The 60,948-nt window shown below is 42.5% G+C and overlaps 1 protein-coding gene across 4 annotated transcripts; it reads right to left on the bottom strand.

Annotated features, from left to right (window-relative positions):
• Positions 1-379: 379 nt before the first annotated feature.
• APPL2 (adaptor protein, phosphotyrosine interacting with PH domain and leucine zipper 2) lies at positions 380-56,649 on the bottom strand. 4 transcript variants are annotated; one of them, XM_047788111.1, is made up of 21 exons: positions 56,370-56,649; positions 48,661-48,759; positions 35,885-35,944; positions 34,999-35,070; positions 30,718-30,805; positions 28,273-28,314; positions 28,100-28,158; positions 27,186-27,332; positions 24,404-24,486; positions 19,962-20,120; positions 18,336-18,524; positions 16,495-16,537; positions 16,341-16,397; positions 16,152-16,240; positions 10,251-10,409; positions 10,039-10,091; positions 8,313-8,487; positions 3,718-3,754; positions 3,375-3,515; positions 2,537-2,584; positions 380-1,489 (listed from the first exon to the last, which is right to left on the bottom strand). In XM_047788111.1, the coding sequence occupies exons 1-21, from the start codon at positions 56,421-56,423 to the stop codon at positions 1,355-1,357; spliced, it is 1,989 nt and encodes a 662-aa protein (XP_047644067.1). In that variant the 5' UTR covers positions 56,424-56,649; the 3' UTR covers positions 380-1,354. The 4 variants fall into 4 exon arrangements, with proteins under 4 accessions (XP_047644067.1, XP_047644069.1, XP_047644070.1 ...); XM_047788113.1 differs by having other exon boundaries at positions 380-1,274; positions 56,370-56,571; XM_047788114.1 differs by lacking the exons at positions 48,661-48,759; positions 56,370-56,649 and adding an exon at positions 45,822-45,843.
• Between the last annotated feature and the right edge of the window lie 4,299 nt (positions 56,650-60,948).

Genomic DNA, 60,948 nt, shown 5'->3' with positions numbered 1-60,948 from the left:
AGTATAGCAGTGGATTCCTCAGTTAATTAAGCCTTTCAACCTAAAAAAGATGTTTTATTAACCCACCACTTCAAAAGCAGCACCTTTTAATTTCCGTAGGCCACACTTGTGGCAGGCCAAAGTTCCTGGGCCAGGGATTGAACATCCTTACTCTCCAGGCCACCAGGGAACTCCTTTTTTTCTTTTTCTTTTTTTGACATAAAAGCAGCACCTTTTAATAACTTGGCATTGAGATCACATTATTCCACTCATATTGCAAAATACATCCCCTATGCTGTGATTCCATTATGACCTGGTTTGGGGAAAACTGAAATTTGATTGTGTAGCTTTGACAGTTTTCTTTCAGGGATATTCTAAAAAATAACCACAAAAAGCCAAAGAAGCAGAATGATAGTTTTTATTTGCTAGCATTTATTGCTAGGTTAATTTATTACAAAGACAATGATATTCTGTTGAGCTTAGTTATAATTAAAACACCCTGTACCAATTCAAGATCATTATACTTATTTCCTAGTGGGCTGGGACACCTGGAATGAGACATAGGGTAGAAATAGAAACTTCTATTCCAAGCCCCATGGCCAGCTGTGCTTCAAGTGAGTTTTAAAATGAATTGGCCCCTTAAGGAGGGTCTGGCTCAGAAGAAACAGGAATTGGTAGAACTGCACCCTGTCTATGGTGATCCACCCCTAAAAGCAGTATCTAAAGGACCATAACCTTCTGAATGCTGGTTCATAAGGTTCCAATGTAAAATTAAACATCTTTTGTGTTTTTATTGCTTGATGTTTGAACAATTACCAAAACTAAACCTGCATTTCTGCTAGTGCTTGAGCCTCAAAGAACAGGGCCCATCATTTAACTACACAAGTTAATGCTATTAGGTCCAATTACAAGACAAGCTTGATTATAAATACACAATTTTCAGAATGACAGGCACTTAAAGCTCACTAAATACAAAAATAGATATTAATAGGAAATATTTAGTGTTTATCAAATTATAAATCTAGGCTTTTACCATTTTTTAAAAAAGGATACTGGAAAACTGAAAAGAGATGATGTTGAAATAAAGTGAACAATGCCTTTTTTTCATAGCTTTCATTCTGAGCGCTGAACAGTGCAATCTAAGAAAAAGACTTACCACAAAGCACCTAAAATAACATTTGCAGATGGGTATGTTGTCAACCATTGCTTACTGTTTCCCTCCCAAGTTTCAGTATCAAGGCATCAAGAGTACATTCCACAAGTGATTGTCAGCATTCTGAAACCAGGTGGTGTGCCTGCGTTAGAGAAGTTGAAAACCCTTAAGGAGGCAGTTCTCCTTCCTGGGTGCTCTTCCCCCAAAGGCACAGCAAGAAAGTTATGCTTCAGATTCTGCGCCTCTATTTTCACTTGAACTTCCATCACTGTCATCTGGCTGATCGTTTAACAGTACATATTTTCCATCATTGGTTAGTGGTATGGACAGCATTAGTTGAGCCAATGCTTCTGGATCCTGAAGTTATGGGAGTTTAAGAGGAAGAAAAGAAACGCTTAAAATGCACTTAAAACCGCTTTGGCTTGGCTGTCACTATGTTCTGTAACCTAGCTTCATTCCTTCTTATTTTTGTCTATGGGTGCCTTCAAGTAGGTCCTGCATCTCAAAAAAAAAATCCTCTTCCAGAAACTAGGCTAAGGTTTTAACTCTAGCCAAAACATCATTTACAGTCAATTCAGAATCATCTTCCTGGAGAGTCCAGGGAGGAACTTCCTTAACAACCCCGTTGTCTTTAAACTTTTCTTGTTCCTTTTACTCGATACTGAGAGGTGGCAAACTATGGCCACTTGGCTCATCACTTGTTTTTTATAGTTTCAATGGAACACAGCCATGCCAATTTATTTCCATACTATCTAGAGCTGCTTTTGTGTTACAACAGCAGGGCTAAGTAGATGCAACAGAGATGGTTAAGCCTAAAAAGGTTTATTATCTGGCCCATTACTGAAGTTCGCCAACTTTGATCTATACCATAAAATGTGAACTTGCAGTGCTTGCCATTTTTTCCTTATGTTGGTCTTACTCCTTGATCCACCTGCCCCTCCTTGATAGATGATAGTATGATCCCACTAACTCCATCACTATTTGCATTTACATTAATTAAAATTAAAATTTTGTTTTATTTTGGCTGTGCCTGAGGCATTCAGAAGTTCCCTAGCCAGGGATCGAACCTGTGCCATAGCAGACAATGCCAGATTCTTAATCGACTGTGCCACCAGGGAACTCCTAAAAAAATTTTTTTAAATCCAGTTCCTTGATCACACTAGCCTCATTCACTCTGCATATTAAAAAGATCGGGAGTTCCCATCGTGGCTCAGTGGTTAACGAATCCAACTAGGAACCATGAGGTTGTGGGTTCAAGCCCTGCCCTTGCTCAGTGGATTAAGGAAAATCCCAAACTCGGCCACTCTGCCTAGTTGACTGTCATTTCTCTTTTTGAGAGAAATCTTAATACGTGCATAGAAATCTTTTGAGTAGTCATTAAACCAGCACTAAAATGCACCTTACCTTTTGTACCTCAATGATTTCTTTTCCCAAATTAATAGCATAACATATCTGGAAAAGACAAGAAAGCAGTGTTTGGCAAAGGCAGAAAATTATTATTTTAGAAAAAATGTGATTATGAAAGTACGATGAAGTCACTGTCTGCTCACGTCAACATGGGGACAGAGCACTGAAGGAGACTCAGCACCAGGGCTCTGAACACTAGAGGCCCGGTCTCCTACTGCCAGTTTGTGTGTACAAACAATATGCAGGTTAAGTGAAAAGTTATTAAATCATTTAAAATTCTTAACAGGGTACTTTTCTCCTTTACCTCTTACCCATATTTAGCCGCTGCATATTCATATACACAGTGGCAAACAAATACTTTCTGAAACAAGGATTGGTTCATTTTGATTACTTCTAAGTAGTGAATGCAGCCATGAAGTATTTCATATTAAAGAAAGGAATAGTTTAGATACACTTTCCTGACATCTGCTTCCTTGGTTTGCTCACTGAGAATAAATTTTCTCCATTGTAACATCTCCTTTTAAAAAAAAAAAAAAAAAAATTTGAGGAGAACTGCTTTTAACACTTCCCTAATATCTCTGCTAAACAATTCTACTTCATCTTTAAAGTTCTTCATTCACTCTATTTTGGTTGATATGTATTTTCCAGAAGGAAATTTTACTCTAGTCAGTTTTTAATCAATGAGACCTTCCTAGAAGGTATTATTATCTAAACTTCTCAATGGAGACCTACGGAACAGTCAACTGAGTATCTAAGGGAGTCATGCAAAATAACTCTTTAAATGTCTTTGGACTGAGATATCATGGAACATTGAAGGTGAAGAAAATAACAAGACCTTTTCCCCTTCTGAGTTGCTTTCAAAAACATATGTGCTCAGCGACTCTCCGCCTGTGGATTCAGGCACGCGCACCACAAAGCCAACCAGTCTTTTATTTTCTTGATGAGCAGCAAACTGAGTGACACTGGTAAGTTCAAACTAGAAAAAATAAGAATATACTGAATACCACACAACAAGCTGGAATTGAAAAAGACAAGTCATTCTCCACAGAGAAAGTCATGAAAAAAGTGTTTTAGTGACATTTAATTTGCCAAACAGAATTATTAAGTGCCTACTTTGTGTTTAAGGTGACTACAAAGGTGAATTAATCACTAAAATTAGCATGCATGAAGGTACTTACATTGGCCCTTGTTACTTGAGTCTGAGGATCTATCAACCTGAAATTTTAAGAGATTCATTGTATCATAAATAGTTCAGAATGAAATGCAAATACCCTCCAAAGATGAAAACCTAAAATCCAGTTGAGGTTAGCTCCATGTGACCATCCAAAGAGAGCGTATGCCATGGTTTCTGCCTTTGTAGAAACTGTAATTAAACCTCAGGGTATCTTTAATGGAAGATTATAGCAAATAGGTAATTTCACAATATTTTAAGTGCTTATCCAAAAAGACAGCATTATCCTTCTCCAGAAAATTCTGTATAACATGAGTGGATCATGTTGTGAACAGCTGCTTCAACATCTACCGAAGTACTGGGTAAATGGATACACCTAGGTTTAACCATTTTTTTTAAATACATGGGGTAGAACAGAGGTAAGACAGTGAAGTATTTTAACAAAACTACTCCCTATCAGTTTGGGTAGAGGAGGAGTAACTTTAAGATGGTATTCTAGGGTTTTTATTTTTTTATTTTTTTGCTTTTTAGGGCTGCACCCACAGCACATGGAAGTTCCCAGGTGAGTGGTCAAATTGGAACTGCAGCTACCAGCCTATGTCACAGCCACAGCAACTCAGGATCCCAGCCGCATCTTTGACCTACCCCACAACTCAGGGCAACATGGATCCTTTACCCACCAAGCGAGAGCAGGGATCCAACTCGAATCCTCATGGATACTAGTGGGATTGTTTCCACTGAGCCACAACAGGAACTCCCTAGATAAATTCTTTAACAACATTTTAACATCTAATATAATCCGATTGGTTTCTCTGGGAAAATTAACTGCATGAGGATTTACTATTATATACAGATAAAAATTTCTACTTTCTAACACATGGTATTGTATTTATTGATTTGCTGTAAGTAAAAGCAAAAAATCTATTCTCTGTTTAAAAAGATGGTTATAATTCTATGTATATAAAATGTCCAAATAGGCAAATCTGTAGACAGCAGGATTAGTAGTTAGGGCTGAGCAGGTTGCAGGGGAAAGAGGGAGTGGCTGCTAACAGGTATAGGTTTGCTTTGAGAGGGGATGATGAAAAGATTCGAAAATAGTAGTAACGGCTGCACAAATCTGAATTTCCAAAAACAACACTTTAAATAGGCAAATTATACAGTATGTAAATTATATCTCAGTAAAGCTGTTGGCCTCCCCCCTCACACACAAAATAGTTACAACTTGAAATATGTGCAGTTATACTTGTTGAAGCATGGGAGTTATAATCAGAGGGCTCTGAATTCCAACCTGACTGATCACTTTATGATCTTGTGCAATTCACCCTGACTTCTCTCAACTGCTTTGTAAAACAGGTAAGAGAATGAGAAAATGTGTATGGATATTTAGGCTACAAAATAAATATTTAGCTTATGTCCCTATTAATGAGCATGAAATAAATATTTAGCTTATGTCCCTATTAATGAGCACGAATTTATGTAGTGATTTTTAAAATATACAACATATACAATTTCCCTCAAAAAGTGGGATAAGTTTACTCAGCAGGTATTTTATGAAATTGTCCTATAAAGATTTAAAACATGCATATATTTTGTAAGTAACTTAAAAGTTTGCTGTCTGAGCATGGTAATCTAGATGTGCTTAAGATTTGATTTTCTATGTGACTTCTAAATTGCCTTAAAACACATGAATTCCCATAAAAGTATGTATGCGTGTATACAGTGGTAAAAAACACCCAACATAAAATTCACCATTACTGATGCTCAGTATAGTCACCGCGCTGTAACTATTACCACTATCTAGTTCCACGACATCGTCACCTCAAACGGAAACTCCATCCCTGTTAGAGCATTCACTTTCTACTTTCTTTTCAGCTTTTGGCAGCTTCTCACTCATCTGCTTTGTCCCTATAGATCTGCCTATTCTGCATATTTCATATAAATGATCATGTAGGAGTTCCCGTCATGGCTCAGTGGTTAACGAATTCTGACTAGTTTCCATCTGGACTCAGGTTCAATCCCTAGCCTTGCTCAGTGGGTTGAGGATCCAGCGATGCTGTGAGCTGTGGTGTGGGTCACAGACATGGCTCGGATTCTGTGTTGCTGTGGCTCTGGAGGAGGCTGGCAGCTATAGCTCTGATTCACCCCTAGCCAGGGAACCTCCTTATGCCACAGGTTCCACCCTAAAAACACCAAAAACAATGTAGCTTTTTGTGTCTTTCAATTAGCATGATGATCTCAGGATTCATCCACATTGAAATATGCACCAGAACATCATTACTCTTCAAGGCTGGATGATGTGCATGTGCTTTGTTTACCCATCTTTTGATGGACACTTGGATTATTTCTACCTTTTGGCTATTGTGAATAGTCCTGTTACATGTACGTTTGTGTGTACAAGTTTTTGTTTGAACACTTTTCATTCTTATTTGGGTATCAACCCAGGAATGGAATTCTATGTTTTGGTTGATGTTGTTTTGTTTTTTAATTTTATGGCCACACCTGTGGCATATGGAAGTTTCCGGGCCAGGGACTGAATCTGAGCCACAGCTGCAGGAATGCCAGATCCTTTAATCCACTGCACCATGCTAGGGATCAAAGCTCACCTCTGCAGAGACACTCCAGTTGGATTCTTAACCCACTGTGCCACAATGGGGAACTCCTGGAATTCTGGTGAAGTTACAGAGGAGCCGTCAAATCATTCCCCAGGGAGCTGAACCGTCTTACATGCCCACCAGCAATGGGTTCCAATTTCTCCACATCCTTGCTAACACCTGTTTCTTGTTTTCATTCAGTAGATGTTCTGTGCAAATTATTCTACACGTAGATGTGTTTTTTTGATGTGTTTGTGGGGAAAGGTGAGCACAACGTCTTACTCCTCCACCATCTTGATCAACCAGATCAGTCTCTGGACTCACTGAGGTTCAGGTTCTTTATGCCTCCACACAGAAGGAATTTAGTGAGAGACCAAGTGATAGGCAAGAAATAGATTAAGATAGGATGCTTGTAAGAGATGCAAGCAGGCAGGCCTGTCTTTGCACCTTTTTAGACAGGGTTCTTTGATACACTATGGTTTTTCACGGTGCTTTTACACACATTTACTCTCATCTTTTTGGGTGCAATTAATGAACAATGAGCCAGTGCCAGTGAAGGTCTAGGACATACTTGGAAAAAAGCTTTAAATAAATGTAAGAACCTCATTCAAGTAGAGAGTTTACAACAAATGAAAAGGACTCATTTTTATAAATGGAAGAAATTATCGAAACTATATTCTGATTTTGGCCAAAGCACTAATTAACTTTCTTGAATTACCACTTACTAAATAAGCATTTTCTTTGTGCCAGTCACAGTTGTAAATATATGTATTAATTTGTGTATTCCTCATGAGAAAACAACCATATCTAGGGTGTAGATATGGTTGTTTTCATGTTACAGCTGAAGAAACCGAGGCAGAGAAGTTAAATAACTTGTCCAAGTTCATACAATAAATGCCAAAGTCAGAAATAAAGCTGTAAAGCAGCGCTGCTGTCCCACAGAAACTTAATGCAAGCCTCATATGTAATTTGAAAATTTCCAGAAGCCACATTTTAAAACGTAAATAAGTATATTTTTAAAGATTTAAAATATTACCAGTCAGTTACGTTACTGATGTAAAAACTGTTATTTTGCATTTTTGGGGGGGGACAGTAAGAGATCTTAGAAATTTGGGATGTGTTTTACACTTAAAATACTTCTCAATTAAGACAAATTAGGTTTCAAGTGCTGTATGTAGCTACAGTATTAGACAGGTGCAACTTTTTTTTTTTTTTTTTGGTCTTTTTAGGGCCGTACCCCAAGCATATGAAGGTTCCTAGACTAGGGGTCAAATTGGAGCTACAGCTGCCGGCCAACAGCACAGCCACGCAGCGCCATATCCGAGCCGAGCCTGCGACCTACACCACAGCTCACGGCAACGTCAGATCCCACTGAGCAAGGCCAGGGATCAAACCTTTGCCCTCATGGATGCTAGTCAGATAGATTCATTTCCGTTGAGCCAAGACAGGAACGCTGACAGTGCAACTCTTAATAAAGCCCATGCTGACCACAGCGTGACTTGCCATCATTCATATACATCTTATTACTTGAAACTGAAAATAATGTCGTTAACATGGCTTGGCTTTATTTTCACCCCAACAAATATTAAGATTTTCCTTGTGGTGGTCTAGTTACCTCAGGAAGGCTCATGTTCTGTTTTCATTGTTAATTTTGATAAATAGCACTCTCAGAGAAGGAAAAGAAGAAACCAAAAACTTTCATTTCCAAGTTCTGAGATACAGAGAGTAAATCTTGAGTGATGGTGGTGTCTTTATGCACGATAGGCCAGCATTCACTCACCACTCAAGAAACCAGTTTCTAAACATATCAGCTTTTGTCTTTAAGGGAGCATCTTCTATTCAATGTATCTTATAAAAGTGAAATGTAAAAAACAGGGCAGAAACCAAGGGTAGCATCTTCACTTAATCCAAGCAAACAAGTACTCTAGTATGAACATTCTAGATGAGTAAACACGCCTTAAAAGAAATCAGCCAAGGCTGTAAGAAACTCTGCAAATGGAACTGAATGTACCTCAGAGTCTGACTGGTGACCATCAGGTGGGATTCTGTCGTACGGAAGATGTTGTGGATGGCCCGAGCAGCCAGTACTTGTCTCATTGCTTCATAAATCACTTCAGGAGTGTTGTCTGTTTTAACTGCCATTGATCCCAAAAACCGAACTACAAACATCTGCTGCAAAAGAGAATCTGCAAGAGAGCATTTTCCGCTCAGGATCACATTCACTTCCTGCCTGCCAACCTGTGTACCAGAGGCAAATGGGCTGGTCTGAGAAGAGGCTGAAGACCTCAGGGGGGCCTTGCTTTCTGGAGTACTCTGCTTTTATAAACCACAATTTGCCAAAGCTCTGACTCTCCTATTGTCTAATTTTGTCTGTTTGGAACTATTCATTAGACTAGAAAAGCACTTCTTTTTTGTGCATCTATAAAATGAAACCAGACAAACATCCTGGTACTAAAACTACATGTATGTGGCAGTATATGCATCTTACCTTTCTCTGTGAAAATAAGAGCTTTTTCACCAGACAAGAAAAAATTCTTTCATTACTTTGGCCCATGGATAAAGTCCTTTCATAAAATTTATTTGAAGAAATAAGACCTGAGGTGGGGTCTCATTCAATTCATGCACATCCTTTATTACTGAAGGGCAGTGATGATGCTCCCTAAGCTAGTGGAGATCTCAGGCTATTTATGAGATTATTCCATTCCAATGAACTGACAGTACTTGCTCCTTGATAATGGCACATAACCTGACAAACTGAGTAACAGCAACCACAACTGGAAGATCGTGAAGAAGGTGTAAAAGATCTTTTTTTTTTTTTTTAATCTGTAAGAACACTAAGTCCCTTATCCACCATTCGAAACTAAGAGGCCTACTTTTCCTTCACTTGCCCTCCCTATTAGTATTCTTGCCCCTGAAAATAACTGAACAGTTAAAAGAGGAAAACATAACTGACATGTAAGTGGTTACTCTGCTATGAAGATAGTTTTCACAAGTTAGAAAGTTTTTTGTATAGACTGTTGACAAACTGTGTGGACCATGAAAAGTCAGCCAGACACAAGTGGAGCATCAGATTTTGTGGCTGAAGCTGTAAGGAATGCCAATTCTCAAGTCCCACTCTTAAGTGTAAATAGGTAACATTTCATTCCAGTAACATTCTCAGGCTTCAGTCATGATGCTGTGTTAAAATGAGGTCTGGCCAGCACTTGCAGCTCCTAAATTGCCTTGGCTGGGAACTCAGGTTCTGCTCCATGGAGTAGCAGGTTATGGACAGCTCTCCTGAGTATGTACTTATGTTATCTTCTAAGAATATAAACCAAACAACAAAAATCTACATTTGAACAAATTAAACACTTCTTTCATGTACCTTCAAATTGAACAATGAGTTATTTGTGCTTTTGGTTTTCTAAAATGAAACAGCATATTTATGACTTATCCAGACTGTATTTTAATATAACCCGTTTATCCTCTTGGAATGTGTTTGGCAATAAGATGACAGCATTTAGATTTGGTAACAATTTCTACATAGGAGCCTACAAAAAGGGTATGGATGTGGCTAATGGTAGGACAGTCAGAGGAAATCTGTCAGCCTCCCCTGAGTTTTTATCCAGACCTGCCCTAATTACATGTGCTCTAATGAGTTTTCACAGAGAACACACACCTGTGGGTCATAATTTCAATTCATAGCTCGGGTCATTTTGTGCTGGGGAAAGAAAAAGCACACAAAACTAGCCACTTACCTTCTGCTTCTGGAAACGTCTCATCCTCAGTTTCACCAAAAGGGTTGATACGCCTAGAGGAATAGCCAGAATCAAATGATCTTGACAGTTTCAGCTAAAAGGACACAACACTTGAACTCTAAGTCAGAAGGCAATAGTATTTGGAGGTGGGGACACAAGAGATGTTAAATTTATTTTCACTTCTCCCAGAGGTAACCCCCTTTAGCCCATACCTGCTCCCTCTGTTCTGATCAAGGAATTCTGTAGCAGGAAGTACAATGTCAAATTGAATAGGTGTTCCTGGAGCAATCAGTTGTTCTGCTTCAGGTATAATGACTGATGCTTCGGGAACAATCTTGTCATTTTCCATCTCTGAATTTTTCAAGTTCTGGCTGGAGTACAAAGTAGGGGAAAAAAGTCCCTTTTTTAAAACAGACATTTTTTATAATTGAAGAATGGTTAATTTACAATGTTTTGTTAGTTTCAGGTACAGAATGAAGTGATTCAACATATACATATACACTGAATGAGAAAATATATGTATCTCACATAATACAAAAATATATATTATATGTACAAGACCATTATACATATATATATATGTCATTATATATATATATGGTCCCGGTTATTTATTTTATATATACTAGTTAATCCCAAACTCCTAATTTGTCTACCCCTCTATCTCCTTTGGTAACCAAAGTCTGTCTTCTATGTCTATGAGTCTACTTCTGATTTGTAAATAAGCTCATTTGTATCATTTTTTTAGGCAACATGTAAATGGTATCACATTTGTCTTCGTCTAACTTACCTAATATTATAATCTCTAGGCTCATCCAAGTTGCTTCAAATGGCATTATTTTATTCCTTTTTATGGATGAGTAGTATTCTGGTGTGTGTGTGTGTACACACACCGCTTTATCCATTCATCTGTCAATGGACATTAAGGTTGCTTCCATGTCTTGGCTACTATAAATAATGCTGTGAATATTAGGGTGCATTTATCTTTTCAAATTATGGTTTTCTCCAGATACATGCCCAGGAGTGGGATGATAGGAGTAATTCTACATTCAGTTTTTTAAGGACTCTCCATGCTATTCTCCATAGTGGCTGCACCAGTTTACATTCCAGCCAACAGTGTAATAGGGTTCCTTTTTCTCCACATCCTTTCCAACATTATAATTATTATCTGCAGACTTTTTAATGATGGCCATTCTGACTGGTGTAAAGGTCATGTCTCACTGTAGTTTTTGTTTGCATTTCTCTAATAATTAGCAATACTGAGCATCTTTTCATGTGCCTGTTGACCATCTATATGTCTTCTTTGGGAAAATGTCTATTTAGGTCTTCTGCCCACTTTTTTTGATTGTTTTATATTGAGCTGCATGAGCTATCTGTATATTTTGGAAATTAATACCATGAGATAGCATCTTGTGCAAATATTTTCTCCCAGTCCCGAAACTTTTTTGTATAAAGTCCCTTTTAATCTTAAGCCTTTACAATCAAATGAATACATGGTGAATGCTGATGTGACTTTTACAAACAGATGAGAGAGAAGATTTAATCCACTTTACAAACAAATCTTTGTAAAATTATCATTTATGTCCATGATTAAGATACCCCATTACCTGTAGCTAGTTCTGCGGCCCAATACCTGCATTGTGTTAGAATACTTACTATATTACCTATTAATTTCCCTGTTGTTCTTTCTCCCTTTGAGATAGGTTTTTGAGGATGGGGGCTGTAATCGAATCATATTTATTACCGGGAACATAACAGGCATTTGAAAATGTCAGCTGAATGAATAATACACCTTGGGCTAGCATTCAACTGCCTGGCTCTCACTTCTTCCGAGCGCCTCCCTGCCCTCTGCTGACGTGCCCTCCCCAGTGCCACAGCACACACACTATGTGCTTGTCTCTGCCTCCACCGCAGTTCTGCAGCTCACTCTTTCTCTCCCACACGTCAAACAGAAGCTCAATCTCCATCCATCCACTGGGCCTTCTGAGCCAGCCTGACCCTCTCCTTCCTCTGCAGTCCCGTGGTCCTTAGTAAGCCACGAGGACAGTCCTGGACCTCTGTGTGGCTCCTGAGTTTATTGCCGTGCTCACTCATGCCATTTTGAGGTCGTGGCACTTAAAGGCAGAACACCGTCTGAACAGTGAGTCATCGTGTGCCACCGTCTTTTCCAGTGTCAGGATGTTGTAAATTCACCCTTTCATAGGTTTATAATCGTTTCTCCCCAGCTACTGTGTGAATGCCTTTGAGGGGCGAAGAATGTCAAAGTATGTTGGTTTCTTACATTGTTTGAACCATAAGAAGACTCTTGGTATCTTTCCATTTATTTGATATCTTGTATCCCAGCATTTCAAATTTCTCAAGTATGTTAAAACTAAGTATACTATATGAAACTATTTTATAATACTATTTGACAAATGAGCATAATCAATGGAAAGCAGATAGAAACACAACAGACAAACTAGTAGCTGGTCACTGCAAGGAGAGACACTGAGTTTAACCTCCATTAAAGGAAAAGGAAACCGAAGCCTCTAGAGAAGCTGAGTAATCCTGACGGCGCTCGGTTATCTGGCGGGTGACCTAGATTAACAGCTGAGATCTCCTCGCTGCCCATGCAGTGCTTTCCCACAATGCCTCGGTAACCAAAATGATGGGCTCACATCTGCGGCTTCATAGGTTTTCTGCCTATTTTTCTTGATCTTTCTTACTGTCTTTTGCAGCTCCTTAGGCTTCGGCCCCAGGCTCCTCTCCTCCCTTGACACTCTGCTTAACTGACCTCTGCTGCTGCCACTTCAGTGCTGCTGGGCTCGCAATGCAGAGACTCAGCCCACACATTTTCTTTGCACTCCATACTTGTATCATTAGCGGACCACCTGACAACTCACTGGAATGTTTCACGAGCCTCTCAAACTTAATCCCAAACTGAACTCCTGATACCCGCCCACTACCAACTCTTCTCCACATCTTTTTTTTTTTTTTGTCTTTTTAGCTATTTCTTGGGCTGCTCCCGCGGCATATGGAGGTTCCCAGGCTAGGGAGCTGTAGCCACCCGCCTACGCCAGAGCCACAGCAACGCGGGATCCAAGCCGCAAGCCGCGTCTGCGACCTACACCACAGCTCACGGCAACGCCGGATCGTTAACCCACTGAGCAAGGGCAGGGACCGAACCCGCAACCTCATGGTTCCTAGTCGGATTTGTTAACCACTGTGCCACGACGGGAACTCCTCTCCACATCTTTAAATATCACCACCTGCCAAGGGGTTCATCCAGACTGTGGTCATCCTTTTGACTTGTTCCTTTCCCCCCACTCCACATCTCATGTATCACACATCCCAGAGATTTTTGTCTTCAAAAAAAGGTCCCAAATCCATCTGCTTTTCAACTCCTCTGCCATGACCCCGGTTTAAGACACACTGTCTTCTCCCGGACTACTGCTCCACCCGCCTCCTTGGATGCCTACTTGCCTAGCTCTGCGTTCCGTGCCCTCCACAGCAGCCAGAGCTGCCCTTGGAAAACGTCAAGTGGGTCACCTCTCTCTCTCTCTCACACCCCCCTCCCTCCTAGAACCCTTGCATGGCTCCCCAAGCCCCTGACCCTGACTTCTTCATGATCTGTCCCTGCCCACCTCCCTTCCCAACCTCGTCTTCTCTGTGGCCTCCCTTTGCCAATCACCGTCTACACACACTGGTCTCCTTTCCGTTCCTCAAAGACACCAAGCTCTTTCCTGCCATTCAGCCTTACGGCTGCCATCAGGAATGCACTTCTTGCAAGAGAGGCTACTCTGCATCTGTTAATTCTCAGTTTAAGTATTATCTCCACATACAAGCCCTAAACAGGTCTCCTCCTAATTCTCCATGATGGTGCCCTCATCTTTCACACGACAGTGCTTTTTTCCATTTTAATTAAGTTATTTGTTTAGCCTTTGCCTCTCTTCCCCTCAAATCTGTCAGTTTTATGACCCAGCTCAGTGCCTGGACATATACTGGATACTCAAAAACATCTGCTAAATAGCTGGATAAATGAATGAATATCTGATATAAGTAACTGTAGAATGAGTTACTTATATAAGATTTGCTTGGAAGTAAAGGGCAGTTTGTTCCTAAGAGCGCAGTTTCTCTGCTTCATCCCCCACTGTCATTAAGCTGTTTCTTTATTCTTAATGAGGTGACCCTAAGAGACAGCACTTCTCTCCAGAGCTCCGGGCCGGCTGGCAGCTACATCTGTCACCCTTCCAATCTTTGGGTGGATTCAGCTGGTTGGCTAGAGTCATTTCCCGCCCCCCCACAGGAATTCTTCTGTGTCCCTTCTATGGGGTCCTTTCTAAGAATGTGATTTATTTATTCTAGAACAGAGAAGAAAATCAGTTACTGAATGTGATCTGCAAACTGTTTTTTAGACAACCAATCACACCTCCTAATTACTAACACGCAGCAAACGTTTCACTGACACCCGAGAACAATAGCATCTTCGAGCTATAAGAGGCCTTGGGGGTGTTCTGATGTCTCTCATCCTATGGCACAGAATTGAGGACATAGACCCAGAGAGCTGACAACTCACCACAGGGCTCTTATCAAAACCATGTCTCCTAACTCCCAGTCTAGTGCAGTGTTCGCCACCCCGTCCTTCCAACATTCGTGTGGCTTTACCAAGAGAAGACAGACACATTTACCCAGTACAAGGCTCAAAGATTAGCCCCACTGGCTGGACCCTATTTCCATTTCCATTCATAAAGTGCTTTCCTTAAAGCTGCACTTAGTAAGCACGCCACTTGCGTAAACTGTTAAACTCTTCATTTACCGCCTGGAGCATTCTCAGACTTGTTGCCTCTTCCCCATTTTCACCACCTTTGCTCAGATTTCACAACTACAAGAAGAGGGACATCCCAGGGGCCCTCTCTGCCCTTCCCTCCTCCCGCCCACCTGATGTACCCCAGACGGTGCCTCCCCTTCTCTCAAGGCCTGCAGTCTCCCGCCCCTGCCTTGTGATTCCTCAGCAGGGCACCTAATTCTTTCACAGTGGAACTCAACCTACTTTCAGCTTTACTGTCTGCTCTCCCTCCTCTGTCCCAGTGCCTGATGTGTGAACACTGGCTCCACACTGCACAGCACTGACTGAACCACTCTGAGCCTTCTGATAACTTCCTTCTAGAGTCATTAGACAATACCTGCAAAACATGTAAGGAGTTCTTTCTCCCACGCCACTGAGAAGGGCGGCCTCACACCATCATGATTCTAACTTACCCTTTGAGGTCATGCTTTCATTAGCATAACAAACAATACAGCCTTCTATTACTTAGCCAAATGGAAACTTTCATGAAGATAAAGGTAGCAAAAAAAAAAAAAAAAAAAGATAAAAGGTAGCATTCCTGGAATAAATCTTAAAGCAGTATTCCAAACCAGAGAATAGCTGTATGTGTGGAAATGCTCACTATAAACAATAACAGCAACCAATGAAGGGGAGACAACCTAAATATTCAAAGAGCCAATAATATTAAATGATGGAATAGTATGTAATTAAAGGACCAACTGTGAAAGTTTGAAAAATAAATGTGTGAAATAAATGTACATATGAAAATACCAGCGTATGTGCTGATGAGGCCTGCACTGTAGCATGAACACACAAAAGGTGATTTTCTTCCTCTACCCAATATTCTATGGTACTCTATATGGGAAAGAATCTGAGAAGGAATGAATGTGTGTGTATGTGTAACTGAATCACTTTGTGGTACAGCAGAAACTATCACATTTTAAATTAACTATATTTCAATAAAACTCTAAAAAATGAAAAAAAATTTTTGTTTTGGTTTTGTAACTTTGGTGATGCTGATACAAAATGTGGGGACACTTGGTGCACATCTAGTCTGTAGCAGCGTGGTCTACAGGGGGCAGGACGCAGATGCTGAAACCACACAGCTTTGAATCCTGGCCTCTGCCCGCGTGTGTGGTGTGAACATCAGCAAAGTATCTACCCCTTCCTGGTCAGAGCCATTGCTTCTGCGGAACAGAGCTCAACGCCACCCCGAGTAGTCTGGCAGGATCAAAGTCCTAGAACACGTGAAGTTCTGCATTCACAGTTTGGCTCCACAAAAGCTAGTTTTCTTTTGTCCTTTAGTTACCTGGGGCACGGGCTTTCCTGTTTTTTGGCAAAACTTGTAATGGGAGTCACTGCTTGGAGAGCCGTCTGATTCAACTTGATGGCGACTGCCTAAAAATCCACAGGAAGACAGGCTCAGTTCCAGGAGATGGACGCTTACCTTTCATGTGGAAAAAAGGGCCGAGGTGCAGGTAAGGCATCTGTGAATTACCTCTGGGTTGTCAGTCAGGTAGATCTGTCTGGAGATGTTGTTTATTGCACATATCCACTGTAGAGAACATGAAAAAAAAAAAAAAAAAACACCCCACTGAGTCTCAAAGTTACCCACTATACCAGAATGGAAGTGAAACAAACACAATCTTTACCTCTTCATTTTCCTTTCTGCTTTCTGCCTGGAGAATTATTCCCCTGAAACAGAGAACATCTCAGTAAGCGCTTCCCAGATCTCAAGTGACTGAGGATTCTTCTACATAAACCTGAACGCGGCTAGAGTCCTGAAAGCGAAGGGCTAGGAAGGCACCACGATGGGAAGGACAGAAAATAGGGTTCTGGGTCTGGTTCTGCTGCTGACTATGTGATCTCGGACACACTTCCTTTCCCTGGGCCTCAGCCTTCCCATCGCTGAAACGAGCAACCTGGACTCAGACCTACTTGCCAAGGGCTGCAGTTCTACAGGATGGGCCATCGTGCTGGCTCTGGGGAGACAGTCCAAGGCAACCAGGCCTGTGGCCCTCCCTTTCCCCCAACCACACCCAGAGAAGGAATGGGCAACCACCCCACCCCTCAACCAGAACCAAGGACCTGAACACAGAGGCAAGGTACAGATAATACCACCTGACTCTTGTGGAGGTGTCACTCTTTAAAGCTACTCCACACCCGATAGCTCCTCTGTTCTATGGCAGGTGGGAAACATGGATCCTATCCCTACTGCTCATCTGAGGGAATCGGGGTCCAGACGAGTTAAGTAACTGGCGGGACCATGACTAGCATCCAGAGTCTTTATTCCCAGGTCACCTCCCATCACCCAGGTAGGAAGATGATGTCTAAAAATGCTCTGTCATGGAGTTCCTGCTGTGGCGCAATGAGATCAGTGGCATCTCGGGAGCACTGGGAAGCAGGTTTGATCCCCAGCTCAGCACCACAGGTTAAGGATCTGGCATTGCCACAATTGCAGCATAGGTCCCAACTACGGCTTAGATCTGATCCCTGGCCTGGGAACTCCAAATGCCACGGGGTGGCTGAAAGGAAAATAAATAAATAAAAATGCTCTGCTGGTCTGGGAGAGGAGAGTGTCGACACCATACCAATGCCGCCGCCTGTCCCGAACACACTATCTCCGAAGCCCAGAGAGAGCAAGTGCAAGCAGAGTAGCTCTGGCTGAGGACAGGGCCACCCTTCTCCCCCCGACAGGTGAAGCCTGGAGAACCTCACAGGGCTCTGAACTCCTTGGAGCAGACTGAACCCACTGCTCTGAGAGGCGAGCCCACCGGGATGGGGAATGACACGGCCGCAGTGGAATGCCCTGTTCACAGCTCCTGTGTCAGCTGGAGAAGTGGGCTCCTCCTCATCCCTGCTTCTGCTTCCCACAGCCCTGCCCCACCCAGATGATGCAGACACAAAGGCTCAGCTAGGAACAGCCAGAAGCAGCCACACCCTCTGAGTCTCTGCTGACAAACAGCTCTTCTATCACTATCTTACACACCAGCGTCTGCTCTTCTCCAAAGCCACCGACACATCCTCCCTGGGACTTCTTAAATACGCAAGAGGGATTCCACATGGCCCTGTGTGCTTGCATAGAGACAACATAAAACCACCCTCCAGGGAGTTCCTGTCATGGCGCAGTGGTTAACAAATCCGACAAGGAACATGAGGTTGCGGGTTCGATCCCTGGCCTTGCTCATTGGGTTAAGGATCCCGTGTTGCCGTGAGCTGTGGTGTGGGTAACAGATGCGGCTCGGATCCCGCGTTGCTGTGGCTCTGGCGTACTAGATCCCTAGCCTGGGAACCTCCATATGCTGAGGGAGAGGCTCAAGAAAAGGCAAAATGACCAAAAACAAAAACAAAACCCCACCCTCTGGGAAGGTCAACACACCCAGGGTAAGGCCTCTCCCATGGAGGGCAGGCACAGAGGAGTGACCCAGAAGTCCCCTGGCAGAAACAGAGTCACTGCACCTGTTTCCTCCCACATAAAACCCGTGTGGCCTACGCTTTTCCATTGGGAGTGGTGATCTGGAAGCAGTATCGCCGGTCCTCGCAGTCCACCGCCATCACTGAGCAGTTGTCCAGGTCCTGGATCAGACCTCCAGCCACGGCGCCCCTGGGCTGGCACATGAGGTTGCCGCCTTGGGTGAAGAAGTAGAGCCTCTCCCAGGTGGTGGTGACCAGGCCGGTCTTGCTGTCAGAGGTGTGTTGTGAAGAGTCTGTTAGTACTAGGAAGCACGAGCAGCACCTCAGAGTCTCACTGCCTCTTTATGGGTATTGGGAGCACTTTAGAAATAATGTGTTTCTTTACATTAAGCAAATCTAATTCTTTCTCCGGAAAGAACTGGAGTAAAGAGTAGCAGAAGAGGTACAGTTTAGCTTGAATGAGCTGGGCGGTGATGGGCTCTTCCCTGGGAGCAGCCAGTCCCAGGGCCAACTCCAGGACAGGCAGGCAGCGCCTCCCCGCAGCACAGCCAGACCCTGGCTTCTAAACCCCGTATCTGGAAACAGACTTCGTCCATCACCATCAGGAACTGAACACCTGGAAGACCACTGCTCTAAGATGCAGAGCTGAACTGCTCTAAATGTCGCCAGAGTCACCAGCGTCACCTCAGCCCACGGCACACACCCCAGAATCCCGAGGACTTCTTCCCAGATTGGGTTTTGCTCCAGCTAGATGTGGGCTGCTTACAACAGAAAAATCCAATTCCTGGCAAATAACTCCAGAACCTTGTGGAGTTTTCTATCTGTACAGAACTAAAGGAGACATCTGGCTTGTGATCTCTACAAGCTTTACAGACCTTTGAAGAGCTCCGCCCTCGTAAGAAAACAGCTGGCAATTCCTCTTCACTGAGCTCCCATTTGGGGGAGAGCAAATATATTTACTTAATTCAGTACTTACTGAGGAGCAACTCCACATAAGGCCCTAGGTTTCCCGCCTCAATTATAATTTCTCCAAATTGGGTGCTTACCACCTGTTAGGAATTACAATTAATCTTTTTAAAAACTTTAGGAAGTGGGTGCAATTTTCAGCTCTACTTTACAGATGAAGTGACGGGGGGCCCAACGGAGCCAGGGTATCTAACTGATACCAAAGTTGGAGCCCACACTGCACCTGACAACACCCCTGCTCTGCTCTGAAGCAGTTAAATCTGATCATTTTTTTAACTCATAACGGACACTGAAAGACCTGACAGTTAAATGTGTGATTCAGTTTATATACAGCTAGACAACCCTGAAAGCTTCCTAGCCTGCAAACTCTAGCCTCAGTGCGGGCTCACTAGCACCGCTCTCACCTGTCAGGGGTCTGGGGAGGGGTCTCAATGGTCTAGGACAATGACAGTTAAGAGCAGTCTATCGACAAATGGCCATGGCGACCAGGGAGGGGTGGCCTGTGGTGGCTTGGAGCCCACACACTGGGTTCTTACATGACTATTTCAAGCCCCATCTCGCAGTGCAGTTTGGGATCTGAACCGAGAGACTTGCTGTGTCCCAGGCAGGGGGTGCAGTGGGGCGCACCCTTCCTCAACCTCACCCACCACCACCCTCTGATGGGGCACTTAACAGATACTCTTGAGCTACTCCTACGGGACACAGATTTTAGGAAAAGGGCTAGGCAATGCAATCTCACTTTCTAAGATTAAGGTAACCAGCCTTCTGGATGAGGTTCCTGTTGATCTGGGGAGTAGCCACATCGAAGTCTGGAGTGTAAACGGAGTCATCAAGAGAAAGTAATTCTTGCTGGGACACCCGCATCTTCTCTGCTTCCGCTTCCAGTTCCACCTGGATGCTTTGGACAGAAGGTGTCAGGTCAGTCACTTGTCATCGGTCAACCCAGATGGTTGGGCCCCCCAACAACTTCCTGCCTTACACCAGGAGCCACAATGCCCCAACTTCAACCAAGGCCCCAAAAGCTGGAGATCATGGGGACTCTAGTCTGTGTTACCAAATGTTTCTGTGACTGCTGTTTTCAAACAGAGCATAACAAATGACAATAGATGATGCCTGAACCCAGCTAAACAATTCCTCTGCTGACAAAAGTGATATCAGGCTCATAACTGTTGACGCAAATTTTAGAAGATGAGCCCATGCTCAGGAGCCACACGTGCTGGCAGTCTGTGAAAGTGCCCGAAAGGCAAGAAGGAACAGCAGTCATTCACCGCCCCCACTGCCATCCCCAGTTGAGGCAGGAGTGGTGGTGGAGTCAGCCACTGGAGACAGGCAAGTGACCAGGAGGTGGTACCAAGGTGCAACAAAGCCACAGGAAGTGCTTTTCTTTTTATGAGGGCCGCACAACTACCCCAAGACGGCATGAGCTGGCCAACCAAGGTCTGTCCACAGTCCGGTTTTCAATCCTTGTGTCCTCAGGTGTGGAAAACCTGGAAGCTTTCTCTTGAAATAAGCAGCTGCTCTTTCTCCCCATAATGTGAGGCCTCCACAGCGACCCAGCCCAGGTTATAAAATCTTAAATACGATCTGCCAACATGGCCCATCCGGCTGAGAAATCAGATTCTAGAGGTGTTGTTGCCCTTCTCCACTGTGGTAGACAGGACTGAATTACGATGATGAAATCAGAAGGAATGCTGGGGCCAGCGAGTCCAGGGTTTTACAGAGTAGGCTCCTCAGCATTTTCTTCCACAAGTGTTGTATAGGGGAGAGGGACTGGGCTTGGACATTCCAGAATCTCCTCTTGGAGCTTCACAATGAACACTGCTGGTATCGTGTTTAATGCAGCCCCAATGCAGTCAGCCTAAGTTAATCTTGGCTATTTTGACATTTGGATGGAATGACTGGGGCCTCCACCAACAAACTTCATTAGTTTAACCTACCTGTCATTGCCAAGGCTGAGAGAATGGAATGAGAAAAAAGCTAAGCAGTACAGGAAGTCGAAGCAGGGAGTCAACAGAATAAAGAACTGCTTAGTTTCCTCAGCTTTTGTGAGAAGCCTCTTTGAAGATGTGATGAAAGGTAAGGACTGCCTCCCTGAGAAAAGCCCTCAGGTGAACCAACATGACATGCACACACCTCCAGGGAGTTTTTAGTAACTGCCCCCCTCCCCCACCCATACAGAATCAGGCTCGGAACTGAGCTAATCCAAGGCTCCCAGGGACTCAAGGAACAGGGTAGGAAACTATTCAATTGTTTCCAGTGACTTTTTTTTTTTAAATCATGTTTCATTTAATTAGAAAAAGTGTGTGTGTGTGTGTGTGTGTGTAGGAGCCAAAAAAAAAAAAAAAGGTTGCAGTGTATCATTGTGAAGTAAGGAAGAAAAGGCCCTGGCACTGTGAGTGACTGAAATGCCACCCATCTGGGTTCATGCTGGGCTCGAGTCCTCTTATACCCTGACCAGGCTTCAGACCCAGAGCCACCACTAGACACTGTTCCTTGGCCTTTTGGGGGACTGACTGCTGATGGGGAATATAGCAGCAGAACCACCTCCGGGTAGCAGAGGAACAGCAGTATTTATCCACTAGCCAAAATAAAATGTAAACGATAGGAAAATTAAAATTCTTAAAATGAATGCTTTAGCTCTTTGAACAAGGAGGCTCAAGTGCTTCCAGGTTCAGTTGGGAACCCTGCCTGCTGCCCTTGTAACAAAATTCACCTTATCAAGCATCAGGGACAGGTCTCACAAAACTAGACTCAGCCCTTGGGAGAGGGCTGTGTGGCCAGGGCTTTCACAGCCAGGCGTGGGACTGTCAGAACAGCTGCTGCTCCGCTTTGGTGGCCTAGTGATGATTCACAGAAACACTGATAAGGAAAGAGAATCTGCAAAAAGAGTACACACTGAAGCTTCTCAGAAATGGGCACAAGTGCCTAACCATCCATTAAAAAAAAAAAAAAAATTAGTACATGGAAAAATCTGGAGCACAGCTAGTTCTCTCAGAAACAGAAAACCATGGAATTCTGAGAGTTAAAGTAAGATGAGAAAGAGACAGTGAGAGAGAAAAGACAGAAGGTTTTGATGTGACAATTTAATAGGCTCCCTTCTTTCACTTTCTCCTAACATTCCCAGGGGCTGAGAGTCAAATTAAAGGCTGGAGACCGAACTCAGGTTTCAAATTGCTTTCTAGCATAATTTCAAACTGAACCTGCATCCACCAGTCAGGAAAAAAAACAACTCAGAGACTTTCAGCAAGGATTATATGCTTTCCTAAACTACAACTCTCCCCTCGTGTCTGTGTGAATGCTCGGCACTGGTTTTTCTTTGGGTTCATTCTTTATTTTCAGCATTTTAGGGAGACTTCTGCCTTAGTCTTCTTAAGGTATTATGAAATGCAACATCAAGAAAATGAACAACTTTTGGGAGTTCCCGTTGTGGCGCAGTGGTTAACGAATCCGACTAGGAACCATGAGGTTGTGGGTTTGGTCCCTGCCCTTGCTCAGTGGGTTAACGATCCGGCATTGCCGTGAGCTGTGGTGTAGGTTGCAGACGCGGCTCGGATCCTGAGTTGCTGTGGCTCTGGCATAGGCCGGTGGCTACAGCTCCGATTCAACCCCTTGCCTGGGAACCTCCATATGCCGCAGGAGCGGCCCAAGAAATAGCAACAACAACAACAACAAAAAAAAGACAAAAAAAAAGAAAATGAACAACTTTTCATTTTTCCACACAAAATCCTATACTTTCCACTTTTTATATTCACTTGTATATTTCCACTTTGTATATTCACTTGTCAACTATACTTACACATGCACACACACACTCTTTCTCTCTCTCTCTCTCTCTCTCTCTCTCACACACACACACACACACACACACACACACACACACACACACACAGTTTCTATACCCCAGAAATTACAAGAAGTGCTCAAGGAACCACAAATCTGCAGTGTGAATGAAATAAGCCTGGCACTGGCGGTGCCTGGGTGCCTCCCACAAGCCCACTACTGGGTATGCCCATGACAGGAAGCAAGGAGAGTCAGAGCAGCCACAGTCTCAATTAAGTGTGGCAAGGACAGTCTGATGATGTATTTTTACTTATTTATTTATTTATGGTATTTGGAGGTTCCCAGGCTAGGGACTGAATCGGATCTGTAGCCACTGGCCTACACCACAGCCACAACAATGCAGGACCCAAGCCATGTCAGCCACCTACACCACCGCTCACGGCAACACTGGATCCTTAACCCACTGAGCAAGGCCAGGGATTGAACCCGAAACCTCACAGTTCCTAGTCAGATTTGTTTCCACTGCACCACAACAAGAACTCCCTGATGACGTATTTTTAAAAAATAGACATTTGAGAGTTCCTGTTGTGGCGCAGCAGAAACAAATCCAACTAGGAACCATGATGTTTCAGGTTTGATCCCTGGCCTTACTCAATGGGTTAAGGATCCAGTGTTGCCATGAGCTATAGTATAGGATGCAGATGCAGCTCTGATCCCGAGTTGCTATGGCTGTGGCATATGCCGCCAGCTGGCTCTGATTCGATCCACAGCCTGTGAACCTCCATATGTTGCAGGTGTGGCCCTAAAAAGCAAAAAATAAAAAAATACAATAAAAATAAAAAACAGACATTTGCAAGGCTGAACTGAAATTTATTAAATTAATTCAAAAAAGGCTTAATGCCTTATACATCTATTATAAATTCATGTGATGTTAAGTTTCCTGAAAAGTTGAAGCACTTCTGGCTGCTAACCCCATTAGCTCTCAAAGAAAAAAGTAAGCAGCTCTTCTAAATCCACAAGTCTAAAATGAACTCATAGGCTTATAATATGTGAAACTTGAATACTAACAAAAGAAGATTCTAAGAATAGGAACTTGGACTTAATGGGAAAGTACCCCATAAACATTTTAATCCTTTATTTAGTCTTTTAATGTAATAGATAAGACTCTGGGCTCTGCTCCCTCCACATGATTCAAGAACTGCTGAAATCATTTACTTTTCAACCACGCTATTCACAAACATCAGCAGCTAAGAAGGGGCTGTTTCTGAGGGCTCAAGTAGCACTGGGGGGAGGTATCTGTGGGACACTCTGGAGTCAGAATCCTCTCCCCACCTCCCAGAGAGACTGATTCATCGGAAACAGCAAAAGGCACATGAGATTTAAACCAAAGTATAGTCTTACCTTTGAACCATATCTGCAACAGAGGTTAAGAAACTGTCCATGCTTTGAGAAAACATCTCAGCTCCCTTCTTAAAAAAGTTAATCTGAAAGATATAATTACAATATTCTCAAAATATCTAGGAAAGGTGAATGATGAATTCATTGAATGTGAGACAGAGAGCACGGGGCAGCAGACACTGGCCAGCCCCTCCTCGCCCCCGGCACTTGCTGCCCCTGCCGAGCCCCACCTCACTGGTCGAGAGCTACTCTCAAAGCCCCTGGTGCAACTGGACAGTGAGGACGGTGAGGCCTACTAACTTGCTGACAGGCTGTAAATATAAATGCTTGGTACATTCCACCTGATTGATATTTGCCACTGATAATTATTTTGATATTATCATCATCAGCCTAGACAGTAAGTTTGAATCCTAGAGAGTAAGTTTGCTGAGAGCAAGGATTAGGTCTTATTCACCTCTCTCTCTCCAGGGACTAAACTGGTGTGTGAATACGGACATGTAAAGCACCAGCGAGCAGACAAACAGCAGGCAGCTTTCCTTGAAGTGAAGGCCACCAGTGACTGCCCCTGCTTGCTGAGGGGGATGGATGACTTGGCTATGATACTACAGAAGGAAAACTGGGCTGAAGACCCTTAAAAGGCTCTTCTGGGAGTCCCTGCTGTGGCACAGTGGATTAAGAATCTGTCTGCAGCAGCTTGGGTCACTGTGGATGTGTGGGTTCAATCCCCGGCCCGATGCAGCGGATTCCGAAGAAGCTGGTGTTGCTGCAACTGTGGCTCTGAGTCAATCCCTGGCTCTGGAACTTCCATTCACCACAAGAACAGCTGTAAAAAAAAAAAAAAAAAAAGGTTTTCCAACCCTAACATCAACCTGAAGGGGGACTGTGTATGTGAAAGACACAACAGGCTGTGTCCCTGCATAGGTGCTGGACACAAGGAACAGGGCCCCTCCTGCCCCCCGATGTTCCATGATGGATGTGCTCTCTGCCCCAGGGGAGAGGGGCCCTGGGTGACCTGAAGACTTACAGCTTGAAAATGAAACTGCAGTTGCTGACTTTCTGGAAATGAACAGAAAGAATTTACTTCCTGTGACTCCTGGAAAGTTCAAGTCCCCTAACAAACCCTAACCCTTACCAGGAGGGGGAGGGTGACAAAGAACAAGTGAGTGTACATGTGTGGACACAAGCACCCATGATGAGGAAGCTGGGTGCTCCCAAGGATTTGCTGAGGACTGGAGCCCACAGCTGAACAGTGCTAGTTTTTGGTTTAATCCAGCTTTACTTTACAGAAAGATTATACTGCTTTAATTATTTATTTATTTATTTGGGCCACACCCACGGCATATGGAAGTTCCCAGGCTGGGGTCAAACTGGAGCTGCAGCTGCTGGCCTATGGCACAGCCACAGCCACAGCCACGTGATGGATCCAAGCCAAGTCCGCAACCTACAACATGGCTCATAGCAATGCCAGATCCTTAACCCACTGAGCAAGGCCAGGGATCCAACCTGTGTCCTCATGGATACTAGTCGAGTTCAATACTGCTGAACTACTAGGGAACTCCTATATTGCTCTATTTAAATTTTGCCTCTGAATACCTAAGCTGACTCTTGGGTCCCCCACCCTGCAACAATGTAACAACTATATTAAGAAGACAGACAGTTGAGCTTAAGAAGTTTAAAGGCCCTCTTTTACTCTCCTTTTCCTGAAATGAAACTGATGTTGTATTTTTTAGGAGTACATATGTATTTTTTGTCTCTTTTTTCAGGGCCTCATCTGTGGCATATGAAAGTTCCCAGGCTAAGGGTCGAACCAGAGCCACAGCTACCAGTCGACACCACAGCCACAGAAACATGGGATCCAAGGCACATCTGTGACCTACACCTCAGCTCACAGCAACACTGGAATCTTAACCTAAAAAGCAAGGCCAGGGATTGAACCAGATTCTTCATACTGGTCAGGTTCCTTATTTCTGAGCTATGATGGGAACTCCAGAATATATTTATTTTTTTAAAAGTACTTTAAAAATAACATTCTCGTGTGTGTGTGGGGGGGGGGGGGTTAATTGCTGAATTTTTTCTTTTCAGCATTCTGCTTCCTCACATCCCTTTCTGTTCCTAGACTGTCAAATGAGAGAAGATTTCCAGGTGCATTTCTCACATGCCCAAGTGAGGTTTTGGAGTCAACCTAAGTGGGACAGGGATGGACAGTGAGGACTGATGCCACACAGTCAAGGCCCTATCCCAAAACTGGAGACTCCCAGCAGACAAATGTTCAGTAGTACAAGAAATGGGAGGAGGAAGTCAGAGAAATATTCTACAGAGACTTTATCAGGCAGTGGCGACATCTCCCCACACCCCAGATTCCACGGTGCCAGCAATAACCTCAGCAATATATCTTTGAGAAGAGCCCGGCTGAGCACAGAACAGCAGAGGAAGGCGTGCAGTCCTAGGTTGCAAGCCTAGCTCCACCAACCTGGGAGCCAGGTGCTTGCCACAAACTTGGACCAGGCCTGGGCTTCATCTGAATCAGATACAAAGGGCCACACCAGCTCCTCCCCACAGGAGTCTTGGGATCAAGGCCATCATTTCCTGCACGTACAACCTAACAAGTCCAGCTAACGATGATCCAGCCCCTCTGGAAGCTCTCCGAGGGCTGAATCTCAGACGTTTCCAGGGAGCTTGTGCACCTGAATTTCCTTCTCTGGTGATGCTTGTTCAGTTGGCAGATGCCATGCTGTCCTCCACAGCTGGCTTAGATCTGATGCCTCAGGGGAAAGGACCACCTTACCTGTCCATGAGCGAAGCCTAGCAGGGGCTCCATCATGGCCACACGCTTTCTGTACTGCAGTGCATTGAGGGCACAGTAGTACTGCAGGGATGAAAGGTGCTGTTTCCGCCGTGCAGCTGCCACCTCTTTTACGACTTCAGTCTTTACCTGGTTAAGGGGGAAGGGAAAAAGGCAAGCTGTCCAAAGTATGTGGCAATTCTCTAAGAGCATGCAACTTCAAAATATGTTTGTTTATTCATTAGAACCATTTTTGTGACAGATATAATAACAACCAGATAAGGTTCTACCTCAAATTTTTAAAAACCTGAATTAAAAATATCAAATTAATGGCGTCTCAGTGTTTGTGAGGCTGCGCTGGGCTGAAGACAATGCTTTCTGCTGGTAGCACTACAAAGTGCTACAATGCTCTGGGAAAACAATACGGCAGCATGCATTCAAAGCTACAAATAAACATCCTGGTTCATGCAGAAGATTATATTCCAAGGAAATCATGGAAAAGAAGTGAAAGTTACATGCCTGAAAATATTTAATATTATAGATAGCAGCTAAAGCTAGAAAGCATGAATTAAAGGGTCAGAGTTGTAACACCAGGGCAAAGGCATTCAAGTGCCCAAGTATATACGAATCAGATAACCATATGAACCATCAAGCTTAAGTTAAAATCATTGTGCGATTATCATTTTACAATGGTTACAAGTTGATCTTTTTTAATAAAGCAGTTTGAAAAGCTACAAGAAAGACGTGAAGGTCTACTTTTGAGATTTGGAATAAACATTAAAATATCCATGTGTGGGAGAGAAAAAGAAAAAAAAATTCATCCAGATACCCTTAATGCCATGAATTCACAACAGAAAAACACATAAGAAGCTTAAGTAAATGAAGTGAAAAATAACATGGAAGGTAGGTATCCTTACCTTTTCATTCTCCTTTTTTTTAGAAAGCCTGCTATATTTTGCCATTGAGAGGTCATGCTCTAAAAATAAAGAGACATTTTTGCATCCAGATAGGTTGAAGGCAAGAGTATTCATTCAGCATCTCTGCCCACAGACATACTAAACCATACACCAAGAACAGAGAAGATGCTTACCATTGCTGGCAAGTCCAAAAAGATCCTTTAAAGTGCTTACTTCTGAAGAAGAGAAAAGAAACACCTTAGAGTAAAGGAAAATAAATGCCAACCCAGAGCTCTGTGCCTTCCCAAGAAAATAAAGGTTGTGTGCATGGAAGGGGGAAGATCCTGGTGGCTGGGGGTGCTTATTTTAATGAAAAAAAAAAAAAACTGAAGCAATCTAGTATGCTGTACTTGCAACAAGCCAACATCAACAACTATTACCTCATGTGGGTGTCACACCCATCATGCACAAAGATGGCTTAACATAGTCTAAGATCAAAAAATGAAAAGTCAATGAGAGTAATGACTGTCCAAGGCTAAAAACTTAAAAACATAAAGATATTTAAAAGGAAGTGACACTTTCTGCAATTCTAAAACAATCCATTTTTACTTTGTCAAACAGAGCAAAGCATTTTCACATTTTCTATGTTGTTTTCAATTTGTCTCAGAATTGCATCCAGCTTTTATATTTCTCTTCACATTATCCTTATTCCTTCTGATACGGGGTTGCTTTCTGCCTTTCTATGCTTGAATTTTTCTTTCTTACTCATCTTTTACTCCTGTTGGAGTTTTAGAGTATCTTCCTCATCAATTTTAAATAGATTCCTAAATAACTCTTATATTATCTTCATTTAGACAATGTACTTACTTATATTGGTAGGTAGATGAAAAAGGCAACAAAATGTAAAATAAAACACTACTAAACAGAGAGGATGCCAGACTCTAAGTTGGTTCTGATGCTGATTCAGGTATGACCTGAGCCAACACTTCAAATTTGTCTTGGTGTCATCAGAAAAGGATGGCGTGATTAACTTTTTTTTCATAGATACTAAAAGGCTGCTTTTTTTTTTTTTTTTTACTACCACCACACAGTTTATTCTCTAAAAAAAAAAAAAAAAATCATCCTGCATAAATACTATTACTACTACCACTAATCCATGAGTTGAGCCTTTCTGGACTAACGATGGCCATGGCATTAACTCTACAGGGCACCCTCACTCCTGTTCCCATAAACAAACCTGAAAGATATAAATCTGACAATAAAATCCTTCGAGGGTAATTATTTTCCTTCTAAAAGGCTTGGAGTTTTTTTTAAAATTATATCCTCCCCACACATTTCTAGTGTTTTCATTTAGAGAAAATCTGTTTTTAAAAAGGCACTTAATGAGGCTTTTTAGTTACTACTAGATAATGAGCACAGGACTCCATTTAGGTTTGAGATTTACATGCAATTATAGAAGAGCAACACTGGAAAACACTAAAAATCCTGCTCAATCAACATTTCTCTTTATGCAAGCTAAATGACATATCATTTTTTACTTCTCAAGTGTTAGTGTTGTCAAACTGCCTTTGGGTAGAGTTTATGCCAATTCTACTATTTCCCACACAGACCTCAGGTGACATGATCACAAAGGACTCAGTGAGGGGGGAGAAAAAGCCTCATCTTTAAGATGTGGCCTTCCATTTACTACATCTTTTTTGCCTAAAAACACAATTTTAAACTTTAAGGTGCTCTATTTTTGCAGAGGAAGTACTATACTGAACAGATCTTTCAGTACTCTGGTTTAGACTTTTTTGGCCTGCAATTTTTTATATCAGTGTCCTAGAAAATACAATTCTTTACTCTCTAGGCAATTAATATTTTCAATAAAATAGGTAAATACTAAAGAACTAGAAAATCTGCATCCCCTTCTGTAACATCAACTAAGTTTTTTTTCAAGACTATTTGTTCTTTTTTATATTTACTTTTTATACCTTGATTTCTAACAATATAAAATTATTCTGAAGTTTTATTTTAGTTGAAGAACCACAATTAATCCAAAAGAGCAACGAGGCTCCCTGAACTAGTCACAGATACTCCCACTCACTAAAAGCAAGCTCCAGCAGAGCAGGGACCCCAGATACCTGGTTCAGAGCTGCACCCCAGAGTCCAGCCCAGATAAAGCAAGGCCCCTTTCCTCTCAAGCCTTCCACTTTACATTCCAAAGTATTCAATGGCTCCCCAAGAACAGCCTGCTTTACAAATGCCCCCTAACCTGAATATAAACCTTAACGTCTTTGTCTACTTGGTAAATATTAAAACCCAGCACAGAGATCACCTTCTCTAGTAAGCCTTCCCTGGCACCATATCCTCAAAATGCCTTTCTGTGTGCTGTTTATATCCCTGTGCATCTCTGTTCTGCTACCCTCATTATATGATATCACATATTATCTGTTTCCAAGTCTGTTTTCTCATTGGCCTGTGACTTCCTTAGGCGAGCCAAGAAAATAGTGAGGTTTTAATAAAAGATGAATTGAACTGCTCAAAAAAGAAGGCATTTCTCAAATGATCCACACACTTAAAGAAATAACCGCAGGAAAAATTATTATCACATGAATCAGTATACCAAAAGCATATGGCAGTGAACTCAGTTACTTTACCTGTGAGATCCTTTTCTCGAAACTGTATAATAGGCAGAACCATTGTGTCTGCTAACTGTTTGGCCAGCTCAGTATGGAGAACATTAAGCTGAAAGAAAGAGAAATCTGTTGAAGAGAATGATACTCACTATTACTGACACTGTGTGATTTCACCGAGCTGGTTAAGGAGCTCAGGTGGATATCCTTAGCAAATAAATACCCTTCATAAAGCAGTAAATGCCACAGGCTAAGAGGTAGTAAAAACTAAATGCAAGGTTCTAACTGACTGGGGCATCAGTTGAGTTTCCTGAGGGAGTCTCCAGGCCCACAGTTATTGTTTGCTCACTGAGTAAACTCTCGCTCTGTGTTCTCTACCAGCCTGGAGAGGGAGAAAACTGGGAGGTGCCTGCAGCACAGGTGAGCACTTGGCTAGGCCTGTGCGCTCTTACTCTCAGAGGTGGCTGACGTCACACTGGAAAGGCCTGCTGGGAACCCACTAACCCTTCAACTGGAGGCCTGTGGGCCTGGGCATTACTCTGGAGAGAGAATGTGGCCCACGGAACCACTCAGCTAGATTTCAGACCTTTCTGAGAACAAGACAACTGTATTCACATACGCTCCTCACAAGCTAATTCTAACAGCTCTTGATTCTTTCTCTCCCACCTCAAGGCCTTACTCAATCCTGTCTATGTAAATGGATTAGGAGAAATAAAGATTATCACCATCAGCACTATCACCTCTGCACTTCCTGTGTGCCAGCTTTACATGCTTTATACCACTTAGCTCCCACCTGCTCTGTCTCTGTGAGCTGTGTATTATCCTCATTTTTATAGGCAGGCAAGTAAATCTACAAATCCAGAAAGCAAACAAGTGCACAGCTGGGATTTTAACCCCAGATTGCTGGAATCTAAAATCCATGCTCTTCCCAATATACTCTCAGGATACAGACATAGGCTCGTTCATGCTCACAAAACCCACCCAAACTTTAACTGTGTGGCTGGTTGTCAGTAATGAACACAGTAAAAGGCCCAGGCTTCCAGATGCTACAAGGATGGTACGGGATTCCTGTTGGGTGTATAAAGGGAAATCACCCAGCAGTCATTTTTTGGAGTAAACATTTGGCAGAGTTTCTTCCAGCAGTGACAACAGTCACATGTCCAAATCCCCCTGCTGCACACAGATCTCCTCCCAACAGATCTGGTCCTTCAGGGCTGTGCTCGCAGAGGCTGCTCTGATAAGCTTAGAAACTGGCCCAAGGCCCACCGTCTGCCAGGCAAGGGAGCGACAAGCCAAGCAATCACTGTTCTCCCTATCTTTCAGTCAAGCCAAAGAATAGCAGCTTTTTTCTGCAAGGAATACATGAAGACAACTATACCAAAAAATGCATTAGGATAGAACGTGTTAACTACTGTTCCTAAATAACTTTAATAAAAAATGTACCATATATATATATTTTTTTACTAACAGCTAATTAGATTAATTTAATGAACTGGCTCTGTGCCCGATGCTCTGATATAATCATTTAATTTAACCTTTTATAATAGCCCAATTAAGTAGGCTATCCTGCTACTGCCATTTACAGATGAAAAAAACCAAAACTCGGAGGAGTGAAGTGGCTTTATTTCCAATGGCACCTGTACATTGTCTTTTTTGCTTATTGTTTATGATGAGTTTCCATTTTAAGTACTACAAACTCCTTGAAAGATGAAACAGTTTATACCTATACCTGATTTGGCAGAGGGTTCTACCCAACACCAGCAGCATTTGAGCTCTTATATTTTTTATAATGAGGATTTATGCACTTTTCCTATAACAATATCTGCTTTTCATAAATATTCCAAATGTACTGGACAATACGGCTACAAGAACAGTTGTATGACTCTCCCTGTAGTGGGTTGGTTCACACTCCTCCCAAAGATATGTCTATCCCAAATACCATGTGAATATTTGGGAAAAGATACAACAAAAATACAATAAAGGATCTCAAAATAAGATCATCTTGTTTTATCCAAGTGGGCCCTAATTCCACTGACAAGCATCCTTATAAGAGATGATACAGACTGAAGAGAAAAAACACAGGGTGGGGGTGGGGGGAGAGGGCCATGTGAAGGTAGGGGCAGAGCTGGAGTTACGCTGCCAGAAGCCAAAGAACACCCAGAGCCACCAGAGGCTGGAAGCGGCAAGGAAGGATCCCCCCTGGATACTCCAGCGGGAAGTGGCCTTGCTAACAACTTGACTTCGGGCCTCCAGAACTGTGAGCGAATAAATTTCTATTGCTTTTTTTTTTTGTCTTTTGTCTTTTTTGTTGTTGTTGTTGCTATTTCTTGCGCCGTTCCCACGGCATATGGAGGTTCCCAGGCTAGGGGTTGAATCGGAGCTGTAGCCACCGCCCCACACCAGAGCCACAGCAACGCGGGATCCGAGCCGCGTCTGCAACCTACACCAGAGCTCACGGCAATGCCGGATCGTTAACCCACTGAGCAAGGGCAGGGACCGAACCCGCAACCTCATGGTTCCTAGTCGGATTCGTTAACCACTGCGTCACGATGGGAACTCCTAAATTTCTATTGTTTTAGGCCACCTACTTGTAATTTTATTACAGCAGCCCTGAGAAACTAATTCTCTCTCCTTAGGAAACGGAATTCTTAGAAGTCTTTCTTTTGGTCTACTGTTCATGTATACCAAAGCCTTTCCCTTCAAACCAAAAACAAACATATCAGCATACGACCTCTTGTATGAAATGAGCCTTGGAAGATACAGATGAGATACTTCATTGGATACTTAAGTAGATACCTAAAAACAGAAAGTGGGCCAAAATAAAGATGAAAGAATGTTCGAAAAAGAATCAAATAAAATTTTGCCATGTTGCCAAAACATTCTCTGACATCAACCTTATGAATATCTTCTCAGGTAATTCTCCCAAGACAACAGAAATAAGAGCTAAAATAAACCAATGGGACCTAATCAAACTGACAAGCTTTTGCTCAGCAAAAGAAACCAAAAAGAAAAACAAAAAGACAACTTACAGTATGGAAGAAAAGAGTTTCAAACAATGCAACGGACAAGGGCTTAATCTCTAGAATATACAAGCAACTTATACAACTCAACAGCAAAAAAGCCAACCACCCAATGGAAAAATGGGCAAAAGACCTGAATAGACATTTTTCCAAGGAAGATTTACAGATGGCCAACAAGCACATGAAAAAATGCTCAACATCCCTGATTACTAGAGAAATGCAAATCAAAACTACCATGAGATACCACCTCACACCAGCCAGAAGGGTCATCCTTAAGAAGTCCACAAATAACAAGTGCTGGAGGGGGTGTGGAGAAAAGGGAACCACTATGGAGAACAGTATGGAGGGCTTAGAGAACTATACATAGAACTACCATATGATCCAGCAATACCACTCCTGGCCATATATCCGGACAAAACTCTCCTTAAAAAAGACACATGAGGAGTTCCCGTCGTGGCGCAGTGGTTAACGAATCCGACTAGGAACCATGAGGTTACGGGTTCGGTCCCTGCCCTTGCTCAGTGGGTTAACGATCCGGCATTGCCGTGAGCTCTGGTGTAGGTTGCAGACGCGGCTCGGATCCTGAGTTGCTGTGGCTCTGGCGTAGGCCGGTGGCTATAGCTCCGATTCAACCCCTAGCCTGGGAACCTCCATATGCCGTGGGAGCGGCCCAAAGATATAGCAAAAACAAACAAGCAAACAAAAAAAGACACATGCACCCACATGTTCATTGCAGCACTACTCACAATAGCCAAGACACTGAAACAACCCAAATGCCCACTGACAGATGACTGGATTAGGAAGATGTGGTATATATACACAATGGAATACTACTCAACCATAAAAAAGAATGACATAATGCCATTTGCAGCAACATGGATGGACCTAGAGACTCTCATACTGAGTGCAGTAAGTCAGAAAGAGAAAGACAAATACCATATGATATCACTTATATCTGGAATCTAATATACAGCACAAATGAACCTTTCCACAGAAAAGAAAATCATGGACTTGGAGAACAGACTTGTGGCTGCCTGAGGTGGGAGGGAGGGAGTGGGAGGGATTGGGAGTTTGGGGTTAATGGATGCAATCTACTGCTCTTGGAATGGATTTACAATGAGACCTCGCTGTGTAGCACTGAGAACTATGTCTAGATACTTACATCGCAACACAACAATGGGAGGAAAAAGTATGTATACATGTATGTGTAACTTGGTCCCCATGCTGTACAGTGGGAAAAATAAATTAATTAAAAAAAAAAAATTTGCCGTGTTGCTATTCTTACCTCATCCACCACTTTGGAAAAATAATGGAGTGTAGAAATTACTTCTTCATCACCTTTGCCAAGAGCAAAATTCTAAGACCAAAGAAAAAAAGTGCCAGGAGTTAACTGAATGCTAGGGAGTCCAGCACTACAGCACCACCCCACAATACACTGGCCTCCAGGTTGACCTCCCCTCTTCTCCCAAAAGCACATCATGTCAGAGGATCTGACTGCAGAGAACTAGAGCTCTCCCCTCGTACTGCCCCAGTGGTACACTCAGCCGCCCCTCCCAGGCTATTCCTTCACTGGTCATCACCCTGCTCTCTAAATATCATGGTACCTTTCAGTTTATTTCCTCGGATTGTTAGTGGGGTTTTTTTGTAGTTTTTTGTTTGTTTTTTTAGGTGAAGCATATGGAAGTTCCCAGGCTAGGGGTCAAATTGGAATTACAGCTGCTGTCCTACACCACAGCCGCAGACACGTGGGACCTGACTGAGAGCCACATCTGCGACCTACACCACAGCTCACAGCAACACTGGATCCTTAACCCACTGAGTGGGGCCAGGGATCAAACCTGCATCATGGATTCTAGTCAGGTTCATTTCCACTGAGCCACAATGGGAACTCCTGGCATTGTTAGTGTTAATTCACTTACAGTCCCTTGAAAAATATGAATCTACAAGGACAGTTGAATACTTCTGTCGGCTAATCAGAACACATCATAAAGACCTTGAGATAATCAGAATTTATCCGTGGGAAAGGCAAGACAAAAGAAAAAATGGAAATGGACTATAGCAAAAAAGAAAGGAAGGAATGTCATTAACGGATGCCTCTGGAGAATTCCTTCATGAGAACTCTACTTAGGAGAGTCCTAAGCGCAGCATGATACACCACATACACACATTACCTGCTTTTCATATGCCAGCAGTTGCTTGGAAAGCTGCTGAGTTGCCAGGCACATTTCATTCTGTAGGGAGAGAAAAGCAAGTTCAATGCACATAGAATCACTGAAAAATGCCACCTCAGAATCACTTAAACATGCATACATAATGTAAAATAGTAAAATATTTTGTTCAGAAATTATTTAGAAAATAAGATCAAAACAAATTAAAAGGGTAAAGCATACTTTTTCCTCCCTGCCATTTATAAATTAGTGTCCCATCTGGTCATTTGGTCAGTAGACAAACATAGTCAGCAATTAAAATGTACCAAGCATACAACAAAAACATGGTCCCTGTCCTCATGGGGTTTACTGGGGAGACAGACATCAACAAACAGTTACAAGCATGATGAGAACTGCAAAGGAAATACTGGGTACATTAGGAGGATCTGACAGGAGGACCTAGATGGTCTCAGCTCCCTGGAGAAAGACTAGGGATTGACCATGGGGATGAGCTTTCCAGAAGGAGGGATGAGTATGTAGTAAAGGCCTGTTTCAAGAGCTATAAAGCAAGGTGACGCTGGAGCAAGGGGTGCAGAGCATAGAAGTGAGTCAAGGCTGGCAATGCAGGTGGAGTGCGAGCATGCGAGACTCTGTGGCCCCATTTTAGACTTTCGAGTACAGTGAGAATTTAAGCAGCATTACGACACGGTCAGCTTCTATCACATTTATAGCACTAAGTCAGGAATGATGGATGCTAAAACAGAAGCACAGCAACAAGACCTAGGAAGGCCCCCTTTGTGCCGTTTTTCACTAGCCAACACCATTCATATTCTTCTCTTACTTCCCCCTCTAATCTCTGGCTACACGGCAGTCATCTATCACTAGCCTCCCATCATCAACGCATCCAGCCTAGACAACGTGTCTTATGTTTCTAAAGCTCAGTTAAGGCTTCTCTTTAGGTTCAGGGTGTACTCTTAAGAGAGGAAGGGAGCCACCAGGTCTAACCTGGAGCAGCTGAGGGGAGGGCAATGACCAGCCTTGCTCTTCTTGGCCTCCACTTCCTTCATAATTCTCCTGGGTTTGCTACTCCTTAGGGGTAAGGTGTGAGCACTGCAGAGCTCTTTTCGTTTCCCATGGTTCTCCTTTACAAGACCCATCAGAGCCTAATCCTATGTTTTTTGAGCCCTCTTGGCAGATAACTGGTCAACCTGTTCCCTGACTTCCTTCATCTGCTCCAAGGAACAGCCATCAACAGACCTTGAAATGTGGCCCTCTCTCTTTTCCCCTAGAATAAAATCAAGCAAACATAACTACTGGCTTTGGCATCCTACTGGAATGCCACCATTCTGAAACCTAACCAGAGCTGATGGTCATGTAGCCAAGAGGAAGGCAAAGAGCATACATCCTGGATCCAGCCAGGAGTGTGCAACTGTTCCTAGCACAAAGCAGGCACTACAAATGTCTGACGAATGAAGGAATGAACAAGGTTAGAAGATTCATCTAACCTTCAAGCTTAAAACAATACCTGGAATCATGGTGTGAGGGGAAAAAACACTTCCTAATCCTATAAGGAAACATCACAAATGGGGGGCAATAAAATACACATTGGACAGGGATGAAGCAATCATCCTGGAAACACCCTGCTGTCCCACTTCTGCAGTGTTGTTTTGAAGATCACCGAGCACAGGAACAAGGGTCTTAGCCCATTCGCTGACCTGCTGCTCTGCAAGATCAGAAAATCCCTTACTCCTCTTCTCTGAGTTAGCAGCAGTGGGTTTAAGAAGGGTTTATTCAAGTTACCTTAGCAACTGTCTCCCCAGGAAGCACCATGTAGACTTATTTGCAGACCCACAGAATCATCCCAACAATAGCAGCTAACACTTACAAAGCAATTAATTCATGCCAGATGCCACATTAAGTACATTCTAGGCATTATGTCATCTAATTATGACAGCCCTGTAAAGCAGGTTCTAATTATTAACTCAGTTTTACAGAGGAAAAAATGGAGGCAGAGAGATGTTAGGCCACCTGTCCAAGGTCACACAGCTAGTTAGTAGCAGGGCTAGGATATGAATCCAGATCTGTCTGAATCTAAAATCCACACTCTTAAACTTTACTCTCTAATATCCCAACTCCTGCCAAGTGAAAAGACATGAGAAGGCCATTACTTTAGGCTAGAGTTGACCAACTTTTCTTGTAAAAGGCTAGACAGCAATTATTTTTGGCTTGTGAAACATTTTGTCTCTGTCACAATACAAAAGCAGCCATAAATAATTCATAAACAAATGAATGTGGCTTCGTTCTGATAAAACTTTATTTACAAAAATATGAGGCCAGTACAAGGGCCACAAAGCACTGATACTACTTTAGCGGGTAAATGTCTCAAAAGACCTGTCCTCTGCCACATGTCTCTCAGGAGTCCCTCCATTAAGCTACAATGCTTCAGATTCAAGGTATAGTTTTATAGTCCCTTCTTTCTTTTATTTTAGCTAAATCTAAAATACTATTTCCCCAGAGTTCCCTTCATGGCTCAGTGGTTAATAAACCCAACTAGGATCCATGAGGATGCACGTTCGTTCCATCCCTGGCCTCCCTCAGTGGGTTAAGGATCTGGCGCTGCCATGAGTAGTGGTATAGGTCACAGATGCAGCTCGGATCCCAAGTTGCTGTGGTGTAGACCAGCAGCTGTAGCCGATTCAACCCCTAGCCCGGGAACTTCCATATGCTGCGAGTGTGGCCCAAAAACCAAAAAATAATAAAATAATAAAATAAACTAATTTTATTTTATAAATAAATTAAATTAAATTAATAAAATACTACTTCCCTATATCTGTATCCTTCAGGGACCAGTCGACAGATACGATAACCACCTCAATAACCACCCTCTATGCTTTCATAACAATCCAGAGTCACAGGCTACTTCAGTTCTCCTCTTCTTTCGAGTGTACTGGCAAGTACCCCATGGGTAGTGGAGAAAACTGCCAGGGAGCTGCAGACAACTGACTGCATCCAGGCCAACAGGGCACTCATGCCACACACACAACTCCACCAAGGCTCACGAAGAAGGGGCACAGCACACAGCATATAAGACTGCTTCCCAATGGACTCTGTCACATCACGTCTCTCCTAGAAGCACCTCCTGAAAATGCCATATATTTCAGATGTGTGTGATTTCCGCTGGCAAGATTTTGTTCTACCAGAATGATTCCACCAAGTACAAACCATACACCTACAAAATGGCCTGTCGCCTGCCTGGAAAAGAAACGAACCTCTCCTGTACAGAGCACATGACATGAAAAGTCTTTTGAACCAGACCAACTTTAATCTTACTCATACTAAATCTATTGTACACAAAGGTTTTATGAAATATTTTACCAACATCAGCTAAGTCATCCACACCCTGTGAGGGAAGCCTAATTATCCCTGCAACAAAACTTGCAAAACTGGAACTTGTATGAAGAGTAAATATTAGGAGTAACAATAGTAGAGATAGCTGCTAACATTTACTGAGTCTTTTCTAGGTACTTGACATTGCTGTTAAGCATTTTTTATATATGATCATATTTAATCCCTACAAGGCACCTATAAAGTAGAGGCTATTACTCTCATCTTAAAAACGAGGAGAAAAAGGTTCAGGAAGGACAACACATTTCTATAATTGTACAACTAGTAACTGGCAAGGCAAAAATTCAACTCAGACCTGCCAGACTTGAAATCTAAAGTTCAAGCAACATGGATGGAACTAGAAACTCCCATACTAGGAGAAGTCAGAAAGAGAAAGACAAATTCCATATCATATCACTTATATCTGGAATCTACTATACGGCACAAATGAACCCTGTGCAAACTACTAGATGCAAACTACTGTATCTGGAGTGGATAAGCACTGAAATTCCACTGTATAGCACAGGGAACTATATCTAGTCACTTGTGATGGACCATAATGGAGAATAATGTGAGAAAAAGAATATATATATATATGTATGACTGGGTCACTGCTGTACAGTAGAAACTGACAGAATGCTGTAAATCACCTATAATGGAAAAAATAAAAATCTTAAAAAAAAAAAAAAAAGTTCAAGTTCTTAACACTATACTATTCTGATTCAAAGTCTAAAACTGTATCTAGTAGTAATTAGTGGGCAGGCCTCAAAGGGCCTATAAATACCAGCATAAATCCCATACTTTGCCAGCTCCAGTTCAGCAAAAGCGGTGGCCCAAAATTTAGATTCCAAGCGGAGTTCCGTAAGTAAGATTCCTCCTTGCTCTGGAAGAGCCCTCTGGTTATGACCTATGCTACTGGTTGCCTCATGAGAATCCTTTTAAAGGAGATAACGATGGCTTTACTGACAGAATGTCCTATGTAAAAACAGAACTCCTCAAGGCTGGCGCCAAGGCAGAAAGACCAGTGGTTAACAAACCCAGAAGGAAATCTGAGCTTTGGGCAAAGGAATGTTTATCTTATGGTGGCCCAGAGCACCACTAACTGCAACTGTCACCTGAAACCACCCGATGGCCTCTGGGCAGGAATGGAGAGGCCTGGAGCAGGAGCGGGGGCAGAGGAACTCCACTGGAGTCCAAGTCACAACGTTAGGCTTTGCTTTTTGATCTACACCAAACAAAATGTTGCCCAAAGCCAAATGGTTGCTTCTCATTCTTCGCAGTGCTAACCCCCAAAGCCGGGGTCAGAGTCATACTGGACCAGGAACCCAGGAGGGGGGGTTGGGCAGTGCACAGAGGAAGGGGTAAGGAGTGCAGCCAAGACAGAGGCTGGAGAGCTGTGCCTGGGGCAGGCCATGACGGGATACCTGCTGAGGACTCTGACATTATTCTAGAGGGACCAGGGAAGCCCCGAGGAGCTTGGGCAAGGGAATGACAAGGCCAGGTGTGAGCAGAAGAAAAACCATGAGTGGCTGTGGTGGAAAGGAAACTCTAAAGGAACAAAGAGAATGACATGAGGTTCAGGAGACCACCTGAAGGGAAGTGAGAGAGAAAAAACGGTCTGAGCCTGAGCCAGAAAGAGGAGAAGATAGAAGATTTGCCTGATATTGCTGAGGCAAAAACAACAGGATAGAGTGATAGAGGAAGGAACCAGCAGTAAAGAGGACTGACCCTACACCAGGTGACAGATGATGGCAGTACCCTTGGCTAAAGCCCTGAGAAGCGGGCACAGATCCAGAACCAACAATAATGCACGTATGCTGACATTCTTGTTGAGGTGTCTGGAACACAGACTTGCAGTGAACACTTATTTATCAAACACTGAATGGGGCAAGGCAAGGTGCTGGAGACAAAGAGAACTGCTTTCGGAGCTGACAGTGCATAGAGAGGCAAGAAGATCTGTCCAATAAGAGTACATGGCATTTGGGCACATGGGTGAAGGGTGCTTTGGTCAGAAGGGAGAAAAGGAAGAAAGGAAAGGTATCAGACAACTCAGTATTAAAAGCCAGAAAGGCCATTTGCCAAGGCAAGGGGTCAATGGGGATTCCTGGCAGCAGGAACAGCAAAGTACCAAGATGTGCAGGGGGCCTGGCACATTCTGGAACAGTCAAAGACAAAGCCAGAGGAGGAGGCTGATACTCAGTCATGAAGAGCTTTGAGTGCCTGGCTGAGGAGTTTACCTCTGCCTTGTCCTTATAGAGAGCTGCAGATGCATCTGGGGACAGGGAGGGAAAGGAGGGGGGATGGGGTAGCTCTAGGGTAAAGGATGAAATAAATGAAGGGGAAAGACCACCCCCTTACAACAGGGAGACTGATTAGCACAGCACTACAACAGGCCAGGTAAGAGCTGAAAACTCACTCTGCAGTGACGATAGGCAATGGTCAAAGTCGTTTGGAATAAACCAAGTACAAAACTCCAAGTCTTCGAAGTTGTTTCCAAAAACCACTCAGGGGCCCTCTGTTTCTACACACCTTAAGTTACATACATAGTTGTTCTCTGCCCTTGTCATACAAACCTCAATTTGACTGTTTCTGAGAGCTGTTAAAAGGCACTGGTTGAAACAATTATAGATAAAAAACCAATTTAAAAAGGGATGTTACTCTAGGATACAAAAAAGAGCTGGCTCGCACCTTTACACACTATAAAGCTGTTAGGCAGATAAGTGGGAGTGTCTACAGTGAGAAGATAAACCTTTGAAGGCTCCCACTTCCTTAGCCTCCGCTGCCTTTTCAGAGGCCAGTATGTCAGAAGAGTACAACACAGCAGTTCAGAGTGACAGCGCAGGTTTCGGAGCCAAAGACCTGAGTTCAAAATCTGGCCCTGCCACCCATCAGCTGTGTGACCACTGGCAAGCTACATAACATCTCTCAGTTTCTCCATCTATAAAACTATAATAATACCTCCCCTTTACTGTGAAAGCTAAGTAAGATTATACACAGGAAGTATCTAGCCTAGTGTATGGTACATTTAGGTGCCTAATACTATTTTTATTATTAAAATATACAGTTCTGACCCCATCTGCCTCCCAAATCCTTCTCTCTCCCCTATCACAAGCTTACGTTCCTGGATGGCCACTATTGATTCCCAATAGAAATGTTAACTTATTTAGCTTGATATCTACCTGTATCATCATTTCTAAAGAAAAACAGTTTATTCTTTATAATACCAAGTTTATGCATATCTTCCCTTCAAAGCATTTTTACTCCTATCCCCTCCTTCTGTCTTATCTCAATTTGAAAAGATACTATTGCCACCTCCAATGTGGGCTTTTAAATTTCAGGATCAAGAGTCCTGCATTCCGAAAAGTCTGTTTAAGAACAGCTGCAGACATGAGACTATGTTTGAGTAAGCCTGTTTGCTGAAGGAATGTGAAAGAGCCTTAACCATGGTTCCATCCAAAATGTACTTAAAAAAAAAAAAAAGAAAAAGAAAAAAGAAAGAATAAACAGAGCAAACAAACTGTGGAGCCTTGTCATCTGTTGGAGAAGAAAGACAGGTTCAAGAGACGCCAGGTTTCAACAGCCACATGTAAATCAATGAAACTGGAACACACCCTCACCATACACAAAAATAAACTCAAAATGGCACAAAGACTTAAAGGTCTTTAAAACAAGATACCATAAAACTCCTAGAAGAGAACATAGACAAAACATTCTCTGACATCAACCTTACAAATGTTTTCTCAGGTCAGTCTCCCAAAGCAACAGGAATAAAAGCAAAAATAAACCAATGGGACCTAATCAAACTGACAAGCTTTCACACACTAAAGGAAACCATAAAAAACAAACAAACAAACAAAAAAGACAACTTACAGAATGGGAGAAAACAGTTTCAAATGATGCAACTGACAAGGGCTTAATCTCTAAAATACAACTTACACAACTCAACAGCAAAAAAGCCAACAGCGCAATAGAAAAATGGGCAAAAAATCTGAAAAGACATTTCTCCAAAGAAGATATACAGATGGCCAACAAGCACATGAAAAAATGCTCAACATCTCTTATTAGAAAAATCAAAACTACAATGAGATACCACTTCGCCCCAGTCAGAATGGCCATCTAAATTAGTTAAGTCCACGAATAACAAACACTTATTTGGAGAAAAAAGAACCCTCTTACACTGTTGGTGGGAACGTAAATTGGTACAACCACTATGGAATACAGTATGGAGGTACCTTAGAAAACTATATATAGAACTACCATATGTAGCACATATAACTACCACATATACCAATCCCACTCTTGGGCATATATCCAGACAAAACTTTCCTTGAAAAAGACATAGGCACCCATATGTTCTTTGCAGCACTACTCACAATAGCCAAGACATTGAAACAACCTAAATGTCCATCAACAGATGAATGGATGAAGAAGATGTCATATACAAATCACAATGGAATAATACTCAACCATAAAAAAGAACAAAATAATGCCATTTGCAGCAACATGGATGGAACTAGAGACTCTCATACTAAGAGAAGTCAGTCAGAAAGAGAAAGAAAAACACCATATGGTATTACTGATATCTGCAATCTAATGTATAGCACAAATGAACCTTTCCACAGAAAAGAAACTCAAGGACTTGGAAAACAGACTTGTGGTTGCCAAGGGGGAGGGGGAGGAGTGGGATGGACTGGGAATCTGGGAATAATAGATGCAAACTATTGCCTTTGGAATGGACAAGCAATGAGATCCTGCTATATAGCACTGGGAACTATATCTAGTCACTTATGATGGAGCATGATGGAGGATAATGTGAGACAAAGAACGTATACATTATGTGTGACTGGGTCCCTTTGCTGTATTATAGAAAACTGACAGAACACTGTAAACCAGCTATAATGGAAAAAATAAAAATAATTTAAAAATAAAATAAAATAAACAAAAGGAGATGCCAGGTTTCACTAATACTGCTGGGAACATCATTTGACCTGCCCCTGTTTCCTCAGTATAATACCTGAGCGAAGAAGTAAGACTACCTAAATAAATTTCATTGTAAGACCCTAATAAATCCATTTTTAAAAGATTTTTTTTTTAATTTTAACCTTTCTACGGAGTTCCCGTCATAGCACAGCAGAAACAAATCAACTAGGAACCATGAGGTTGCAGGTTCAACTCCTGGCCTCATTCAGTGGGTTAAGGATCCGGCAGCGTTGCCGTGAGCTGTGGTGTAGGTCGAAGACGAAGCTTGGATCTGGTGTTGCTGTGGCTGTGGTGTAGGCCAGCAGCCGTAGCTCTGATTAGACCCCTAGCCTGGGAACTTCCATATGCCACGGGTGTGGCCCTAAAAAAGACAAAAATAAAATTTTAACCTTTCTAAGGAACACATAAAATTAAGGCAGATGTACAGAATCAAACAAGTTTTAAATGCAAATTTTGAGCAGATATAACTTAATATGTACACAAACATATCTATTCAAACACTATGGAACTCTTTTTTTTCCCTTTGCTTTTTAAGGCCAAACTGTGGCATATGAAAGTTCCTAGGCTAGGGGTGCTGATCGGAGATACAGTTGCTGGCCTACACCGCAGCCACAGCAATACGGGTTCCAAGCCACATCTGTGACTACACCACAGCGCATGGCAATGCCGGATCCTCGACCCACTGGGCGAGGCCAGGGATCTAACCAGCCATCCTCGTTTCTGCTGTGCCACAGTGGGAACTCTATAAGTTTTAAACTTATTTAGTGAACAGTTTGAAAGACAGCAGAGCTTTCTAAGTAACCTGTCTCTGCTTTATTAACACAAGAAAAAATGTGTACAGCTTCCTTCACTCAAAGGACCCAGGATGGAGTAAGTACTCAATCCCCCCCATGCCCAAAGGCACATCTGACAGAGACCAGATGTTACCCGGAGACTGCTGTAAAATGCTGAAAACAGCTTATAACCTATAGCTGCATTCTACTGCGTAAGCCAAATAAAATTTAAAATTTCCCCCAAACGATCCAAAATCAGCAAAACTGCTCATAGAATTTTCCTCTAGTGTCTCCCCCCCACACACTCTTTCTCTTTCTAAAACTAAGGTCCAAATGGTATTCACTATATCAGAATCCAGAAACTTGTCATGTTGCCTGATTTAAAATATCTTTTATGAACGTTTACTGTTTATCAGCAGCATAAACCTGATTTTTAAAACATAGTGATGAAAAACAACATTTGCTAAGTACCTGTTTTAAAAACGAAATTATAAAACTCTATTAATCTAATTTAAAATGTCTGGGTGTGAAATATTTAAGGAACAACATTAAACACAACCAAGGAACATAACTTATGGAAAAAAGTTGAATGAAAACATTGGGAAGTCTTTCTTCCCTCCCTCTCTTCCCCTTCCTCCCTCCCTCCCTATTTAGCCACCAAACTACCTATATACAAACAAAGTGATCAAAGACGAGTTAGAAAAGCTTTTAATTAAAAAGAAATAAAAAAACATGTAAGCCTTCAAATAAACCTGACCCTGCCCCTGCCCATCTGAATGCCACTGACCCCTGCTTGAATCAGTCACTGAGCTGGCAGCACTAACCAGATGTTCTTGTTAGCTTCTGCAGCAGGAAATGCCAAGGCAGGAGGAAGGGTTTCTGGCCAGTAGGAGAACCCATGTGATGATCATGCGGCATGAATTAAAAGCTGGTTATAGCCTCTTGGAATGCAAGACCCACTTAATTTTGGCAAAATGCAGTTTTCTGGCTTAAAAGAAAAAAATGGATAAGAGAGTGTTTGGACATAGCCAAGTAAATGACTGTGATAGACATGGAAAGGCAGAACGGACACTTGGGATTGGCAGAAACATGGTCCCTTAAGCTTGGGGCTCTCAAACCTTAAAGGAGACAAAATCACTTAGTAACAATATTCAAATTACTAAATAGCAAGCAAATTCACGTATAAGCTCAGCAAAAAAATTTTCTGTTCTCTTAAATTTGTGTGTGTGTGCTTTTTTTTAGGGCCGCACCCGTGGCATATGGAAGTTCCCAGGGAAGGGGCTGAATTGGAGCCACAGCCGCCGGCCAACACCACAGCAACGTGGGATCCGAGCCGAGTCTGCAACCTACACCACAGCTCACAGCAACGCCAGACCCCAACCCACTAAGCAAGGCCAGGGATGGAACCCATACCCTCATGGATCCTAGTCAGGTTCGTTAACCACTAAGCCATGAAGGGAGCTCCTCTTCTCTTAAATTTTGAATATTTAGTTAAAAATACAAAGACATGCAATACAAGATAAATAAGGCTTTTAAAAAATCAACAAAGTATGTCCCCAGTTTCTGAAAGTCTTATCTAAACAAACAAGCAAAATCACAAATGAGCACAATCTTTTGGTCATTAAAATTTGTTCCAATTGGAGTTCCCGTCGTGGCGCAGGGGTGAATGAATCTGACTAGGAACCATGAAGTTGTGGGTTCGATCCCTGGCCTTGCTCAGTGGGTTAACGATCCGGGGTGCGCCTTGAGCTGTGGTGTAGGTCACAGACGCGGCTCGGATCCCATGTTGTTGTGGCTCTGGCGTAGGCTGGTGGCTACAGCTCCGATTTGACCCCTAGCCTGGGAACCTCCATATGCCACGGGAGTGGCCCTAGAAAAGGCAAAAAGACCAAAAAAATATATATATATATATTTTTGTTGTTGTTGTTGTTGTTCCAATTAAGTTACACTCATATAGTAGTTTACAAATCTCTATTTCCAACCTGAATTCTCGATCTGAACTTTCAACAAGATCTTTTTCCCCACTTTGATAGTCCACAGACATCTCAAAATCAGCCTTTCAAGAAAGAGTTAAGACTGGCATCCCTGCAATACACACACCCACACCCACACCCTGCTTCTCTTCCTGTGTTCTCCCAACTATGCACCCTGTCATTCAAGGCAAAGACCCGGGCATCATTCTTGATTCATCCTTCACCCACCTGACCCCTTCACATCCAATCAATCACCAACCACCAATCCACTTCTTCCATTTCCACTGCCACTACCACTCTTATGCTTAGTGGTTAAGACTTTGGGCTTTGGCTTCAGGGTCACTTGCTCTGCCGTGTACTAACAGGGTGAACTTGGAAAGTCACTAATCATCAGAATCCTTAATTCTCCTAACCTATAAAATAACAACACCCACCTTACAGAAGTATTAGGGAATTTAAGTGAAATAATTACATGTAAAAGCCCCTGAAACTTCACCTGGAAACTATGAAGTATTAAATTAATCTCAACTCTCACAATCACCTGCCTTTTGGGTGCCTAGCACGATTCTTCAGGGTTAAGTGACCCTCTTCTCCTATAACACTCTTTGGTAACTGTCTTGTCTGTCTCCCAAACCAACTGTAAGCTCCCTGATGGCAAAAACTGAGTCTTTTCCCCAAACGCTATGAATGAATAAAACACAATGATAATAACAAATGACTATATATGAATATTAAGAGCTATGTCTACACATATGTCTACACATGTCTACACATGATTATTAATATATATTATTATTATACATAGAATGTGGTATTTATTTAGAGGTCATCAATGAGAAAAAGAAACATACTAGTACATACTATATATGAATATTAAGAGCTATGTCTACACATATGTCTACACATGACTACACATGATTATTAATATATATTATTATTATTATACATAGAATGTGGTATTTATTTAGAGGTCATCCATGAGAAAAAGAAACATACTAGTACATACGGATTTAAGTCAGCAAGGAATCAATAATGAAAAGTATCAGCTGCCATAATATTTTGATGTGTAACATAACAAATTTTATTTTTTAAGTAATCACAAGTCTTCTCTTAGAAAGTAACGTACACAGGCATTTCTTGATCTTAAAAAGATTCCCTTTTGCTACTCAGCAATTTATTTTCCATGGTTTTGCAAGGCAGAGATATTTGTTCCTCAAAACAAAAGCAGCTACCCAACAGTTCCAGAACTGTGACTCAAGTCTTTTCAGAGGAAGCACTTGAAAAAAAAACATCTCTACTGGCCTGCACTGACATCTAAGACTGCCCATTTATGAGAAAGACAAAGAGCCATGCCTCAGACTACTGAACCCGCTCATTCACAAGTCGGAAGAGACTCAAATGTTTCCCTTTGGGGCTGAATTTTTTTTTTTTTTTTTAATTAAAAGCAGTTATGTGGTCCCTTTCTACTAGTTCTACCAGTTACAGGAAAATTACCCTCTTTCTTAAGCTGTGAAGACAAACTGTCCTTAGGTTCTTGAGGTGAAGAGAAGAGAAAAACAATTTTGATTTTATATCGGAAGTTTAAATGGTGCTGTTCTGACTCAAATCTTGCAAACTCCTGAGAGAAGTTCAAGATGAGGGCAGAGGGCTCTTACTCTGTCCCTCTCCAGGTGAGGGGGCGGGAAGATACCTGAGCTCCATAGACTCGCTGCATCGCCTGGAGCAGCTGGTTGGTATAATCCGTGAGAGTGCCGGCATCTTCTTCAAACACACTCAGTAAAGAGCGAGTCTGCAAAAAAAGAGATCAATTTTACCTATAAGTGGAAAAGTTATGAAAGAGGTAAAACACACACATGGAAATGGGGAGATGCCTGTTCTCTGCCTTTATTCTTTTATTGATAATATTAATATAAGCTGATTCCTGGAGCTTTAATTTAGAACTCCTCTTCCAATCGTTTATAGTGCAAGGACAAACTGAATTCAATTTGAGTATCAGGGCCAGAGAGGCAAAGCCAATTTGCAAAGGGTTAAGACTCAAGAGCTATTATCTGTCTCAACTTTGGCCTCTACCTAAGCAACAGTAAAGTCCATCCAATAAAATAAGTGTTAAAAAGGGGAGCCTCTCCCTTCAAGGCCATAAACTGAACTCTCTATCAGGCTTGTCTCTGTACCTGGGGTGTGGTCACTCAGCAATGCATCATCACAGCAGTTAGCCATCTGTCCGGTTTTCTGCAATCTTGGATGTTCTGTAGGAGTGTGTCATTCTTTCCGCTTAAGATACTACAATTTCCATGTCTTTCATCATACTCTACTCAACCAATTTTCAAACTCATGGCCAGGAAATTTCATGTACCCTATGCCCACCAGTGGAAGCTCTGGGCATAACACTCAAATAGAAATTAAAGAATGACAGTCTCAGTTCCTTTGGGAAGACTACTCAGTGCTTGGGGAGCAGGTGAATAATGTGTTGGATGAAAGGTATTCCCTATCATTTTCCTGCGTACTGCCTGACATGCTGAGCACTAAAGAAATATTTACATATTAAATAGTGTCTAAAGAAGTATCAAGGCATCACATAAAAGACTGTATTCAAGGAACTTTTGTGAATGCGTCCAGCATAGAGGGAATTTAAAATACTACATCAGTGATAATGCGATCTCTAGTTCAAAAAATAAGCCATGAGGCACACAATGGAAAGTAAACTATAGAAATGTCTTTAATGAGGTGACACCAAAGCACTTCGGAAAGAACAATCTATTAAGGCTCATTATTTCCCTGCAAATGAATTTCGATTCTTTCTTTCTTAATCCAACCTATCTCACAGAAGAGAACAATAACTGACCATAAAGCACCCCCAATAAACTGGGAGAGGAATGCAGGCATTTGAATCATTCTACTTTTGATTTTGTTGACAAATTCTGGTGCACTTCACACCAGTACATGCTTATCCTGACTTTGCCCAAGCAGGTAAAAACACCTGCTCTGAAACCAGCGTACTCTCTTCAGTACCAATCTTTATCAGCAGAAGGACCAGAATAAACAAAAGTCATGGATGTGACTCACTTGGATCTCATAATCCATTACCAGATTAATGGATAGCAACAAGTAGGTGAAAAACCTTGGTTTAGAATTCTTTATTATATCTCTTTAAAAAATACCTTTTATTTGAAAGAAGAAAAAAAAAAAAGATTGTTAAAAGACATTTTCAGAACCAACAGTGATTGGTCTATCACTCTACAGTCATTCACTGATGTATGTATTTCTGCCTTCATCCAATATTGATGAAACATTGTGCTGGGATGTGAGATTCAAAACCAATGAGAACTGACTGTTCTCCAGGAGCTTACAGTCTACTGGGGCCTCTCAAAGGATGTGGGATCCCCCTTGGAACCATATCAGTCCTGTGTCCAAATTCAGGCTCTAACACTAGAGGTAATGAATATACAGAGAGTGTCCACCAGTGCCTAATATATTTCGATAGCAGATGACACTGATTATAAAGAAGATAATGAACTTTGCTTATTATACATGTTGGATACTAAGGGCTTTATATGTATGATTTCAACACTACAGCAAACACTGTTATCTACACAGGATCTATAAACGTCATCTCATAGGAGAGACCCTTTTGGTATCCATGGTGACAATGCTTGAGGAGTCCACCAATGTCCATGATGATTCTGGTTCTTTTTCTTGCTATAACATTTCTAAGAGAATGAAAAGAGTGATACAACTGGATGGAGAATATTTAATTTTTAAAATATGACTGGTGTCCTATTAGTTGAGTCCTATTTACTCTTTTTAATACTCTTAAGAATAAAATAGAATGGAAAATGAGTGGTAGAATGAAAAGAGAGGGCAGGTGTAAATGTCCTACACAAAGAGAACAGAAAAAAAACTGAAACTACCCTTATACTCTGCTTACTATGTGTCAGACACTTGCTGAGCACAAATACTACTTCATTTAATCCTTCCAACAACTCTATGAAGTAGATACCATAGTTACATTAACCCCATTTTACAGACGATGCAACTGAGGCTCATCAAGGCTAATATGCTTACTAGACCTCCCACAGCTGGGAAGCAACAGGTCTAGGATGTAAACCCAGGTCTGGCTGGCACCAATGGCCATGACTTCTCTATTGCAGGAGGCCGCAACCATCACCCAGCAAGGTGGGTCTCATCAGTGGGCATGCTCTTTGGTCCACAGACCACTGTCCTGTTCAGAGGCAAGATGCAGTCTGGCTGGAGCTGGCCTCTCTTTGGTCATCCCACTGTCATGCTCTCACCTGTGTTAACTGCCAAAACTACATCACTGATTTTTGTCCTCTATATTCTGAACATGTTTATCACGACACCCAGTTTACCATGAACTGACCAAGAAAACACTCTAGTTTTCCCCTTCTAACTTAACTGGGCCCTGATCATCCTTCAAAAAAGTATACCAGGAGTTCCCGTCATGGCGCAGTGGTTAACGAATCCGACTAGGAACCATGAGGTTGCGGGTTCGGTCCCTGCCCTTGCTCAGTGAGTTAACGATCCGGCGTTGCCGTGAGCTGTGGTGTAGGTTGCAGACGCGGCTCGGATCCTGCGTTGCTGTGGCTCTGGCATAGGCTGGTGGCTACAGCTCCGATTCGACCCCTAGCCTGGGAACCTCCATATGCCGCGGGAGCGGCCCAAAAAATAGCTAAAAAAAAAAAGACAAAAAAGTATACCAAGCAATCTCAGACATTGTTTTAATATCCCCATTTTTCAGCTCCTCGTCTGCTTAAACTAGTATTTGGAACAACAGAAATGTTGTGAGATATAAAGATGGAAGGAGACCAAAGACCAGGCAAAGGTACACCAGATGCTCAAAAGTTCTACAAAAAACCCAGAAAGACACTGACGATCACCACTTAAAAAACAATAAGAGCAACCATTTATAGAGTTACTACAATATGCTGGCATAAAGATACTTTACATATGTTATTTACTCTTCATCAGAATTAAATAACTATTTTTATTCTAATTTTACTTATGTTAAAACACAAGCTCAGGGAGTTCCTGTTGTGGGGCAGCAGAAATGAATCCAACTAGGAACCATGAGGTTGTGGGTTTGATCCCTGGCCTCACTCAGCAGGTTAAGGACCTGGTGTTGCTGTGAGCTGTGGTGTAGGTCACAGATGTGGCACAGCTGTGGCTGCATAGTCCAGCAGCCGCAGCTCCGATTCGACCCCTAGCCTGGGAACCACCATAAGCCATGGGTGCCACCCTAAAAAAGAAACAAAACAAAACAAAAAAGCCCACAGGCTCAGAGAAGTTGAGTAATCTGCAGAATCAAGATTTAAATTCCATCATTTTTCTACTACCCCACACCCTCAAGAGTATGCCTCAATAGAAAAATGAAACCAAACACCTTAGCCTTAGCTCCATATCATTCTCTATCTTAGAATAAAGAAACTAGGTGTCATCTAATAAAATAATCCTAGACATTTTTCACTCCAAAGAATAGCCTCTAAATATACAATGGCACAATTTTAAGCTGTGACTGTAAAATGTATACATACACACATATATTTTATATATATTTTAAATGCCTCAATATTTATCATATATAAGTATAAATACTATATATCTATATATTTTTAAAGGTAAAAACAACTAAAACTCTTTTACCCACAGTATGGAAGAGGGAGAGAAATGGCTCAGTAGAACCAAATCTACTGAAAGGAAAACATATTAATAAAGAGAACAGCAAGACGAAAGCCCTCCACAATGAAGACAAAGCCACTAGGTAATATTTTGTAGCATCTTGCTTGAGTAAAGAACAGCCTGGTTTCCCAGCTGGACCACTTGCTAAATAATCTCAGAATTTAATTTTTAAATTCTCTATGCTTTAGTTGTGCCAACTGCAAAGGAAACAAACAGCATCACAAAACAGCAAGCAATACTGCTTCACTTTATCTCAACAGCACACTACTACTTAAAGGAACAAGAATAAGCTCCTAAAGAAGCACAAGCTGCAATGGCTCAAAGCTGCATCTGTGTTCCTATCACAGCAGTATTCACACAGTACTAGAACTGCTGTTTTGCTTATCTGTCTCCCAGAACAGACTGTGAACCATCGGAGGCCAGGCACTGACATCTTACATTACATTCCCAGTATCAGCGGCACCTAGTCAGGAGCAGAGGCTCACAAATAGCAAAGGAGGAGCTCCCGTGGTGGCGCAGCAGAAACGAATCCGACTAGGGATCATGAGGTTGCGTGTTCGATCCCTAGCCTCACTCAGTGGGTTAAGGGTCCGGCGTTGTTGTGAGCTGTGGTGTAGGTCACAGATGTGGCTCAGATCTGGCGTTGCTAAGGCTCTGATATAGGCCGGCAGCAACAGCTCCGATTAGACCCCTAGCCTGGGAACGAACCTCCAAAGGCCACAAATGCGGCCCTAAAAAGACCAAAAAAAAAAAAAAAGCTTAATCCCCAAAACATTCTACCTCTCATATACCAGAAGTAACCAGAAATAATATGTGTATGCACATAGACTAGTGAGATACTATGAACTAAAAAGCACATGAACAGATAAACCTAAGATCAGTCAATTGCTATTCAGCTCTTCCTGGGCCACATACAAAAGCTTTTGTGTTCATTTAATGAATCCTGCGCAACCAGGTTACTGGAGCAACCCTCATAAATTCTCTACATAAAACAAGAAGCAAACAATACATGGTTTCTTAAGATCACTTCCTTTTAGTGAAATATTTTGGGTCACCATAGACAGAAAAGCCAAGTGCTAGGTAGCTGGGCTAACTTGAACAACATAATCTTAGGGGCAAGCTTTTTAACTTCTCTTCTCCCTGCTAATTTTTTTTTCTTTTTCTTTTTTTTTTTTTTTTTGCCACATACACCTGCAGCATGTAGAAATTCCCAGGCCAGGGATCGAACCTGCACAGTTGCAACCTATGCTCAGCTGTGGCAATGTGGGACCCTTAATCTGCTCTGCCACACAGAACTTCCTGCTTCTTGCTCATTTTAATAGAGGACCTACTTCAAAAGATTGTTAGCAGGCTTAGATGAATTAACAAAAGCTTGAGAACAGTGCCTGGCACATAAAATGCATTGTCTGATACTGGTGTTTGCTTTTGTTTTTATTCTTTACAGATAAAATAAAGGAGTTAAGATTACAGTCCTTCCAGTTACAAGTCTATCGATCTCCTTGGGAATAAAGCTGCATTAGGCATGTGCCCCATACAATAGTGCTAAATGTGCTGTGATGATCATCAAAGACCTTCTTGGAAGTGAGCTTCCATCCAAACCTCAAGAACCCCTGTATGGTGACACTCATTTCTCACCCATTATGTAGACGATGACAAATTCCCTACATAAAGAGGAACATTAAATAAGAGCAACAATGCCTCTAAATCTCCTCTTCCTCATACAAGCTGAAAGTTATCAACCATGTGGATACAACAGAACTTTAGCCCCCTTAAAGATCATCTACTCCATGACCCTCCTTCTGCAGAGGAGGAAACCGAGCCAGTCGCAGGAAGGGGATGAGTGACTTCTCCAATCAAAGGATGTTAGTGTGAGAGACAGAATTAGGACCGAGGTGTCCTGCCTTGTTTGCCAGTCCTCCTTCATCCACAACTGAGCACATCCTGCAAACTACTCAAAACTAGTGCATATTCACTGATGTGAGAGCCAAATATTCTGAACGTAACTCCTCAGCGAGGGCAACATGCAGAATCAGTTAGTGCAACCTCTCTCACCTGGCTCAGCCACCACCACGGTCAGTTAGGCAGGCTATACATCTTTGTACCTCAGTCTCTCCAAATACAAAGCAAGTGTAAATCCTAATTCAAACTGCTATCACTAGAAATTCCACGTTATTATCTTTGGATCCCACACAAAGGGTGTGAGGATGGACCAAATGACTTCTACCAAGGGCTTTGGTCCCAATAAAATGCCAGAAGTTTAGAGACTTCAAAGAGGCCTTTGAAAAGTCAATCAGACCAGCAGATGCCAATTTAAAAAAAAAAAAAAAAATCACAGCTCAAGTACTGTTTCTTACTTGCCTATGTACAGATTACTGGAAACGAACCTGATTAGTACCCTAGGATGTAGGTTCGATCCCTGGCCTCACTCAGAGGGTTAAGAATCCACTGTTGCTATGAGCTGTGGTGTAGTTCACAGACACGGCTTGGATCCTGCGTGGCTGTGGCTGTGGTGTAGGCCGCCAGCTGCAGCTCCAATTCAACCCCTAGCCTGGGAACTTCCATATGCTGAAGGTGCGGCCCTGAAAAAGAAAAAAAAAATAAAAAATCACACACACCAAAAAAACAGGCACAGAGCAATTAGGCACACAGTTCTTTGACTACTTATTCTGAGCCGGAGAGATGCAGAGTGGGTGTAGGTAAGTCCACCAAAGGGTCATCCCGGGGAAGGACAATTCACTAAGTGGAAAGGAAGCAAAAAGGGAAGAGAAACTGTGAAAACAAAACAGGTTTCTCTTACTCTAATTTTTCAAGAGTTGAGATACTAAAGAATAAAGAGACGTATTTAAATAACCCAGGGATGCAGAACCACTGGAGTAGATATGAAGCTGGGGAAATGTTAATGGGGAACAAAGGTTCCCTGGGGAAAGGTGCCCTGACTTAAGAACTAATGCCATGCTTCACTCCTTTACTGTCTTTACACACCAGCTTTCACCTGCAGAGCTCAAAGGACTTGATTCTCATCTCCGGTGCGCTAATGAAGTTCCCGTGTGCGGCAAACGGGGCAGGTACCCTAATTTCCTCTTCACAAATGGGAAAACAAGTCCAAGGGGAGCTCTGGCACCCCTGGTTAAGAGATGTAGGTTCTCTGCCTCTCATTCTGGCTCTAAATCCACCAGGTCCCACATTAGTAGTAGTAGTAATACCAGGACTAGTAGTAATAATGGAAAACAATAATAATACGGTTATCTTCTTATTCTGTACCAGACATTGTTCACAAGCAACTTCACAGGCATTTCCTTATTTAATTCTAACAACTCTAGGAGCCAGGTACCAATTATGCCTATCTTACATATGGCAAAACTGAGGCACAGAAAGGTGGGGCACACAAAACTGGGGCACTCGGCTAGTAACTGGTGGAGCCCCAGTGTAAACGGAGCCGCCTAGGTTTCAGCTGAGTTTGAAGAGGGGTAAGGACAAAGACTCCAGCCGCGGGGTGCTTTCGTGGTGTCTCCAGCTCCGCCTGAGAGATGCCCAGTGCCAGAGTACCCTGGGCCCAGGACGCGGGGCTGGGCACGCCCCCTCCTCACCTCAGGTGGACGGGGTAGGGGGTGGGGAGGCGCGTACTCCAGGACTCCATCCCGGGCCTGGAGGGGCCTCCTCGGCCTCAAGCCCTCAGCAAGAGGGACCCGGGGCGGCGGGAAGTACCTGGGGGCTGTCCTGCAACGCCTCCTCTAGCAGGAGCTTGTCCACGGCGGGCATGGTGCCGCGCGGCGGGGCCGAGGTCCAGAGAGAAGGACAGACAGCGGGTGGCGCGGGAGCCGAGGTTGCTCCGGACTCAGGCGACCAGGCGGACGCTCTGCGCCCGCGGCTGCGCCGCGCACGCCCACGCCTGGCCAGTGGCCGCCGCCCGCCCGCCGGCCCTCCTTCTCAGTCCAGCCCTCCTCTCAGCCCAGCCCTCAGCGGAGCCAGATCAACAGGAAGTGTGGCGAGCGCCGGAGACCGGAAGTGCGGCAGCCCAGCCTGCGCCCGAGCCCACTTCTCGCGGGAAACCGCAGACCGCCGCCCCTACCGGCGGACCCTCAGATAGTTAAGGCTCCGCCGTTTGGGGGTGGGTTCTCCTGCCAGTCGGTGCATCTAAACCCCAAGAGGGGAAACTCAAGAGCGGGAAGATAAGGTTTTATCTGCTTGTGGCTACCCAGACTTTTTGAGTCCAAGGAGATAGGAGCCAGTAGATGTTGCTGCTGTGAAATTCTGTGAAAATCCTATGCTTCCTGTACCACTTTTTCTAGATAAATCTCAGGGCCCTCGTAACTGCCGTGAGAACAGAGAGATCAGCTAGTCCTAGGAAGAAAATGGATAACTGAATCATCTGTGATATTTAGAAGTAATGTTTGGGGAACCACAGCTATTTAATTTGGCCAATATTGTTAGGGCTCGTCCTCGTGGTTTGCTGTGTTTTGTCATTTTGGAAAATTTCATAATCAAGTATTTTGGAGTGGAAGGGAGAGATGATCTAGTTCAGGGTTGTCATTTGAAGATTAAAAAGCGGAACCCAAAGAATGAAGTGATTTAGTCAAACAGTTAAAGCTAGAGGAGAAAGAGAAGGAAGGAAGAGTGACTGAAAATACTGGCCAGTGGAACTTGACATCTTTTTATACTAAAGGCAAGGGTTTCAGAAATTTCCTTCTTTGGGAATCTTTGATGATGTGTGCAATAGGACACATCATCAAAACAGGCAGAATATGGTAAAATTATACAAATTCTGTATTTTATAGAAACACCTAGGTATATTAAGGCACAATCTGAATTGCAGACACCTCTGCGAGTGATCACGTGCTGGCCATTCCTTTTCCTGCTCTAGACAGCACTAACCTTTACTGAGCCATGGTGTAGCCTCCCCAGGGAAATCATCCAGCGACCTCTCCCCACTATGTTCTTTCTTCTTAGGTAGGGTAAAATCATGTCCACACGTTTTCTTTTCCTTTATTTTCCATCAAGTACCATTCAGTTCATTTCACCTTGTACAGTCTCCCAGCTCTCTTCTGACTGAAATCCTCTTCGAAGGCCAGACTCAAGCTCTTCCTTCCCACTTCCTAGTCCCAAAGATCACTGCTTCCTCTGAGCAGCCATTGCCCTGATTGTCATCCAACATGACTTATCCAGCAATGCTTTTTCTTTCTATGTGTGGGTCTTATTCCCTCTGTAAAGAATAAGCTTCTCAAGAGTATAGCAAGTCAACCTCTGTTATGAATACTGAGACATAACAAACACAAGTTTGCTGTTTATGACTTGCAAATTCTTCCAACTCTTTTCCAATTACGTAAGAGAAATCTCAGCCTTACATCTTGCTTTGTTCCCACCCTTCCACCCAGTTGGAAACACAGCAGTATTAATTGCCTACCAGGCAAATAATAATGATCCTGCTGTTGATAAGAATAGTATAAGATTGTACCAAAGGAAAGAAATGCATGCATTTTTATTTGAAAAGGGACGTAAAAAGGAGATAGTGCCTTGCAGAGACCTTAAAAGTTCTCAGAAGTCTCCTTGGGAATCACATTTTCCATGCACCACCTCATGTTCTAATGAAAGTTACTTTTTCTCTAACATCAGAATTCAGGAGTTCCCGTCGTGGCCCAGTGGTTAACGAATCCGACTAGGAACCATGAGGTTGCAGGTTCGGTCCCTGCCCTTGCTCAGTGGGTTAACGATCTGGCGTTGCCGTGAGCTGTGGTGTAGGTTGCAGACGCGGCTCGGATCCTGCGTTGCTGTGGCTCTGGCGAAGGCCGGTGGCTACAGCTCCGATTGGACCCCTAGCCTGGGAACCTCCATATGCCGTGGGAGCGGCCCAAAGAAATAGCAAAAAGACAAAAAAAAAAATCAGAATTGTTTAAACTGTGTTCTTATACAATGCCATTGCTTTTCCACATTTTATTGCTACATTGTGAGCTAAATAGTCTTAGTGGGGTTTTTTGGCACTTAAGTACCATTTATAAAATTGTTTCCGTGGGAAAATGCATCCCAAATTCAAACCAACTAAGTTACAAAACCAACTCTGGGAATACAACACATCTGCAAATTGTTAAGTAATTTCATTCATTAATTCACGCAGTTATTCATTCATTTAATATAGACTGCTCAGTGTTGAGCCCTGGGTCTCCCCACTAATTTCACTGTTTTTATTATGACTCTCATTTATTATGATTTTCATTTAATTCTGAAGCCAAATAGTCTCCTCTTCAACAGATAATCTGTGCAAAACTATGTAAGAGGAATTTTTATGTAAACCATGAGAAATTTTTTAAATGTTTCATTAAAAAATATCTGTCCCTATTCAACTACTATGAGGGTGGGCTTCAAACATCTACCCAACTCTGTCTTAAATCCCTGGACAGCTGTGAGGTTGGTGACAAGAAGTATAGAAATGGACAATTTAGTTGCCATGAGCTCTGGGGCGAGAAAGGATGAACTCATGGAGCTGTAATCTTTTTACCCATTGAAGACTAATGGGGAAAAGGACAATAGGCTGTTTCTATAGTCACTTATCTATGTGTCCTGCATTAATCAGGATTTTTTCGGTTGCAATTGACAGAAGCTTAGCTCCAGTTTACTTAGAGAAAACATAAATGTCTGGAAGAAACTGAAGTGTGAGAAGACTGTATTTCTTAGATTATTTATACCCTGATGAGGATGATCTAATAGAGTAAGGGGATAGAAATTCAAGATACGGGGGGCGGGGGGGGGGGGGGTGAAATGACAATTTCAGGAGCACAGTCCTTGAGCAGACCTTAAGGAGTGGGATCCAAACCACACGTGATGGGAATAGAAGCAAAGACAGTGCATTCAGATTGATATGGGTGACAGTAGGTTGGTAGATTAAATGGAGGGGGATGAAGGAATTCTTTTGGAATGTTTCTATTTCCTCAGTAAAATAAGAAGCAAACTCATCAGCTCAAAGTAATGATGGTGAGAGGGTGTTGGAATTTGGAGGAGAGAGGAAAGAGTATGATAAAGTCATCTTGGGGCACAGGCAGATGAGACAGAAGTATTAAAAGCCCCATTTTACAGATGCAACTGAGGCTCAAACAAATGACATAATAGCACCAAGATTTCACGGGTCAGGACCGTGTCTACTGCACCCCAAAGAGAAGGAGGACTGCTCAGTAGGACTCCTAAGGCAGGTCAACCCTAGGACCCATCTCCCTTACCTCCCTGGTGCCTAGATAGTGTCTGACCTACAGACAATGCTTTTTAGACGGTCACTGAATAACTATTCCTATTTTCTCCCCTGAAGAATCTGTGACATCAGGCTTTATTTCACTGTCCTGTCATTTCCTTTGCCTCCCTACAGCCAGTTCAGGGAAGCTAAGAGAAGAAACAGAAGACCTCCATGGAGGCTTGAAGTCCTTCAGACTGAGGGATAACCATGCAAAACAATAAAAAAAAAAAAGGGAGAGAAGAGGAAAGAGACTCAGTGATGAGTATTCACTCTAGGGTGGGGACTGGTCTTTGACTTTCACTCAGGATACGCATTCGATCATGTCACCCTGCTGTTTAAAACCCTTGGATAATAATAATAATAAGAGCAATAATAATAATAGCAGAGAAGCACTTGTTGCGCCATTACTGTACGCCAAATGCTATATTAATGATTTTACTTGCATTATCTCCTGGTATCTTGTTCAATACCTCCTTGGTTATTTGCTCTTAAAATCTCCATTATATGTAATACTAGAAATATTTTAAGATATGCTATTATTCCTGAAATTTCCCAGGAGTTCGGATTTCTGGAAATTGGAAACTCTAGTGGAGGGCCTGTAAGCTAAACTAAGACCTAAAAAACAAGGATTTTCCCCATATACTAATGGTGGGAATGTAAAATGGCACAGCCACTGTGGAAAATATTTTGGCAGCTCTTCAAAATTTTAAAGTTATCGTATGACCCAGAAAATCCCTCCTAGTGTAAATCCAAGAGAATTGAAAACATCTGTCCACACAAAACTTGTACATGAATGTTCATGGTAGCTTTCTTCATAATAACCACAAAGAGGGAAACAACTCAAATGCCCATCAACCAGAGATAGATAAACAAAATATGGTATTATGATCTATAGTAGAAGAGTACTATTATTATTATTTGACAATAAAAGGAATGAAGTACTTATACATGCTACAATGCAGATGAATCTTGAAAGCAATAACTAAATAAAAGTAGTCAGTAAAGACCATCTAATATAGGACTCCAGCTATAGGAAATAGCCAGCATAGGAAAATCAATGGATAAAGA

Source organism: Phacochoerus africanus, chromosome 7, assembly GCF_016906955.1.
Source record: "Phacochoerus africanus isolate WHEZ1 chromosome 7, ROS_Pafr_v1, whole genome shotgun sequence".
NCBI lineage: Eukaryota > Metazoa > Chordata > Mammalia > Artiodactyla > Suidae > Phacochoerus > Phacochoerus africanus.
Note: the sequence above shows the minus strand (reverse complement) of the source record. Positions and strands in the feature narration are given on the sequence as shown.

What these genes read in the sequence shown, in the direction of transcription:
- APPL2 (XM_047788111.1), bottom strand. Translation starts at nt 56,423, where the DNA reads ATGCCCGCCGTGGACAAGCTCCTGCTAGAGGAGGCGTTGCAGGACAGC. An exon ending in TTTTGGACTTGCCAGCAATG is followed by an intron (nt 28,159 to 28,272) that starts GTAAGCATCTTC and finishes CTTTATTTTTAG; the next exon opens with AGCATGACCTCTCAATGGCA. An exon ending in CTCAAGTAACAAGGGCCAAT is followed by an intron (nt 3,516 to 3,717) that starts GTAAGTACCTTC and finishes TATTTTTTCTAG; the next exon opens with TTTGAACTTACCAGTGTCAC.